At 40.5% G+C, this 72,089-nt stretch overlaps 2 protein-coding genes across 4 annotated transcripts; one reads left to right on the top strand and one right to left on the bottom strand.

Annotated features, from left to right (window-relative positions):
- The first annotated feature begins 12,522 nt into the window (after positions 1 to 12,522).
- On the top strand, positions 12,523 to 41,591 carry LOC117266435 (retinoic acid receptor beta-like). 3 transcript variants are annotated; one of them, XM_078171387.1, is made up of 8 exons: positions 12,523 to 13,008; positions 20,285 to 20,436; positions 22,214 to 22,355; positions 32,391 to 32,557; positions 35,671 to 35,847; positions 37,243 to 37,447; positions 37,549 to 37,707; positions 37,837 to 41,591. In XM_078171387.1, the coding sequence occupies exons 1-8, from the start codon at positions 12,843 to 12,845 to the stop codon at positions 38,001 to 38,003; spliced, it is 1,335 nt and encodes a 444-aa protein (XP_078027513.1). In that variant the 5' UTR covers positions 12,523 to 12,842; the 3' UTR covers positions 38,004 to 41,591. The 3 variants fall into 3 exon arrangements, with proteins under 3 accessions (XP_078027513.1, XP_033497528.2, XP_033497529.2); XM_033641637.2 differs by having other exon boundaries at positions 20,282 to 20,436; XM_033641638.2 differs by lacking the exon at positions 12,523 to 13,008 and adding an exon at positions 16,574 to 17,034 and having other exon boundaries at positions 20,282 to 20,436.
- Positions 41,592 to 49,557: 7,966 nt separating this feature from the next.
- Positions 49,558 to 71,820, bottom strand: nek10 (NIMA-related kinase 10). The gene is made up of 36 exons (XM_033641010.2): positions 71,300 to 71,820; positions 69,120 to 69,222; positions 68,954 to 69,014; positions 68,696 to 68,832; positions 66,993 to 67,088; positions 66,828 to 66,912; positions 66,701 to 66,742; positions 66,514 to 66,592; positions 66,354 to 66,421; positions 65,505 to 65,584; positions 65,344 to 65,430; positions 64,872 to 65,096; positions 62,854 to 62,993; positions 62,264 to 62,325; positions 62,068 to 62,139; positions 61,918 to 61,982; positions 61,671 to 61,773; positions 61,383 to 61,511; positions 59,476 to 59,613; positions 59,336 to 59,381; positions 59,122 to 59,243; positions 58,294 to 58,396; positions 58,137 to 58,212; positions 57,421 to 57,550; positions 57,259 to 57,329; positions 56,786 to 56,993; positions 56,541 to 56,628; positions 56,378 to 56,452; positions 55,589 to 55,634; positions 53,549 to 53,586; positions 53,321 to 53,421; positions 52,924 to 53,034; positions 51,618 to 51,714; positions 51,360 to 51,403; positions 51,008 to 51,063; positions 49,558 to 50,640 (listed from the first exon to the last, which is right to left on the bottom strand). The coding sequence occupies exons 2-36, from the start codon at positions 69,188 to 69,190 to the stop codon at positions 50,604 to 50,606; spliced, it is 3,189 nt and encodes a 1,062-aa protein (XP_033496901.2). The 5' UTR covers positions 69,191 to 69,222; positions 71,300 to 71,820; the 3' UTR covers positions 49,558 to 50,603.
- Positions 71,821 to 72,089: the final 269 nt, after the last annotated feature.

Genomic DNA, 72,089 nt, shown 5'->3' with positions numbered 1-72,089 from the left:
GTAAAGCTGTGTTGCATCAGCAAACACAAACATTTTTGACAATGCTTCTCTAATATTGCTTTTATTTCCTCTCAGCTCGGTGCAGCGATAACAAACAAGACATCAGCGACTGACTTTAACCTCAGCTGGAAGACCCAACCCAGAAAACAAGAAGAGACTGATGTGGCCAGTGGGTGCCCCGATTAATTCATGATGTTTTTCGACAAGTCGCAAAGGCAGAATGGCAGAAACCATGCTTGATGTGGAGAGATGACTTTGTTAACCAAATCTCGTAATCAAATACTCAAAACAATACAGGTTGTAACCTTCACTCACTGTGCTTTATCTGCATACGAGACACAGTGCACAGCCACAATGAGAGATAGTTCTCTTGTGAACTTATATCGCATATTTTAACATATTTTAAGAGTAACTAAACACCAGGGTGAAAAGCAGCGTTTTGCTACCATCTCTGGTTGAAAGTTTCAAACCTCTTCCTGTTTCAGTTAAACCATTAAAGGGGAACTAGTCTCGCTCACCAGACCTTTTTCAAGAAAAGAAAGGTCTGGCTGGGCCGACTCTCACTTTAAGATTGGAGAAAAAATGCCCCGGCTGCTTGTATTTCTTTCAACCAATCCCAATCGTTCTGGGCGGTGCCACAGCAACAGTGCGCTTGCAAAAATATTGCCGGGGGGAAACAGGTTTTGGTGTAACACGCCCACAAAAATATCGCCTACAGGACGCAAACCTTGGCAGAGAAATGGCTACATCCCCGCAAGATCAAACACCACAAAAGTTAGTAAAGGACGTGTTGAAAATGGTTGAAAACTGCTACACAACCGGAGGTGGTAGGGCGGGACTTCAGTGGATGGCTCGTTCCGCCCAATGAGAGGCTGATCTATGCAGCGAACTTCCGCCCACTCAGACTAAAGGGGAGCTAATTTTTTCCACCTGGGCCCTATTTTCTGATCTACTTTTGTCTAAATGAGTGACAGGATCTTCAGTAGTTGACATTTCTCCAGTAGACAAAAGTAGATCGGAAAATAGGGCCCAGGTTGAAAAAGCATTAGTTCCCCTTTAAAGGTCAGCAAAGATAAGATTTCCAGGGGTGTTAAGTTACTCTTTAAACTCAGATAAGTGATCATGGTATATGCTAAATGAAATGCAGGTGTCTTGATATATGAAAGGTAATGCCATTCTTAACCTTTGGCTTGTCTGCTTACGTAAAGTGAAGAAACCTCATTGTGTATCATTGCTTATTCCTTGTTGTCAAAGTTACCTTTCTGTAGCAATCTGCTGTGAACTTTATTTCTGTGCTCTAAACCTTGTTTTTTGCCTGCAACAGTCAGTCTTTATCAAAACAAAATGGCATATAATGTGCTGCATACAATTTGTGAAGGATCTTATCAGGTACAAATCAAGGTGACCTTTGTCATGGCCTTGACCTGTGGGGTGCCCCAAGGGTCAATCCCGGGACCCCTTCTGTTCAATCTCTACATGCTGCCTTTAGGCCAGTTAATACAAAGTAATAATGTGTCCTACCACAATTATGCAGATGACACTCAGATCTATGTCTCACTGACAGCAGGTGAATATGGACCAGTGGATTCACTCTGTCACTGCATCCAACAGGTCAGTGTGTGGATGCAAAACAACTTTCTCCAGCTAAATTCAGACAAGACTGAAGTCATCGTATTTGGTCCACAGAAACAAAGAGAAAGTGTCAGCAGTCACCTCCAGTCTCTCTCTCTAAAACCTACAAATCAGGTTAGAAATCTCTGGGTAATAATGGACTCAGACTTGAACTTTAACAGACACATCAAATCAACAACATCAGCAGCTTTTTACCATCTAAAAAACATTGCCAAAATCAAAGGTATAGTGTCTAAACCTGACTTGGAGAGACTTATCCATGCATTTGTCTCTGGTAGGTTAGACTACTGTAACGGCCTGCTCACTGGCCTCTCCAAACGGGCCGTAAGACAGCTGCAGTACATCCAGAATGCTGCTGCTCGGGTCCTGACCAGAACCAGGAAGTACGAGCACATTAGTCCTGTGCTCAGGTCTCTACACTGGCTTCCTGTGGCTCAGAGAATAGACTTTAAAGCAGCTCTGCTTGTGTACAAGTCTCTCCATGGCCTAGCACCAAAGTACATCTCTGACATGTTAGTGCCATATGAACCATCTCGGACTCTGAGGACCTCAGGGACTGGCCTCCTGCTGGTGCCCAGAGTCAGGACTAAACATGGGGAATCAGGATTCCAGTTTTATGCAGCTAAAATCTGGAACAGTCTTTCTGAAGATGTGAGACAGGCCTCTACTCTGACAATGTTCAAATCTAGGCTCAAAACAGCTCTATTTCACTGTGCATATGACTGAAAGGATCTTATCTGCACTCTCCTCTTTTAAAGTTCATTTTATAATGATTATTTATGTTTTTATTTTGTATTGTGATTTTAATGCATTTTCTTGTTCTGTAAAGTACTTTGAATTACTTTGTGTACGAATTTTGCTCTACAAATAAACTTGCCTTGCCTTGCCTTGCCTTGCCTTGCCTTTGTCAGATTCCTCATTTGCACAGTCAAATACGGCCTGTTTACCTGGTATTAACATTTGTCTCAGGTGATCCACCCACAAGTGGATAGTCTAAGTCTGTCTACTCACACCTGGCGTTGGCCCCTTTTACTCTGCCTGTTTAAGGTGAGAATGTTGCATCATTATACCATCTCGCTGTTCTGTATAAACCCAAATACTGTGACGTTGCGCTAACAACAACCATCACATCTGGGAAGAAAACTGGCAGTAAAATTGGCAAACTTGTTGATTTCTTTTGTAATTTTCAGCCATAACTGTAACGTTTAAAGATATATAGTTAAAAACTGTGTTCTGACTGATCTGACATTTTCTGCTGTGCCTAGTTTATGTATGTTGGTGAATCATTCAGGTCATTGTAATCTTACGTTTCACCTCTCATCCAAGAAGTGTCTGTTATCTCGGATGAGAGTTGAAACGTCTTCAAGAAATACAAGCAGGTCCAGTTGTCTAGGATATAGCATTTAAGACTAATTTATGTACTTTGTTGTCATCTTTGCTAAACCAAATCTACCAGTACAGAAGCTAAGTAATACACTGCTGTGGACAGGGCCTCTAAAAAAATCAATATATGTGTAAGTGTATGTTATATTTGAATATTGCTCTGCTTTGCTGTATGCACTAACCAACCAAGGCTGCGTCAACACAGTGTAAAAAGTGTGAGCCCGAGGGACAAGATAGGTATGACGATGTGTTATGTGCGTGACTCACCACCTGAAGATTTAAAGAGGAGCTGTCAGCAGTTAGCAGCTAACTTTAAGAGGAAGAACAACATTGTAAACTGTTTGCAAATCTATGAAGACGATGAGGTCGGGGAGCAGAGGTCGAGATCAACCGTTAAGAAATAACTGCCTGTGTACGTTATACTGTATGTCACACTAGACCCCAGTACTGTTGTTTTATACATCACTCCCACCATGCCTGATTCCAGAACCAGGGGCGGAAATCCCGGGGGGGACAGGGGGGACATGACTCCCCCTTCAGTAAAGCTGTACCCCCCTAGAATCATTTGAGACACAATAATTTTTGAACAGTGCAGTAGTATTTATTGAAAGCACAATGTAAGCGGTGCTCATTATAATCGCGCAATAATGTGCTATTTAAATCTTAAAAGATTTAGTCCCCCCCTCCCATTCCTAGTAGTGGTATATCCCACACTCTTTCCAACGGGCGGGGCTGCTTGGCAGCAGCAGCAGCGTGTGGCTGGAACCGCTGCTCACATCGCGCATCGCAGGGTAAGATGTTCACTCACACAGACACAGTTTAACTTACACAAGTTACAACACATCCCATTTACTGTTACAACAAGCCCCAGGCCCAGGCTGATAATATAAACTGTCTGCAACATTTCTCCTGCATTGTTCAAAAGCCTACTCAATTACGAGTGCTGCTAAGCTAAAAGCTAATGATTAAGCTCAGAGTTTAGTGATAGTCAGAGAGGACAGGAGAGAAAGAAGAGGGAGAGGACATGACAAGAGCAGGCAGTGGTGGAGCGGCTTGTAGCTAATGAGTACCTGTCTGTAGGCTCTCCTCCTGTCAGTGAGACAAACATGAGAGACATGCAGTCTAACGGATGAGGAGCGGTCATTATGCTTGACTATTACGCACGGTTGTGAGGTGCGCAGCGGCAGATCTGACAGCACACTGTTTATAAAGCAGTTTAATTGCAGGAAATGTTTAGTTGTTAAGCCATTTCTCATAAGTATAGATATTCACTCTGCCTGTTGGAGAGACAGACAGAAGATTAAAGCGTCAAATTGTGGTAAAAGATGCTGTATAAAAGACAGGCTACAACTTTTTTCCTTGTCCCCCCCTGGAATTATTCTCTAAAATTTTACTGTTTATTGTCCCCCCCAACTATGAAATGGGATTTTCGCCCCTGCCCAAGACGCATGTTAATACCAGGAGTAACCAGGGCTCATGTGCCTGCTAAATGCAACAAAGCACTGGATGCCTCTCAGAGAGTCAAGTGACAAAAGTTGTATGTATCATAAATGTGGCACAGAAGGGACACAAAGGCTCAATTCTTCCCCGGTTTGACAAGAGCAAGGTTTATTACAAAAGACAGGCAGGGTTCGGTACACAGAGAATCAAACAAGACAGGCTAAGGTATCCAAATCGTGAGGCAAAAGCTAGATCAATGACAAAACTGTGATTACCGGCAAGACGAGACAAGAAAGAGTGCTGGGACGAAGACTGTGATGTACGACGAACTGGCAACAAGACAGGGGAAGACATGAGGATTAAATACATGAGGTGATAGGGGGTGATGAGACACAGCTGGGGAGGAACAATCAGGAAACAGGTGTGACAGCGCCAGACAGGAAGTAAAACCTACGGAGACAAGGAGAGACGAGAGAGGTGAATCTTTCAAAATAAAACAGGAAGTACAGGACAAGACACAAAACATGAACACAAAATGGGTGACTTAACTAACTGAAAACAGGATCATGACAGTATGTCCATGAATGATTGTTGTATTTGTTTGTGCTTTTATTTATTGAACTGGGAGCTGTAAACTGAATTGCCCACATGTAATAAATAAAGTTTTCTGAAATGAACTGAACTGAACAGAGAGCACACTTAGACGTATGTCACTGCTAGACAGATGGACTTTTCATAAAACTATATTTCCCAGAATGCTTTTGAACACCCCTAGAAACATCTAAATGCAACATACGCAATAATTTACTGTTAATAAAGCTCCAGCTGGTCTTAAACCACGGCTGTACTCATTCATAACGTGTCCTGTATGCACATCATTTGGTTCAGGCTGGATATTTTTTTTTTTTTTTTTTTTGCTTTAATGTCTGCCATCTCTGTAAATTACATTTTTAAATTGTTTTTCTTTGTGAGGCTTTGGTTTATCTCCGGCAGCCAGAGCCTCACAATGTGATGTGTCCTATAGAGGCAAATTAAAGATTTGTAAATCAAATTACCTCTACACATCCTTACCTATACACATCCTCTATGAAAAACACTTAGCACCTTATTCCGCATTACATTGGGGATATGAACAGTAGTTAGTGAAGAACGGCATTTATCAAGGCTTGTTTATAAATTATTTGTTTCCAATAATTGCCATAACATCCAAAAAAGTATTTAACAAGCTAATGCTAGTTTGTGAGTAGAAAGCAATTTAGATATTTTCTGTCTTAGGTTACATAGTGTATGTTTAATGTTTATATCTACAGCAAGCATGTGTTAATGAACAATAGGTGTGAGTCTATAGATAACTAATCTCTCCAAGGATGACCTTTGACTGAGATGAAATCAGTTGGTTTATTTATGTTCTATATATTATTAAAACTAATAAAAGATTCATCAGTTTGTGACAAGTCACCTTTTAATCCCCAACAGGTCAGGATTACAGGTTTGGTTGCAGGCCAGAGAAAATAACCGCCATGTCACAGTTTATTGGCCGCACATGTTCCAAATTAAAAAATCATGGCAGCCGTTCATCAATCAGCGAGAGCAGTCTTGATTTTCGGTTGTTTAATAGGCCAGATGCGATCCTTTAGAAAACTTCAAAGAGGAGTCTGACTTACAGAGAGCCCTTTTAAACCTGTTCAGTCTCTGTCATCCCATTGCTGTTTGTGTGACAGTGAAAATAAAGAGATATATTGCGCTAATAAATAACCCCTCAATGGTCCCAGGCTCCGAGTGAAGGTTTACAACTGGTTGTAAAGAATCAAAAGGAGGGCTGAGGATCTGTTAAGTAGCTGGTCACTCTGCTTCTATTTACCATTTGGTGCGACGCCGTATTTGGATAGAATGCTGGGAAAATGCACAAAATGAGGAGCAGATGAAAGAGACTTTACAGCTTTAACAAATCAAGACGTGGTTTGTGTTTGTGTGTCTGTCAAAAACCTAAATAAAGCCAGAGAAACTCTAAAACTAGATTGTTAATGTTTTGGGATGGGGTTATATATTAAGTATGTAATGATATATAGAAATTTAGTATATTTAAATTGAAAATGATCTAATTTGAAGGTGAAACCAGATTTTATTGGTGTAAAGTCTCGTGAAAATACTCAAGAACACTTCTTATTGATGTTGCTGCAGGATCACCAGAGTCAAAAAATAATGTAATCATTAAAATATCTCCACAGCTAGTGAAAGAATTGCTAAGACATTTGGTATTGACATTCACAGTTGTTGGATAAATCCTAGTGACTGATGATCCTCTGACTGTTCATCTGGCTCCACCAATAGATCAGAGTTTGCTCTTGTCCAGCGTGACATGACAAAACTAATGACAAACCTCCTGTCAACCTTTTAAGTACTTTAGCATGTCAGTGCTAAAACATGCTAAACACACTAACACACCAAATGGCAGCATACTATCACACTAAATGTACTTATTTCAACATGTAACAACCCGGTCTCACTCCGAAGTCGTTGAAATCCGGCACTTGAGCAGTGACTTGCAGCATCAGACACTGACGAACAAAGCTGCCCTTTAACGCTGGCATGATACATGGCCAGTCGCCATTTTAGTTCAACTGCACTCAGTGGCATCAGCGATGGCGGGACAAGAATAAAAGTTAAGGTAGCGAAAGTCCAAGAGAGGGGCTCCAACAGACACCGACTTTCACCCACGAGAGCGGTGTTTGCTTACCATAAGACTATGAAGCCAAACCCTGTTCTTTTTTCCTAACCCTAACCACATGCATTAGTTGTTGGAGGAAAATAAATGACTTTTCGCATAGTTGTACTGACATAGTGCTTTTATTTTGAAAGAGACTGTAGGTAAACTGTACATTTCCTGTGAAAACGGAAGTATATTTTGAAAGAAGACAATGCATGTAACAGCCAGAACTTGACACGAGCGTCCCAGAATGTCAACAACCAACACACCCAGGGTACCTTTCATGTTATATCTGGACGTGGAAAGTCCATGACGAAACATCGATATGTGACGATATGTGTGTTGCATGTAACATGCTAATATCGTATGCTAACAAGTATGAAAATGTTACATGTGAGTCAGCATAAAAACATCTAGTGGTTGTGTCATGCATGCTAACTGTAATGCTAATGTTAGCATTAAGCTCAAAGCCAAACTACAGTTAAGGAAGCTGAATGGTTGATGATAGCTCATTTATAGGTTGGAAGACAATCCCAGATGTTTCCCATAGAAAAGTTTACCCGACAAAAAGTTAACCAGAAATTAATTTTACAAATCAACCAGTAGGTCGTCATCATTGAAGCCTTTCTCTTATAAGATAGATAGATAGATAGATAGATAGATAGATCCTTAATTGTCATTGTGTGTTGTTCAACAAAACTTTGTTGGAGCAATCCACTTAGCAGCATATAAATGTGTACGCATGCACCAACACACACTCACATACGCTATACATTCAAAGAACTTTTAAACTACTTGGCAACCAAACCAGGCTTCTGACTGAGACAGGTATTTATTTGTCAAAATGTGTAGCCACACAGGGACTGGGCATTTAATTTAAACTAAGCTTTTAATTGAAGTTTTACGCTAATTGCCGCATCAACCTACAGAAAAACGTCATCCCTTGTGGCTGATGTTGTTTCATCTCTGGCCACAGGCAGCAGTAAAGAGCAGATAGCGTCTTGGTGCGTCAGAATGGGGTGAAGAAGATGCTAAACTTGAAAACTTACTTGCTTAAGCAGTACAAAGGTGGGATTTATGTTTTGTTTTAACTTTTTCTTAAACAATGTATTTCGGTTTTACAAGAGAGTAGGCTTGGCAGTTGCTGTTTGGCCGATGAACATCTTAGTTTAACGTAACAAAAGTTGTGTGTCAGGGAACAGCCAGACTGAATACAACGATACCCTCCATATCTGCCACTTGTGCTGTCAATCCAAATGGAGTTTAATAGCTCAAGTACTGTTCAGTGATTTGGAAGGACTTTAGGTTTACATTACACCTGCTCAATCATCAGCATGTTAGCAAGCCGACAGCAGCCTTTCTTTAAAGCACTAACGTCTGTCCTAACTCCTGCCACAAAAACATATGATGAATGGCTGCGTAGATGCACTCCTACCACAGAATGAAAACAAATGCATGAGTGAACGCGATCAAGATGGAGGGCCAGAAACAAAAAATGTGAGCGATGCTAAATGGGACAGAGGGAAGAGGAGGAAGACGAGGAGCTGGGGGAGGATGGATGAAGGAGGAGAAAAGGAGGACAGGGGAAGACTGAGCCGGGAGGGAGGTCCAGCAGCAGGCTGCAGGAATGTTTCACATGCCTGTCCTCTGGATGACCTCGCCTCCCTGGAGTGTGGGAGATACTGGGAGTAATTAGCCTCCTTTAACATTGGATCTGTGCTGCCTCTGCGCCTCAATGGGGTTAGCAGTGGCATTGAAGGAGATCAAGTGTATTTATATTTTCAAACAAAATAGCTTTAGTTTTCTTCTTTGGCACCAACCGGCCTGTCTCTTTCTAACTGATCATTCTTAGACGATGCATTAAAGTCATTTTTCATGAATTTCTTTTTTACGTTTTTAAGGCAGGGAGCTTGTTTTCAGTCATTTCCAGTTGATGAATGCTGTAAATTAGGTCCATTATTTTAAAGTGGAGCAGATTTCCTTCCCCCGCCCACCAACCCATCTTGCAGCTGACCTACTTTATCTCCTGCTAGATTTAATTATGGATCCTCCTGGCTGCAAATATTTCTCACTTAAAGTCAAGGATCAAGAATTGAAGTGGACGTGAATGAAGAGAAACAGAGACTAAAAAGTATTGATTTTTGTAAAAGGCCACATGGTTTCAATCACCAAATGCCAATACGGGAACATCAGTGTTAATCTGCTTTGCTTTGATGCCCTTTATTTAAAACGGACAAGTGTCCCTTTATGGCAAACCATGAATCCAGAGCTAAAAGCCTGAATGTTCTCCTGCATAATGATACTAATTTTACTGCACTTGTGTGATTTTAGGGGGAGCAGGAAGAGTATTTCACTTGAATTATAATCCACATCCAGTGAATGCAAACATTTGATTTTTTTTGCTTAGTCAACTTCTTATACTTATGAAGTCCTTCTGAAAGTCAATGAAGTTTTTAAAATATGAGTAATTACCAAGCTTAAAACAAGGCAGACAGTTTTCATTAGCTTCAGTTAAAAGAAAATATTTTGGAGCCACGTTGTTTTCAGTTGGCAGTGACAATAAATTAGTGTCAGATGAGGTGAGAAAATGTATTTTCTGGTGAAATTAAAGCACATGCAATATACAATATGTTTATTAGTCAAATAATAGTCATTTGAGCATCAGAGATTTGATATCATCGATTAAAGGATTAAAGTTTTACATTCAACAGCTCATAAACTTTGTACTCTGTAATCCTGGAACCTACTGTGTCCCTGAAATGTAAATTCATCCGTGCAAAAACTCACTTGAGTATGGTGACAGGATGATTTAATTACAGTAAGGACAAGAAATATTTATTGTTAGGGTTTTCTCAACCTGTAGAGGTGCATTTAATTTTTTATCTTGATTTGAAAGCACAAAAAAATCAACACTGATGTATTTAACATGCACCAGCTGTTAACAATTTTACACTCTGATTTGGAGCATTTCACAGTAATGACTGTTTAGGCTACTTTTACTTCAAAGGGTCAGTTCAACATCTTTGGGAAATATAGTTATTCACGTTCTAGCCGAGAGCTAGGTGCGAAGATGGATGGTACTACGGTGCCTGCGCTCAAAACAAGTATCTGTAGACCCACGAGGCGATTAGCTTAGTTTAGCATTAACACCAAAAGCAAAGGGAAACAGCTGACCTGCTTAGTCCACAAATATGTCTGTCAAACAACTCAAAAGCTCACTAATTAAAACTACAAATCACCATTTTACATTTATGCTTTTGTACAAATCAGATGTTTTAATTTGGGGGTCTTTCAAACTTGCCTGATATCAGGCACGATATCAGGAATTGTCAAACCTTTACACTCCTGTTCCGTCTTCAGTCTGACATTGCGTCAACTTTTCTGTGGAAAACCAACATATCTACCTAAAAGAAACATCATTTTAAGTCCACACTGATGCATGCATTCCATGACTTTTCCAGGCCTGGAATATGTGACTGTAAAATTCCATGGCTTTTCCAGGTTTTCCATGGCCATGGGAACCCTGCGCTTTTTAATGTGTAAACATCAGTAATAGTGCAGCTGGTAACGATGGAGCTATTTTCAACTATTTCACTGCCTGATATCTAAATAATAATAATAAAACACCATATTAGCGATGCGTGATATTAGGTTTTTTGCCGATATCTGATATGCCGATATTTAACTATTTTATCTATCTGGCCATAACCAATACTGATCCAAACCTTTTTCCCCACCTAATTTTAGTGATCATCGAGTCTCTTCTGTAGTGGAATTAACATATTAAACTCGATGCAAATTACCTCGTTGCGTTACGCGTGTTACTTCAAACACTAGAATATTTTGTGTTGACTCCATATGCGCAAATAACTTTCATCAAACTCACATGAAATTGCCAACTTGATGAATGGACTTCCACCAGTACGTCCTCTGCGTCATATGTCTCTGGAGGATCTCAATGCTGATTGGCTATCACAGCGCAAATTGGTCGCTGACGATCAGATTTTTCAGCTCTTGCGCATAAGTGTATGACGCAAATTAGCACTACTCACTTCATTTGTGCCAATTAATTCCCGTCATTTGCGTTGCGTCCATTGTGACACCCGGCAGGAATTCATGTCTAACCGTGTCTTTGTGACCACAACATAATCATGATGGCCCACCAGCAGATGGAGACATAAAAGAGAATGCTTTTCGAAGTCGATACTGGCTGATACCGATAACCAGCCCGATCTCACTCCGAAGTCCTCGAAATACGGCACTTGGGCAGTAACTTGCATCGGACACTGACGAAAAACGCTGTCCTTTATCTTTGGACGAAGACACAGCAAATGAAATTGGATGAAGAAGATGGAAATGGATAGGGCGCACTCTTCGAAAACCAATGTCAAACATCACCAGGCAGGCTCTGACGTGGAATCCTCAGGGGAAGAGAAAGAGAGGTCGGCCAAGAAACACCTGGCGAAGGGATCTGCTGGCAGACACCAAGAAGATGGGATACACCTGGTCACAGATAGAAAAGAAAGCCAGCGATCGGGTACTCTGGAGGTCCCTTGTCGACGGCCTATACCCCAAAAGGTGTAAGGCATAAGTAAGTCAGTAAGTTATTGTTGGCATGATACATGGTCGGTCGCTGTCATGGTTTAACAGCGCTCAGCAGCGTCGGGGGGAAACACGTTGGGACAAGAATGAAAGTTAAGGAAAGTCCATGTGTCGATATGTGATGAGGTTGGAGTGAGAATGTGTTGCAGTGGCGTGCTGATATTATCATGCATCCCTAATCATAATGTAATGGCTCATTTTGTAGTCATAATAAATCTGTAACGTAATATTAGCCTAACTAACAACTAATGATGTCAAATAAATGTAGTATGATATTGTCTTCCAAAATGCAGTGAAGTAAAAGTATCAAGTGGAAATACTCAAATAAAGTTCCTCAAATTATACTTAAGTGCAGAACTTTAATAAATAAATGTACTTATATTCCACTACTGATAAGCTGCTACCAGCATAACACACCCGAAGCTCTAACTGTTGACAGCCCTGTTGCATTGTGGGTAATGTAGTCACCAGGTTCTGACTGGTGAAACTAAAATTATTTCTGCTTCTGCTTCTATAATTTGGATATTTTTGGTAATTGAACTTTAATGAAGGTAGGTGTCTCTAACTGGAGTCCACCACAGTATTGATACTTTAACTGGTGCGTTCAGGAGCTCTTGTTTCCAGCCGCTCCACTGCCGGTGATGTCAGACAGCGGCTGGGTCATGTGAAGGTCAGCAGCGGAGGAGGTTCACCGGGAGTTCACTCGCATACATTAGGTAACACCATCGCTCGCTCTGACATAACTAGTATGAAGCAGGTTGAGTTGAGACATTCGTCAATAAAGCAGAGATAAGAGGAAGAAGTCCTGCAACTAACTTTGTTATGCAAAACAGCCTCCAGACCTGGTCGTGTTTAACCGCTGTCCCGCTGCTGCTGCAACATGCGCACAGTTCCTGACCGTCTTTGGGAAATATAGGTTTGTTCCCCGGCGCACACGCCCCTTTGAGTGCAACACACACACACGTTTTACCGCTGAAACACCGTTTGCATCCAACTCCAAACACAGAGGAGGAAAGCCGCCCTGCTGCTGCTGCACATACGGTGAACGTTTGCACACGGACTTCACTGAAACCACATCATGTTTGACTATCTGGAATTTCAAGCTTTCGGTCCGGGAGAGATCGTGGACTTTTACACTTCCACATCCAGCCCTGCGTGCACGCTGCAGGAGCAGGACGAGGATCTGGCTGCCTTCTTCCCCGAGCTGATCGAGGCGGACTGGCAGCAGCACCGGTGCTCCCAGTGTAGGTGGAAAATTGTGTTTTTATTAAGATTTTAATCAGGGATGTTGTGGTGAATATATGGCACCCACAAAGAAAATATTAGGTTATTATCAAAACAGAAATCAGTCATGTTAAATCAAGTTTATTTTATTTATGTGGCCCAAAATCTGAAACCATAAATTTGCCTCAAGTGTCTTTGAATCTGTGCTTGGACACCCTCCATCCTTAAAAACCTCAACAGCACTTAAATATGTTAAACAAAAATGATTTAACAATATTAAGCCATGCATCTGCTCATTTTTAAATGAATTTTAAAGTGATATATGTGACTGTAGTTTGGTGTTTACATGTAAGGTCAGGGGTTATAATATAAGATAACATAAGATTTATTTATCCTGTGCGAATATAAAACACCCAAAATATATGCTAAATAATGTCTCAAAATATTCTGAGGTTAACATTCCAAAAAGTAATAGTGCACTGATTGGTAGGTGGATATTGATACGCAAATAAATCGACTGCTGTTATCTGTGCTGTTGTGACTTTGCCTGGTTGAATCAATAAGTCAATCAAACCTTATTTGTTGAGCACCTTTCAAACAGGCTATTGCAATTCAAAGTATCTTATAGATAGATGACTGACAAGCTGATAATAAGGCTGAAAAAAAGAGAAGAAAAATAATCTTAAAAAAATAAATAAATTTGAAAATTATAATAATAAAAACAATAATAATAATAATCATAGCAATAATAATTTAATTTAATTATTTAATTAAATTGTTTTAAAAAAAATCAGTTGGACAACAGGAATAAAAGCATTTTCAAGCATGAATACTAAAATAATTAAAAGGTATGTACGTTTTCCTTCTAAAAATATCAACACATTTTCAGCTGACATATATGCTGCTGCAGGACCATAAAGTGCTTTAAAAACAAGTCAGATAATATTAAATTCAGTACAAAAACTGACAGGACACCGAAGTAAGGACTTTAAAACAGGTGTAATCATCCTCAGTTCCTCAGTTTTCCTCCCATCATGTGTTTAACACTTCACTTTTATCCCCTTATTTAACTTTTATAAGCAGTGTTTGCATTTTTAATTAGCAGAAATAATGTGGTTGTAAGCAGATATAGAAATGCATTTGTCAACAACTTTAAGTATTCATGTGGGCACCCATAAGTGGAGGCCGGTCTGTAAACACATAATGAGTGATAATGTAGTAAAAACAGTTGTAATCATAAATGTTTTTATAGGAGACGCTGACAAATATTGAACATTAATACACTTAAAAATGTCTTCATGGCAAAGAGGGAAGGTGAGAGTAAATGATGCTTTCCATGATGAGTTTCTTCTGGCAGAAGCTTTCCTTCGAGCAGAGAAGGGGGCATGGAGAGCAGCAGCAGCAGCAGTAAACAGGGTGCTGTATTAGAGCACAGAGCCGCTCATGACAGTGTGGTGGTCTGTGTTTGGGACGGGGGCCGGTCAGTTTGGGGTCACAGCGGGTTCACCGGACGGTCACCGGCTCAGGAGGTCAGAAGAGAGGCAGACTGTTGCCAGTGGTGGAGGAAGTGCTCGGATCCTTTAAATTAAAGTACAACACGTGTAGAAAACAAAACATAACATTACAAGTAAAAATCAGAAGTACAAGTACAAAACGAATTGTACTTGTTCTGCAGGAAAATGGCCGCTGTGACAGATACATTATTGTATGTGGCATTAGAAGTTATTATGTGTATTCATTTATTGGGCTTAACCTCTAATTCTTTGATGAAATATTGGATCATTTCCCCTCTTTGTGCCTCATAAACTGAGACTGAAGCTGCTTTTACATCGCAAAACACAACCAGGGATACATTAAACAAACTGTTAAGGCTGGGTTACAATAATTGATTCATTACCATTCAAATCGATCTTCATTTCAGTGACCTGATATCGATACATAAAATCCGAGATTAATCTTTTGATATATGTTCTTTCCAACAGAGGTGTGAAGCCTAAACCCCGTTAATCTTGCTGGGAGTCAACAGGCCTCTTTTATCAGTAACTGTTAGCTTACTGTTTTAATGTTTTGGCTGCAGCAGCCTTCACTCAGCACTGTGATGTCAGGAATTTTTAGATTTGTTTCCAGTGAGATATTAAGTTTATTTTATGACTTTGCTGTTCTAATACAGAAACATTTAGTTACACAATATTCAGTTTTATTCCTGTTCTGAATTTGTTCTCCTGTTTTTTATAATTCCTCATAAAATGTACAGTATTCGTTCTCTGAGAATCTCTTTCACATTCGAGCAAATGTTGGTATTGTAACTTTAATATCTCCAATTAAATCAGTCTTGAATCGAATCGAATCAGGGAATCAGTGGTGATACGCAGCGCTACAAACTATATTTGTAATTTTAACAGATTGAACAGTAAAATTGTTGTTATAATTGCTAGTGTTTTTGTTTAATATATATATTTGTAGTTAGTTTTCATTACTTTTATGCCATCATATTATTTTCTGTAGGTTAATTTTTGTGTTCTCTATAACACTGGGAATTTTTAACAGTTTTTAGGTGGAGGCCTTGAATAAGCCTGCTCTGTTTACCACTTCTCCCTGCGCTGTATGCTTTTTGTTATTTTGTGTATTTTGATCGTGCAAAAATTAAAACAGTAAAAGTAGAATGATAAGAAATGCAGGAGGGGGACAAAAGTACATATATATGTAACAATTGATATAAGATAAATAGATAAATAACCTAGAGCTGCAACAGTTTGTTGATTAAACTGATTTGTGGATTGAAAGAAAATAAATCTGCAACTTCTTTGATAATTTGCTCGTTGCAGCTTTCCAAACATAAAATTTTGAAGCTTTTCTTTGTCAAATATGAAAATAAATGAAATGTCTGTGGGTTTTAGATTGATGGTGGGACAAAACAAGGGATTTTACACATCACCGTGGGGTCTGGGAAGTTATCAGAATTGATCCCCAAGGGTATATTATGATTCGGTACAGTCGCTCTGGTGTAAAGAATAGAGAATTATAAGAAGTATGAATAAGAGTATGAAATAAAAGTGCGTAAATATAAAGCAATAAATAAAAGACAGTAGAAATTTAATGTGCATTAAAATAAACGTAAAAATGGAATGTGTTTAACACAAGTGCTTAACATATTAAAATTATTTATATTTATTTTTTTGATAGAGTAAACAAACGAGTAATTGAAAAAAAAATTACTTAGTTGCTTGGGCTGAAACAGAAAATGGTTTTATTGAATTTTGATTTATGGGTGTTGTATTTAGTGTAATGTCAGTACAATCACATATACCATTTAGCAGCATGTAGCATTTATGAACAAGCTTATACATAACTTCATAAGCAGGTTGACATTTTTGTGATTTTACTCAACAACATTGTTAAAAATGTTTCAGGGTGTTTGACTCACACAGCGCATCGTCACGTACGTCAAATAACACCTCCTATATTGGGATGGGGGGGGGGGGGACCTCTTTCTCCCTTCCCCCGACCAAATCACTTTCACCGCCCCACCACACACACTCTCTGTCCCCTCTCCCTCCCTCTCATCAGTCAGCTGGGCTTGTGGCATGCTCCTGCATTGTTTTGCGTTGGGAGAGCGCTCGGGCTGATGGGGGTGTCCTCGACTGACCTGCTGATTCCAGGTTCAATCAGAGGCCACGGGTTCAAGGGGATGTAGATGAGCAATTTTTCTCGTTTTGTCCCTCTTTTCAAAAACGGCTTTCTTTCGTTTTCTGTCAGCGTTGGAGCGGCGGAGGTGATCAGAGAGCCGGCGGGGAGGCCGAGCGAGCGCCACGGACCGAGGAGCAATTCTCCTCTGAGAACTGGTTTTAAAGTGGGAGGGTGGACTGTTGTGATTGATGGAGTGAAATGATACATTCAGCTGGAAAAAATGCAGGTTTAAGATGAGATAGAATGGGCGCAGCTGTGTGTATCATGCAGAGGTAGAATTCTGCAATGAATACATTTCCAAAGAAAATGAAATGACTCAACTCGGCCGGACTGTGGTGTTACCAGGAAGTCCATGACTGGTGAGTTCAGCTTTTTCTGCACAGAGCGCCCACTCCCCCTTTTATGAGACAGTTTGGGTAGTTTTGGTTCTTACTTTTTGAAAGACAAGTGCAGATATGTAACTCCACATATTTATTTGGGCAAACATTACGAGAAGGGCTGGGAGGCTTTTCTCTGCTGCTGCCTCATGATAAAGGGTGATATTATCAGTGTGGATTTACGTGTGAGTGAGAAGAGAGCAGTGATGTGTTCTGAGACCTTTACTTGACTTTACTCTGAAATCTCATCGCAGCGTGTGAGGATGACTCAGCCGGAAAATATAATGTGTTTACCCCAGTTTTTTTCCATTTGATTGTGTCCATATATTCACATTATCTTCCTATAAAAATGTGTGTAATCTTGGCACAGATCATGCAGGAGTGTCCAACTCATTTTAGTTCCACATACTGCCCAATTTGATTTCAAGTAGACCAGTAAAACCATTTCATAATAACCTATAAATAGCAACCCCTTGAAATTCTTCCCCTTTTTTAGTGTAAAGATTCTGAGAACATTCATCCATTTACAAAACATTTGATGATCAGTCCGTGATTTCCTCAGAAAAATGCATGCAATGTCAACACTGTCTCGGTTTTTCCCCAATCAGTCTACTACTCATTTCATTACATGTGCATTTTTTCATAATTTTCCTCTTCCACTGAAGTTAAAAATTCTAAAGAAGCAAGTTCAGTCATCCCCTGCCTTATAAACCATTTACAGTCTGAGGTTTTGTCAGTGCCTCAGCAGCAGGGTCCAGCAATTTTTCTCAGTGTTTATTATCTTTAAATATGACCACAGTCAGTATTCATTGTTATTTCAGAGAGCTGTATTCTGGTTGGGGTGAAAAAGCCTCTGAGGCTCCTGAAACCTGGCACCTCTTAGCCTTCATAAGTGCGTCAATATCAGGTGTACAAAGTCGTGTATAGGGCCGGATTGGACCCTTTGGTGGACCACTTCTGGTCCCTGGGCCGTATGTTTGACACCCGTGCTGTAGATGATGTAGCTCAAAGAAAAACATTTTTCTGTGGTTGAGACTTCCAGATCTTATCATTCATCATAATTGATTCTTATGATTTGCCTTCACTTTGTTAGATTTTTTCCTCAATAAGTTCAAATACAATAAAGATATTCTTAGAGCCTTATCTGTATTTTAGCAAAATGTCAAGTTTCTCCTGAAGCATACAGGAAATGCCTTTGGGACATAAAACCATAAATCTGCCCACTAAAGTTCACTGCAGACATTTTAACAGTTTTTAGGTGGAGCTTCAAATAAGCCCGCTCAGTTTGCCGCCTCTTCCTGCGCTGTAAACCTTCTTTTTTGTGTGTGTGTGTGTGTGTGTGTGTGTGTTTTGATTGTGCACAAATGAAGACAGTGAAGGAAGAACATTAGGAAATGACAGAGGGGGACAAAAACACATATATATGTAACAACTGACATAAAGTAAATGAGTAAATAACCCAGAGCTGCAACAGTTTGTCGATTAAATAGTTTGTGGATTGAAAGAAAATAAATCTGAGACTGATTTGGTAATCAATTAATAATTTTGGTCATCTGTCAAGTAAAAATGCCCCAGAGTTGCTCGTTCCAGTTTCCTAAACAAAAGAGTTTGGAGCTGTTTTTCATCATATATGACAATAAATGAAATATCAGTGGGTTTTAGATTGTTAATGGGACAAAACAAGCAAATTTTAGACGTCACTTTGGGCTGCGGGAAGTTATCAGTTTTTTTTGACATTTTATGGAATAAAGGAACATAAAACCGTAAATGTGCTCAGCAAAGTTAAATGCGATTTGTTTATCAGATATCATAAGTGAAAATAGACATTTTGGCCTGTCAGAAAATTCATGAAATGTTCAGCAGCAGGCGATCTGAGGGAAGATGAGGATGGTGGGGCATAATCATCCTTGTTGGCAAAATAACTAAAATGCATCCCCCTTGTTAACTCTCCATTCCTCTCCATACACCCGGCTCCAGACCCAGAGGCTGTCCTGTCCAGACCCACACTTATAACAGATAAATTATTGAGGATTAATGAAGACCAAACCACCTCAAAAGAAAAAAAAACACCAGGCAGAAAAAAAACTACTAAATAAAATAAGTAAGGACTGACTTATACTAATACTTAGATGTATACTCTAACTGGTGTTCAGGATGACAAGGGTTCATCCTCTGGGGAGCGAGCATGTGCTCAGTAAATTTCATGACAATGTGATTTTAGATTTTTCATATTTCTGCTGCACAAATGACACCTTTGAGCTGACGTTGGTGTAGAGAAATGTGTCACTAAACCATAAGGATTGATCTACTGGAGATGACAAATGTCTTGAGAGGTTCTGAGGCCTCAGTCGGGTCGCAGCTGGTTGGTGAGTCCTCAGATGTGTTGCTGTCATGGAGTAAGGCAACTGCAGCCCAAAATATTTCTATGCACTGGTTCTCAGATGCTTCAGTGTTGTGATTATCCAATCAGCTCACTAATGTCCTCCATTTTTATTTATTAGCCTTGTTTCCTGTCAGTAAGGCATGCAGTAGGTCAAGAAATTTTAGAGCTCTCCCTGGTGGACCAGAATCAGACTACTACTACTGATGTAAATTTTGAATTTCAATTAGATTTTTTTTTCGACTTAAAATGCAAGTTCAAATTTCAAAAACAAAGTGACACCTGTATAATAATCAATTGTTTATAAAATTAAATAAAATTAAATATAAAATAATTCCTGTTAAAACCTCCAACAGCCCAGGAAAGTTTGTTGATTTGGTGCACTTATTGACGTGAATTTTGAATTTGAATAAGAATTTTTTTTCCACGTAAAATGCAAGTTCAATTTTTTTTTTGTTTTTAAAGTGACAGCTCTATAATAACCGATTGTCTATAAAATAAAATAAAATAAAATAAAATAAAATAAAATAAAATGAATGAAATGAAATAAAATAAAATGAATTAAATAAATTAAAATTAAAATTAAAATAAAATAAAATAAAATGAAATAAATAATAAAATATTTAAAAATCTCCAGCAGCCCAAGAAGACGTCTTCAGATAGCTCATTTTATTTTACCAACACAAGACACAAGAGCAAAGATAAATACTGCTGTAATGAAGAAGTGCTTTATCAGATTTCTTTAACAAGCAAAACCCCAAATTTTACACTAATAAGTGACAGCATGTTATATTCTCCCTGCTGTACTTGTTTATGAATCTTGTGTGTTGTCATCTTGTGTGTTTGCAGCAGTTGGGAGCCAGAGCTCTAGCTCCAGCTCAGACGACCTGTTCGCCAGCCCCGCCTCCCCGCCGCCGCCTCCTCGCACTTACAAACCCTGCTTTGTGTGTCAAGACAAGTCCTCAGGCTACCATTATGGCATCAGCGCCTGTGAGGGCTGCAAGGTACCGTGTCCTCTTTACAGCGTGCTCTTGGTTAAAGTGGTCGGCATAAAAACCGTCTTGTAAATGTGTGTCACACTCCACAAAAAGGAATGAAAGCATGAAACCTTTAAATTTAAGTTCACAAGAAAATAAACATCTTATTTATGTATAATTTTTGAGCATGTTTGATTGGGTTGTGTCAGATTAGTCAGTTATCGGTTGCTGTGTATGCTCAGAGAAAACACCAACATCACCACAGGTCCTGAACTTTGTCCTGATGAATCAACGTGTGTGAGCAGCGTGGTGTTCGATCAATATCACAGTGACTTCCTCCTACACAACATAAGCACACAACATAAACACACTGTTATAAATAATCTGATTTGAGTTGTTCCAGGACAATGTGTATTTCTGTTGTTTGTGGATGTTTCTACCCCACAGTTTATTTCCCGTTTTATGCAAAGTAAATTAAAGTTTCTAGACTCAGCTACAGTATAAGTCAATATCCACTTGGGGCCTGTGCACCCCGTCAATTCACGCCCACTAAAAGTGCTTGTTTTTGGCACTGACAGGCTCAGATTATTACTGTAAGTGTCTGACAACATCATGGAAAGGATCCATACGGAGATGAACGTTCATGTTTAAAAGGAGGATCCTTTTCTTCAACCAGAAACAGCCTCAAAATCACCATCGACAAACACACCAGACTCCATTAAATGAACAGTAATGTTAGAGTGCACAGTGTCAGCACATTTTCACATCCAGCTGGGTGAATTAAGGGATTATTTCAACAAAACCACAGTTGTGATTGTTGCAACAGTGAAAAGACAAACCAAGATGGCTTTTGAGACTTTCATTTTGTTTCTGTCGACTTTAAATGAAGTGTGTTTTACACAGAGAAAAACGCTGTTTATTTAAATGGAGTCTGGCGATACCGATTTAGGGACTGCTTCTGTTTAACCCTTTGAAACATGAGCAAATTGGCATAATTTATTTCAAAAACATAGGAAGAAGGCAATAAGCAATGACAGAAGAAATGACCCAAAATATCTGCAAGAAATTAGTAAAAAGAGAAAATTAAAAACCAAAAAAATAAGTAAAATAAATAAATAAATTAAAGAAAGTTAAAAACAAGGAAATGACCTGGAGAAAAGTGCTTAAAAATGAGAATAATTCTGTAAAATAATTTTAAATATGTAATAATAATAATTATAGATATAATTTTTCCCTAGTTTTTTTTTTTTTTTTTTTTTAAATAACTTTCTCAATCTATTAAAAAATGTTTTCAATTGGTGGAACATTTCCGACAGAGTTGCTCACTGCCTTTTCCCCATGTTTTTGAAAGAAATCGCACCTGTTTGCTCAGGGTTCAAAGGTCTAAATACTTGTGAAAGGCATCTGAAAGCAGCACGAGAAAAGTGCTGTCGATCAAATGGTTAAACAAAAAAATTCTCACTCTTTAACAAAAACGTCTATCTCTGTAGGGATTCCATAATTTTTTCGGACATGTATAATAACAATCCGAGCCTGTCAGTGACAAAAACAAGTACTTTTAGTGGATGTACATTGACGCTGCACAACTGCCCATTAATGCTGGTTTCGCCACTTCAAATTTCTCGCTCAATACTGCATCAGTTCAAAAAGCTGTTGTCTCCTTTTGTCACTTAGACTCAAACAATGCTAAAATAGGTCTCAGGTTGAAAAAACACAGATGTTTCCCTTTAAGGCAGGTTTATTTTCATCCTCTGGTCACTTAAAAATTCATATCTTCTCTTTTTATCTCTCGTTGCCTCTGCAGGGCTTCTTCCGCCGCAGCGTGCAGAAAAACATGGTGTACACCTGCCACCGAGACCGAAACTGCATCATCAACAAGATCACCAGGAACCGCTGTCAGTACTGTCGACTCCAGAAGTGCTTCGCAGCGGGAATGTCCAAGGAGTGTAAGTGTCTGACCCACTTTGATTCAGCAAGAGGCCCCATGAGACTTCCTCCTCCTCCTACTCCTCCTCCTCCTTCACTCCTTCGCTCCCTCTAATGCTGAATGCTGAGAAAACATTAAGAGGACATGGTGACACCTTCAAGGACAGGGGAGATAGTGGATAGGGGACAATTGATTGTGGATGTCATTGATGAGAGAGTGAAGGATGAAAGAGGTGACTGAGAGGTCAGTGACACCAAATGAATCATCGAATGTGTTTTATAGAAGCAGGTACATGTTGGGGAAGTGATTCATGAAAGCACAGTGCAGGAAATGAATTAGACGAGAGAACCCACTGCGGTGATGGTGTGAATACACCGCTTTAATGCGGTTTTACACATTGCATCGTATTTTTACACTTCAGGCCTGTTTTGTCTTGTTTAATCAGCTGCGTAGGCTGTGTAGACATGGTGCTCACAAGCAGGAGAATTTTCTCAACCCAAAAACGAGCTCTTAATCCTTAAGTTTGAGTGAGAAATTCAAACTCGCCACGTTTGTAAATGCACGGTTTTCTCTGGACACGTCTGTCAAAGTGACAGATATCAGCTAATATCTGTTTTCAAAAGGTGTGTGTTGTCTTTATTCATTTTTCTTTAACTTCATAAAGACCTATATTTTTTACAGCTTCAAGGGGAAGTTAACCTAAATTTTCAGATATCCACCCAGGGCGTAATCCCCCCGTTAACTCTTCACCTCCTTCTTTTGCAGTTTGAGCTTGATTTACTCTCTAAAATCTCCCTAAACAGAGAAACTCTGTGTTGATAAGGATGTTGAAACATTGTTAATCTGAACCACCGTCAAACATTATTATTACCATGTGCACACACGATAATTAAAGGGGCAGAAAGCGAAATTGTTTCACCACTAGGTTTGCTGTTGTGCACTGTCTGTAGACCAAAACAAAGTGTGTCATGAGCCACTCCTCCCTCTACCTCTGCTCTCCACCCCCCACCCCCCACTCGCCTCATCTAGCAGTTAGCGATGTCTCGGTCCCTGCTGTGTTTAGCTACTCCCCTGCCTACTTCAATGATGATGGTACCTGTAATAAATGTAATGTATTTGCTGAGATGGAGGCGAGGCTCAGTGACTAGAGGAGCTGGTAGAAGAGCTCCATAGCTGTAAGTTACTCCAGTAGCCGGTGGCAGCAGACTCGGCTAGTGCTAACACCGGGAGCTAACGCTAACGTTCCTCCTCTTCTCCGTGAGTGAGAGCGATGTTTTAGCCTAACGGGCAGCTGGCTCGCGGGCTGCCCACTAGTCTAAAACTTCAGGTTAAAGTGGGAAGAAGCAGTGGTTCGGGCAGCTGAGTGAAGCTAGGTGAAGTGGAGGCTGTGGAGGAAACACCGGGATGGGTTAATGTCCGGAGCTTGGCGGGCTGCCTGCTAGGCTAACACATCGCTCTCACTCACGGAGAACAGTAGGAACGTTAGCGTTAGCTCCCGGTGTTAGCTCTAGCCAGGTCGGCTAGAGCCCGCCAGGCTGCCCACCTGGCTCGTGGGCTGATCAAGCTCCGGACATTAACCCATCCCGGTGTTTCCTCCGCAGCCTCCACTTCACCCAGCTTCACTCAGCTGCCCGATAAACCCGCTGCTTCTTCCCACTTTAACCTGAAGCGATGTTTTAGCCTAGTGAGCAGCCTGCGAGCCAGCTGCCCGCTAGGCTAAAACATCGCTCTCACTCACGGAGAAGAGGAGGAACGTTAGCGTTAGCTCCCGGTGTTAGCACTAGCCGAGTCGGCTGCCACCGGCTACTGGAGTAACTTACAGCTATGGAGTGCTTCTATCAGCTCTTCTAGTCACTGAGCCTCGCCTCCATCTCAGCAAATATATTACAAAAATGTAGCCTCGCGGGGAGGCTACATTTTACAACGCTAATTGAAAATGTTAGCTGGGCTGCCGGGCTAACTTACTCACTTAACACAACCGTAACGCCTGACCCATTGCTGGGACTGAGCCGCTAATAACTTCCTCCGCAGCCTCCACTTCACCCAGCTTCACTCAGCTGCCCGATAAACCCGCTGCTTCTTCCCATATTAACCTGAAGAACAAACCAGGGCTCGGTGCTCTGGTTGGATCCAAACAGATTCACATGAACGTACATGAACGCGCAGTCGGACCGGCTTGTAAACAATGGGCTGGAGATAGCACAGAGAAAGGGTGTGTGAGGTCATGCTATACTCCAGATGAAATTACACCTATAGTTCTTCACATAGCAATTTTTTAATTCCTTCAATCTAGAAATGATGAATTTCGCTTATTGCTCCTTTAAATATTAGAGCAGCAGTGAGTTTCCTTGTGAACATCAGTCAAACTAAGGCAGCAAATGATATTGTTTTTTAGTAAAAGTGGAACTTCATCAAATTAAATGTGATTGTAAGCAGGAAAAGTGCTGGTTTAGGCAGAAATCTGGAAAAGAGAACAAAAAAGTCGTCCGGTCCATGTCTGTCCTAAGCCCCTCCCACCAGACAACCATTGGCATATGCACCTGCTTCCTACAGTAACCCAGTGTTTCCTATACACTGATTTATCTTATCTTATTTCACTGTAGAGTTGTGTGCTGTGCAGTCAGTCAGCCCTTTCTTGCCCCACTCTCACTCTGTGTATCAGACCACAAATGAGACGAGAATTAGCAAACGTTAGCCACCCCACGGTTCCTCCACCTTCCTCCTCACCGAGGTGGACTGTATCCCCAGGAGGACAGTGAGCTGCAGCACCCGAAACGGACCTTTGATCGGCAGCTACACAGCTTAAATTCAGCAGCAGCAGAAAGTTTGCTGATGCAGCTGGATTTGCGTTGCTGTAAACGTTGACTGGGGTTTGTCTCTGGAGCACTCCCCTCGTGGCAAGGTGGTCTTTAGCGGCAGGAAGTGGGACTGAGTTTCAAGGCTCTAGCTAATGTAATCAACATAAATATCACTAAAATTACTCATGGATACGTTTTGTTTCGTTTATTGCCAGACTCTCCTTTTGGGTTGCTTTGCAGTATAGGCAGTAGGGGTATGTCATATCATCTCGTTCACGATAATACCGGTATATTTTTTTATGTCATATGAAAAATTCATATTGTGATATTCATGATATTTCAGCTTGTTCAGAGGGAACTCATTCAGCGGCTCCTCTGGCAGCAGCACAGCATCTCTTGTCTGTCCTTTGGTGTCGTGCCGCTTACAGCTCGACAAAAAACTCCATATAAGTGACTGTGTGATAGTTGTGGTATCATAACAGCCTGTCACAGGTTACAGCGTGATGATTAGAGGAGAAATGGCAGAGCATAAAGGTCCAGGTGGAAAAAAACAACTCAATCATTTAGGATTTTACTAAAAAAAGAAGGAAATCACCTGTTGATTTATATATATATAGATCCCAGGGGACATTTTTTATATTTGAGAGCTGTTAAAATGTGTAATTTGAGGTAGATTTTGTTTTGTTGAACTATTAATATTGTATACAGAATCTGAATCTCTGAATATTCGAAGGCAAACTGTAAAACTATATCACTTATTTTGTTGCAATTCTGTTTTCTTAAATTGATGATTATTTCATTTTATTTTATTCAAGAATATTGTTATCGCAAAAATATCCTGAAATATTGTGATATTATTTTATACCGCCCACCCCTAGTAGGAAGTTGTTGCCAATGCCGGAATAGCAGTTTTCTCTGCAGGATTTTCCGCCACTGAATCAGGCTTTCACTGAAGAGACGTGCACATGCATTTGCAGAACAGCCAATAGGAGCGCCCTCTGTCTGAACTGACCTGTGATTGGCCAGATTCTCCCATCACAGCCTATATTTTTAAAAGTCTCAAAACAGAGCCAAGAAGGGGTGCTGGAGTCTAGCTTTCTCTTGGACCACTTGTATTACAATGAGCTCAGAGTTAATTATGGGAAAATAAAACTTCCTACCCCAGCTTTAATAATACAGTTACAGGAATACTCTGATGTTTTGGGAGTTATGCCCTTTCGCTATCATTTTCATATTGAGACAACATGATCGATATCTTTTTTGTGTCTGTACATCCAGTGGCTGGGTCTCAGCGGTTAGCATTGCGGCTTAGCTTAGTGAATACAATTGAAGTCTATAGGGGGTCAGTAGCCTACTCGTAAAAAAGTGAACAAATAAACGTTATAGAAACCCTGAAGCTGGCATTTCTACATGTGCATTTAAAACAAACATGTTTAAACATTAATTTAAAAAAATGAGAGTCCTTTGTAGTCGTTTTAGAAGAAGTTTGATACATGGAACTATAGTGTGTTTACGTCCTGCGCGGAGGGATACACCAGTGAGCAGCAGCTGCAGCTGGCTCTGGGACAGGTACGCCAGGTCACTTGGTAAAAGCAAACAAAGAGACAACACGGACGATCATAAAGCGATATTACTCATCTAGGAACATGAAAAAATGTTTCAATCATGCCAGGATTAGTGATTGCTGCAAAGTTTTCACTCCTTGTGATGCACTCTCTGCGGCGGTTTTCCTCCTGATGATGATATATCTCTAGCGTCCCCAACGATGGTAGCACCGAATCCCATTCTGTGCAGCAAAATGATTCCACCTCCGTAGGCATAGGTTGGCAAGCCCCGCAGCTACACCACCAATCCTCCTCTGACCTCTGTCTCCCCTCGGCCCCTTGCTGTTCCGCTGCCTCGGAGGATTCAGCCTCTCTTCTCACCCACTCAGCATCCAACACCTGGAGTTCCTCATCTGTGTACTCCGGCTCAAACAGGTATGGCTCTGGATCTGTGTCCACTACAAGAAACTCTTCAAAATCACGTTCAAAGTCGTCCATTGCAGCTACTGTAGTCTGGAGATATCGCTAGGCTAAATAAACAACTGAGCTTTGTTCACAGCCTACATCTGTGCCTGTGCCTGCTCACCGGTGTATCCCTCCGCGAATCACAGCGCAGGACGTAAACACACCGTAGTTCCGTGTATCAAACTTCTTCTAAAACGACTAAAAAGGACTCTCGTTTTTTGAATTAATGTTTAAACATGTTTATTTTAAATGCACGTGCAGAAATACCAGCTTCAGGGTTTCTGTAACGTTTATTTGTTCACTTTTACGAGTAGGCTACTGACCCCATATAGACTTCAATTGTATTCGCTAAGCTAAGCCGCAATGCTAACCGCTGAGACCCAGCCACTGGATGTACAGACACAAAAAAGATATCAATCATGTTGTCTCAATATGAAAATGATAGAGAAGGGCATAACTCCCAAATCATCGGAGTATTCCTTTAACATTGAGTTTAACATTTTTTGTATGATTAGTGTTAATATGCAAAGCATCATAGTGTATTATTCGTTAGACTGTGATTGTGGCGGCGACCTTTGACTTCATTGCTTCCCCTGAACTTCTGAAACCAAACTCTGACCTGTCAAAAGAGATGTCTAAAGATGATGAGAAATGGCATCTAGTGGGAATCAGTGCTCACATTTGCAAGCTATGCTAACTAGCTTCCATTTTTCAAGTGGAAAACAAAGCAGGATGAGTCCTCCCAGATGTCTAATGTTCATTAAGGGACAGACGGCTCCAATCACTAATGGGTTTTTTGAAGGGGGATATTGACAGCGCGTCTCCTAGCAACACACAGATGTCAGTCAATGGGAAATGCCCACTAAGAGGATTTACTCTGTAAATGTCCTGCTTAAAAAAAGATATTCCACAGAAACCTCACTGTGGACAGTTTTAAGGAGGCTGCTTTGTAGATTTGCTGTTAAAAGTGTGAAATTATTCAGTGTAAGTGAGTTTCTGGAAAGACGTGCTGCTGTTGAGCTGTTAAAATATGACATTTTGCCTTGAGCCTGTCACTGTGACTCTATATTTGGGTGGCAGCAGAGCCCTTACAACCTCATTAAATCAAAACTAAACTATCTGCATGTTCAGATGGTAAAGGGAGAATGTATTCTTCTTATGAGCTGAGTAAAATAAACTTACATAAAACTGATTTTTATCGAGAAGTTTGCAGTAAACTGAAGCTCCAGAAACAAAGTCACCAACCTAGATAAGAGAATGTGTGTTATGTGGACAGCGATAGGGCAGCAGTGAAGGATCCTCCCATCCACATGTTCTCATTGTTGCTGCTCCACACTCAGACACACACATTACATAAATACATCACATGTAGCAGACAGATGGATGCTATGTAACCGCTTGCTGGGCCGCTTCAGTCAGTCGGTGTGTAATATGATCTCACTGGAGTGTTTACACAATAATGGCTGAATGTAGGGCATCCAGAGAGGAGGAGGGGGAGGAGGAGGAGGAGGAGGAGGAGGAGGAGGAGGAGGCTAGAGTAAGGCAGAGACGGAGGTGTTGCATAATCCTGAGCTCTGACATGTGTGTAGCTGCCTGAGCCAAGTCAGTGGGACGCACTGAAACGTGTTGACACCGTTACCGAAGTGATTATGAAACACTAACCTGGTTAGGGTGCATTAGCCAGCTTCACATGCTCCCTGAGAAACAGTTCATCCACACATCCTCACTGCCAACTTGTTTCACTGGAAAATATTTTCTGCCAACGAAAGAGTTCCTCTGAGAACAGCTCACCGTCCTTTTTATAGGCATTAACAACCACAACTGAAATTCCATTCACCTGGTCTGCATGACATGGCCAAAAATATGTGGAAACCCCTGTTCACATAGTTTTGGTCTGGTCTCCCTGGCTGCTAAGGTGTGTACTGTGACACAGTTTTCTCTTTAGGCTGCAGATTTAATTTGGGGCAACATTTAGCAGTATGAAGCTCTTAAAGGGACAGTTCACCCAAAATCAAAATGAATCTTTTCCTCTTCTGTGGTGTTATTTATAGTTTTGGTGTGAGATGCAGAGTTTTGGAGATATTGGCCATACAGATGTCTGCCTCACCTCCAGTATAAAGGAACAAAGCGTCACAAAATACATTTGAAAAACTCAGAGTAGTTGGGGGTTTGGTGCCTTACTCAAGGGCACCAGTGCTCAGGAGGTGATCTGGCACCTCTCCAGCTACCAGTCCACGCTCCATAATTGGTCCGAACGGGGACTTGAGCCAGCAACCCTCTAGTTCCCAACCCAAGTCCCTATGGACTGAGCCACTGCCGCCCTAAGTAGCTTAGTTGGGCTAGATGAGCTAGCAGTAGATGCATTCTGCCTTCTGTGTATTGCAACGTATCCTCACTCAACAGTTTTATGATATCTAATGACATGCAAAATGACATACTTAATGTAAAGTTACAGAGGTTAGATTTGGTCAAGTAAAGTTACTTTGCTTAGGTTTAGAAAAAAGAAATATGGTGAAAACATACCTTAAAATGACTCAAAGTTTACTTGGTTTTACACAATCCAGAACACTGTTTTTTGGGGTGTAAGTCCTGTGTTTTGTGACCCATCTACCACCCCAACCTGTCTCCTTAAAGCCTAGCTCACATTACACGATTTTCACCACGATTTTGACGTCGCAGAGGATCTCGAGAGCCACTTTGGGTCGGAGGTGAGTTGGCAGAGAGTCTGCCACGACGAGCCCATCCGATATCCGTCGCTACTTTTGGGCTTGTTTCCATAGCCCTGGTTGCTTGTTTCTCTCCCAGGACCTGGCAACACTGACAAGCCGGCAAGCAACAACAATGGCGGCGTCTACAGGATCACAGGGAGCGCATTGTGTTTGGACCCAGGCCCTGGAGGCAGATCTGATTCAACAATGGGAAGAATATCCATGCCTTTATGATGTGTTGTCTCCAAGTTAAAAAATGTAGTTTGGTGACGTCACCGTGTTATCTGGGGCTCTGTCAGCGAGGGCTCGGTGGAAAAATCTTGTGGTGTACACACACAGGTCGTAACCTGGGGAGACTCCCGATGACAGAAACACACGTCGCCAGGTATGAACACTCAAAAGATTACGATAGTCTCCCTGACGCAAAATCAGGGTGAAAGTCGTGTAATGTGAACTAGCCTTAAAGGAAATGGCCACTTAAGAATGAAAATACAGACAGAACTTACTGACCCTCATGCCGAGAAGAAGTCCAGTGTAGTTTTTTAATCCACAAAACTCGTTAGGGGTATCGGAGGATAACAGCTAGGGCAGGCTAACTGACCACGGTGAGAAATGATGCTATAAAAGTGGAGTAAATCACATCTTTTCAAGTCAATTTTGCATGCCACAGCTTCAGGGCACTTGGATTATGACGGACGAGCCGTTTTGACGTTTTTGAAATGCATTAGCAGAGTTTTATTACATTTCAAAAATGTGGGTTCCATGCACTTCAAGTGTAGCTGTTATTCCGGCTAGCTGTTATCCTCCGATACCCCGAACGAGTTTTGCGGATTAAAAAACTACATTGGACTTCTTGTCGGCATGAGGGTCAGTAAGTACTGTCTGTATTTTCATTCTAAAGTGGCCATTTCCTTTAAGGCTCACTGATACTCCCTTTACGTACTAAAATAAATCCATCAGTTTGAAACGTTGTAAACGTCACTGCCCTCACACTTCCAAGTGTCATTTATGTTGGCATAGATACAGCCAATAGATGGAGTCAAACGTTTCACACAACAAACAAGGCGACGGTGGAGGCGATTGTAATAATGTACCTTTTATTGGAGGCAGTGTTTTAGACGGCGGTGGTCTGTGAGGCCGTTAAACACATCGCAGCTTGTGGACGGAGAATGTTTTCACTATATTACTGATTCGTTCCAATTCGCCTTTTTTGAATGTCTTCATCTTCTCCAGTGGTTGTCTCTTGCTTAAACTACGCTCCACTGCCCCCAAGATCTTCAGTGGTACTGTTCTATTTTGTCCGTACCTGAAAGCTTTCAGAAAATGTGCACAAATACGGACAAAATTAACACAAAGTTCGGATGGAAGGCTCTGTCCGTCTCCATCTCCATCTACATATCTAACATTGAGCTTAAATGAGCCCTTACAGGAAGCACTTCCTGGGTGGGTAATACACAAATTACTGGCTCATGATTATGTGGGATATGTACGAATTTTGTCACATTCATTTTTATAGGTATGCATGAGAACAGCCTGCATGGTGTGTATTTCAACAGAAAAAAATAGTTCCTACATGAAACTGCTCACAACAAGGTCTGTGGTTTATCTTGAGTATCTGGGTCATGGTTTCTGGAAAGAGACATTGCTGTGGAGTTTTTCAAATGTGTTTTTTGGCGCTTTGAGCACCACAAGATGAGTGCCGTCTAGTTCCATTATATTGGAGAGATGGCAGACATCTCTACGGCCGTAATCTCCAACACTTATAAACAGCACTACAGGTAAGAGGAAAATAGGTATTTTTGATTTGGGGGTGAACTGTCCCTTTAAATATGACTCATGGTTTTAAAAGTTGAACTCACATTTGAAGTCTTCCCACTTTTTATGGAAGGAAATATAAACTGTGATGATAATGTAGCTGTAGTGGCTGAAACCATTTTCCGGACATTTCTTAAGGAACAAAGATCCAAGCCTCTGGGTGTGCGCTGCTTCATTTGGCTGGTTGGTGGTTGATTGACATCTGAGAGCTGCTGTTGCTAGGAGACGAACTGTTAATTTCCGTGGTGCATCACTGACTGTAAAACGTTGGTACAAGACGTTCCCCCTTTTTAAAAAAGCTTAGAGTTATTTATGTACCGTTTGCTATTTAAGTAATCAGTCCTTTAAACATTTGGCCACTGGAAATGTCACTTGTCAAAACAAGAACAAGAACATAATGTGTACACACAGTTTATGTACGGTATATACACACACACACACTGGACACACAGTTGAGTTGCTTCTACAGATCTTGTCATTGTTGCAGAGGATTTTTGTGCAGCTCCCTGTTTGCTGTCACTTCCAGTAATGTCTGTCTGTTCTGAATTGTGTGGACAAAAAAGTATCTTGTCATGGAAGGGCTCGTGACCTAAATTAAAAAAAGAAAAGCATCAAAATGCCAACAGAATTCATGATTTTAAATCCACTACTGTCATATTAACTGTTTAAATCCCTTTTACTCATCTCCTAAACATGCTCTAACCTTGGTCCTCCTTTTCCTCAGCGGTGAGAAATGACAGAAACACCAGGAAGGGGAAGAAGGAGGCCGTGAAGATGACCATCATGGAGACGTACGAGCTGACGGCGGAGCTCGGCCTGATAGTGGAGAAGATCTGCATGGCTCACAGAGAGACCTTCCCCTCTCTGTGCCAGCTGGGAAAATACACCACAGTGAGTCACCACATGCGAATAATATTCCTCTACGGAGAGAAAATAATCTGCAGAGAGGAGGAGATCAAAGCCGTCCTCTCTGTCCACTGCTTCATTTGATTTAGATATGGAATATTTGAGGAATAGCATTAAATTCAAACAGATATTTATGTCGTGGCTGCTAATAGAAGATAAAACGCTAACAGGAAATATATATGGAAGTGGTTAAAGTGTCCCAAAACTTGCCACATGTCTTATGTATTAAACATTCCTGTGCAAGGTGAGTTATTAATCTACAAAAGCAGACTTTTCCACAAACTGGCACTGTGGAAGCAAAACAAGTTTTGAGCTGCAGAGCTTTTTCTCATGAGTCTGAAGCCTGAGGGAAAATGTAGGAATGTTGACTGTGATCTGTAACAAGAAGAGATTTAAGATATCCGGGGACAGTGGCATTTAAAGCACCACACATAATTATTATTTACTGTTTGAAATCATAAATCTGTAAACATTGACATTCAACAGAGAGAGAACAGCCAGGATGATAAATCAGTTTATGTGGGATAATGTCATCATTTAATATTAGTATTTTTTGTTGTTATTCAAATTGGAAACAGTATATGTACTCAGCAGATCTATATTCAAATATGAGCAAGTTGACATACTGTAGAGATTGTTTGGAGGAAATTAGTAAAGAAGAGTATTCAAGAACATTTTGTCCTGTGAGTCTGTAATTTCCAAATAATTCCCTCAAGGTTTCCAGAATAGAACAGTGTAATTTGGTAGGAACTGTGGGTAAAATAAAGACTAACTGTTTTTATTTTAGTTAGGATTTAATCAGTTGAGATTTTAAGCAGCTGATTTCCAGAGGAATTTCATTGAAACATAGACACCATAGACTGTATCAGGGTGCTTTCACACCTGCCCTGTTTGGTTCGGTTCAATTGAACTCAAGTTCCTTTGTCCCCTCAGTGCGGTTCGTTTGGGCAGGTGTGAACACCGCAGTCACACTCAGGTGTGCACCAAAACAACCAGACCGAGACCTTCTTGAAGAGGTGGTTACTCTTTAAGAAGGTTACAAACAAACTCTGGTGCGGTTCATTTGTGGTGAGAAGGTGTTCCGACCTGGATGTGAACCAACTGCAGTCACATGACACATTGTTTGGGTTAAACATGAGCATGTTACAGTCCTGGAGGATTATTAATGTGCACCTCCTCCTGTACTGCCTTAATATGCACATTCAGCACATCCAATGCATCAAAACATTGTTTTCTAGTTGGAGCCGCGCCTCGTTTTCAAACTGTATGGTTTGACTAAAATGAACAATGACAGCAATATAGTCCACGATGAGCAGCGCTAAAATCAACCTGCGTAGTTGTCCCTCCATTGTGACATTAGAAAGTGTCACATTTATCTTGCAAGTGTACTCTTCTTCAGCGTTTGCTTTACTTCCTGGATTTTTCCCACATGGAAATTCTGACCAATCAAGAGCAGCTTTCTCACACAAAGCATTTGATCTGGTCCGCTTGTAAATGCTGCCGTGAGAACACGAACCAACTCTAGGCAATTATACAGTAGTCCCTGATTCAGACCAAAGGAGACAACTCTAGGTCTGACAGCACCATTAAATAATGGACATATCCACTCTGACATCCCCCACTGGTTTGTGGGCTCCTGCTCGACATTTCGGCTGGCTATTTTGGTTTGGAGCTGTGGAGGAGCGACAGGTGGATCTGACTCACACCTTAGCGACACCTCACAGACAGCCTGTCAGTTATAGAGGCCGTGCCTTTGATTATTCATAACTTTAAGCCTTAATAAAATGTAAATAGGTGAGTTATGTAAAAATTCAGCCCCTGTTTAGCTGTCATGAACGGGAAAATTAACTCTAGAGACCAAAATCATTTTTATATCAGGCTGTAAACATTTCTGCTGTGAAGTCAGGCATATTAAGATGGGGCTCTGTAGGGATTAACTCGCTTCTGCAGTCAGCCTCAAGTGACCATTTGAGGAACTGCAGCTTTTGACACTTCAGCCCTGGCTTCAATGTTTCAAGCCTGTAGGTCACTGCTTGATTAGAACTAGAAATATGCAAATGAAACACGCAGTCCATTTTTAGTTGCTTAACAGTCAAATTGAGTTTCTCCATATTTACTAAACCTAAACCTAAATCTGTAAACCCACGGGAAACACCATTCCTGCTTAGAAGGAAAGAATCTGGGAGGAGGGAATGGAAATCTTCACCAAAACTGTAGCAACTGAGGTGGTGGGCACCGATGTAAATTCATACAAACAAGGGCGGGAGAAACATGTTCTTGTCAACAGTAAACACGTGTGAAGAACATGCACGGAAATGTGCGTGCAAACTGCAGCACACAAACAGGAGTAACTTCTTTCATAACAAAACTAAAAACTCCCTGGTGTTACACAAGACGGTAATCTTACTGGTATAATGGATCTGGGTGTGTCCTTTCCATAACAGCATGAATGGTTTTCACATCATTTTGACGTCGTCAAAGGTGAGTAACGCCTGGAGGTATGAGTGAAATCAGGAAGTACAGAAGGAACAATGTATGTTGTTTGCTTTTTTAAAGGCGTCCTGGTTTTAGATTAATCAGAACTCTTAAAGACCGGAAGTCTTAACGTGACTAAATTAAATCCCTCAAAAAGGATATCTTAGATACTTTGTGTAGAGGTCAGTTTGTTCTGTTCTATTGATGCTACACTTTGATTTTTAAAGTTCCTTATTTTAATCAGTTTAGAGGTCACAGTGGAGACATTTGTGCATTTTGACGCCATCAGTCGGCTTGAGTCGAGCTCAGACGTCAAGTTCGCACCGCTGCAACTTCTAAAACGGTTTCGTCTCATCGTGAATCTTTGGTCTGAACTGGGCTTGAAAGTGAGCAAAAAAATTATAAATTAAAAAAGCACCTTGTAGCCGACTGGTTTTTGATTCAGCTCTGAAAGTTACAATGTCGCCTTGGAAATGATATTATATTTACTGATGAGGAAGGGGTGCTGTCACGCCGATATCATCGTGTTTTAAATGTCTAGTTGGCCAGTCAGGTTGCCTGGTTAGATCCACCTGTTGTAAACCTTATTCTGATGCTGATTTTGATTCTGATCCTCCGTCCAGAACTCCAGCTCAGACCACAGGATCCAGCTGGACCTCGGGCTGTGGGACAAGTTCAGCGAGCTCGCCACCAAGTGCATCATCAAGGTGGTGGAGTTCGCCAAGCGAGTGCCTGGTTTCACCGGCCTGACCATCGCCGACCAGATCACTCTGCTCAAAACTGCCTGCCTGGACATCCTGGTACGTCTCTGTGTGTCCTAAGATTACTGTAGCACAAATGTTGTGATGAAAGAGTCAGCTTTACATTTATTCGTTTTGCCTGAACCCGCATAAGATTCTCTAAACTCTGCACACACACATACGCAGCTCCTACTGTGATTCACACCTTGTGTGGATCGTGACTGGTGTCGTCGGCCCACATTCATGCCAAAGACAAACTGACAGGCCGGCTGGCAGACAGACAGCAGCCCTCGGGCAGAGTGTGACGCTTGTTTTATCCCCCTTCATCCTCCCTCTGCTTCCTCTGTCGCTCACTGCCAAGCCTGTCTGTCAGCGTCACCATCAGGGCCGGATCACTGACTGTGACACTCTCTGATAGCACCAGGGGAGTGCCGTGTGTCCTCAGGAGCTCCGTTGAGTTTTCACACGTTTTTTCCCCAGATGTGGCGCTGTGTGACTTTTGTTTGCCAGGTTCTTCTTGTTTGGTCTTCATATTTGTCACTCTCTCCCCGACACTGTGCACCAGGGTGAGCTTAGAATATGTTACAGTGCAGTAAAAACACAAAGGTCCAGTGGGCCCTGCGTGCTGTCCTAACTTGTGTTTATAATTCTTAATCAGCAGAGCACAACATTAATGAAAGTGTGACTGAGCCAGAGTTAACATGGATGTTTAAATGGCTCTGCATGACATATGAAAAGTCTCAAATATGATCTCAAGTTTAAAGTGTAGCCTGCTGTAGTCTTCAGATGTTAACTTGCCCAGATCGTACATGAACTAGGTGAAAAAGTTGCAGTTTCTCAGCGCTGTGCTGGGTTTAAAAATTAAAGAAACAATCCCACACAACCCCAAAGCTCCCTGTCTTGCTTTGCTTTGACCTGTACGCTGTATGTACGCTGCAGGTGTAGCCAGTAGAAAGTTACACTCCATGGCACGTAGTGAACAGTCCGGATCCAGTGACGTCTTCAGTGTGGCCAAAATAAAAGATAAGTTGACAAGCTAGCTTACAATGATTGATGTTTATCAGTTGATGCAAAGAGGCATGACAGTGCGCTTGCACAAGCTCGGAGGATGACGTACGACCTGCAGCTGCTACTGAAGTCCTTGTTTTTTAAATTTTGGGCATAAAATTAAGTCTAAAATTACCTAAAAAAATCATCCAACAGTGTGGCTAACCACCATTGTCAGGAAATAACTCTTAGGTCAGTAGAGCTATCTAACTAAGGGGCTTTAATTTACCTTCAGTTCTGGCAAGTGCACAAATACAAACATGACACCCAGCTTGAAATGATTTACAAAGCTGTCCTGCAGCTGCTCCTGTCCCACATGACAACACTACGTGCCACAGTTTCATGATGCATCATGACCTGATTATCTTTTATCTATCTTCCTCTTCCTCATTCTGTTCTTGAATCCAGATCCTGAGGATTTGCACTCGTTACACTCCTGACAAGGACACTATGACTTTCTCTGACGGGTTGACCCTGACCCGCACTCAGATCCACAATGCAGGATTTGGACCGCTGACAGATCAGGTCTTCACATTTGCCGGCCAGCTGCTCCCACTGCAGATGGACGACACAGAGAGTGGCCTGCTCAGCGCCATCTGTCTCGTCTCTGGAGGTACTGAAGCTCAGAAAAAAATACAAACATTTACATGTAAGGTCTTAACTATTCCTTTAGCATGCTAAATATTCACCTGTGTTTCCTGTCTGTCTGAACAGACCGACAGGACCTGGAGGAGCCGTCTAAGGTGGAGGTGCTGCAGGAGCCGCTGCTGGAGGCGCTGAAGATTTATTCCCGTAAACGGCGGCCCAGCATGCCCCTCATGTTCCCCAAAGCCCTCATGAAGATCACTGACCTGCGCAGCATCAGCGCCAAAGGTCAGAAAGCAACACCCTGCTAAAGTCCTTCACTTATTTTAACCAAATAACTTCTGTAACTTTAAGATCTGTGATTGGAGGTAGTCGTCCTGCTGTCGCACATTATCTAATACATGTATATTTCCACAGGAGCTGAGCGGGTGGTGACCCTGAAGATGGAGATCCCAGGCTCCATGCCCCCTCTGATCGAGGAGATGCTGGAGGATCTGCAGAACCTGGAGAAACACTCAGAGGAGAGAAGAGTGGAGGCAAACACCAGCCAGCACACACACACACCATCTCCTCACAGTACATGAACTCTGACTTCTTAACTCTGAAGTCGCTCAAAGAACAGTGGCTCCCGTCTTCTCTCCCAGAGAAAACGCAAACGACATAAACCACAGATGCAGTCCAGAGGGTTAATACTGTCTTACCTCAGTTTCACAGATTGGCTGGCAGAGACGCCGCTGTGTTGGAAGAAGAGATTCAGTTGTTACAGCAACGACTACACTGATGAACAAAGAGCTAAATTCTGCTTCAAAGGGGGAGAAAGAAAATGGATTCGGTTATGTTTTAATTTGTGTCACAGTTTCATTTTTTAATCCCTGCTGGCAGACACCTCATATCCACAGACACAGGTTTCTACTGTATTTATATTTGCATGAGCTATCACATGGATTCATTTTAGTTCTAGCGTAGCAAACATAGTTAACATGTGGACTTAAAGTGTCCTCTGCAATACATAGATTCCCATATGTGTAATATGAAAGCTCTGGGCTAATTGAAGATAACTGGAGAAACAAAGCAAATCTATCTGCTTCATAACCAGCGTTGACAAACTGACAACTGAGAAATTGCAGAGAACAGAAAAATGCTTAGCTTTGAAGAAAAGTGAACAAACCACAGTCAGTGAACCGAACCAAACAATTCAGATCAAATCAGCAAAGTGATTTGTGATCACCGCCACAAGTAGAGTCGCTCAGCGGTAGTTTTCTATAAAATTTGATACACTGCTCTGTGGGATTGTTTGCAGAAAGCAGTGTCCATGCAGCCCCTTCTCATTCCCAGAACGTCAAATATTGCCACCTTGTCACGCCCCTCGCATGTCATCTCAACGCCAAAGGCACCTTGTTGCGTCTTTATGGGACACACCAGGTTTTCAACTAACTCCACTGTAAACCCATATGTGGAAAAAGTTGACACTTAAAGAAAGTGACGTAGTTCAAAGAGCAAGAAAGTCCGTGTAGAGTGGGAGGGAGTGGAGGTGGATGGGTCAAACAAAACCGGACTTTAATACAGGAGACCACAGTTTGTGTCCTGTGGGAATGTAATTTTAACGCAACATTACGTAACTTACGTACCTTCGCCCCATGTGAAACCAACAGCCAGTGTTGTTTTTACATATCGTGACACAATTTAGGTACACGAGTTGCTGATATCTGTAACGTGATATATTTATGTTACAATACATAAAAGACATACTTATTTTAACCTAAAACATGATCTGTTATGTTGTCTGAATCTAACCTTGGCTGGTTCACAACATGTTACAGTGTGTTCTAGCTCTGAGTCACATGACGCCAAGGGTTGTAACAAAGTGCCTGTAATTGACGCCTGAGAATGAGAACAGGTTGGTACGTGCCATGCACACAGGTTTTTTTTATTCCACCTACGCATGTTTTTTGAGAGCACTGTATAATGCATTAAATTCACACTTACACTGTAATGAAATGACAGAGGGTAAATATTGAGCACTGTATAGTAAATTGGGAGTGATTTCGGACACAGCCTGGGAGCACTTTTTGCTTAGCAACCACACAGTGACTCCAGGAAGTTGTAGCGCCCAATCAAGAAATAGTCCCCCGTAAAACCTCAAATTACTGTTTTAACACTTCGTTTTGTACGAGGTTTTGTACAAAGAGCAAATAAGACATTGCATGTTTATCGGTGAGCTCTAGAGTTACTGATTGGTGGATTTTGTTACCTTCAGACAGAACCATGCTAGCTGTTTCCCTCTGTTTCCAGTCTTTATGCTAAGCTAAGCTAACCGCTGCTGTCTCCAGCTCAGAGACATGAGGGTGGTATCCATCCACTCAGCCAACTCTCAGCAAGGCGTTATTGCACAGTGGGTGTCGGAGTCAAACTTTTTAAAGGAACAGTGTGTGAGGTTTAGGGGGATTTAGTGGCATCAAGCAGTGAGATGTTGGTGAAGATTCTCAATCATCCAGGTCATGGTAGCTCTGAGTACTACAATATATTGTAGGGCAATTGAACTTGGTTGAGTTTCTTGATGATGTTTCACCTCTCATCCAAGAGTCTTGCTCAGTTCAGAACTGAAGAAGCTTCTTGGATGGGAGGTCAAACATCTTCAAGAACCTCAAGCAAGCCCAATTGCCTATAATATATTACTTACAACAAGCAGTGAAGATTGCAGATTGCAACCAAGTGTTTATTGTTCTGGGCGTTTTTATCATGACCCGAATCATCTGCAGAGGTCTCTTCCTCTCCAGAACAAACAGACCAGGTGATTAAAACCAGTAGAAACACCTAATACAGCAGTTTCACTTTACAAATCAGTGTTTCTTCAATGCTGTTTGGCATGTCGGAGACAGGCTGCACGCCCAGCACCTGCAAATGTGTGCTCATCTTTTTTCCTCTGATGACTTAAGATCCAGAAGTTCAGGAGGTTTTTATCATGAGCCGAATGATCTGCAGAGGTCTCTGTCTTCCCAAAACAAACGGACCTGGTGATTTAAACTGGTAAAAACACTGAATAAGGCAGTTCCGTGTTAAAAAAAAAAATCCACGTCCGATGCTGTCCTTGCGGAGGCTGCTAACTACGGTACCCAACATGAAAATGCAAATAGCCCTATCTAAAGCCAGTGTTCGGTTTGTCTGTTCTGGGCTACTGCAGAAACATGGCGGTGCAAAATTGCGATCTCCGTAGACGAGGACCTGCTTCCTGTGTAGATATAAACGGCTCTTTCTAGGGTAACAAAAACACAACGATTCTTATTTCCAGGTGATCATACACTACAGAAAGCATACTTATTATATTACATTTCTGTCAATATCTCCCCCTAAATCCTACACACTGGACCTTTAATAAAAAAAACAAAATCCATATCAGGTGTATGTCATACATCATTCACAAGACTAATACTAAAACAGGTCTGACACCATTTCGCTGGAGATCTGCTTGACTATTTTGTAGTATTAAATGTAAGGACACTGTAAGTAAGCTAATACACAACTTTATTCTTTCACACATATCCTAAATGCAGAGTTTTATTCCCAGATGACGTATGTGTTGCATTTTACATATTGTTTCAGAGTTACAGAGTTTCAGAATTAACAATAAAAAGATTTCTTTTATATATTTTACTTTGATGAGTTCTGTATAAAAGTATTTTCTACAAACATTTGTTTTTTCTTTAACACAATAAGCCAGTTTTTGAAATGCATCAGTGTTTGATATATCACAGATAGCTGTACATTGAGATTGCCTAAATAAAACACTGTGTACTGTAGAGATATTACTAATAAAGAAAAGAAACAGCAGGTCTAACGGGTGGGAAAACAAAAAGCTACATATATATATAGTGACATTGTCTCATTGTTGGCAAAGCAAATGGGTATAAAATGTAAAATGAGAAACTTAAATGACATTTGTGCCTCAGTAAATGTACATTCCATGACGCAGAGGATGGTGTTTAAGTGTCTAAAATATTTACTGGAAGCGGCAGAACAAGCAGCCTGTGTACTGTACCAACTCATGTGCCTACTCTCAATGTGCCAACGTCTTATGTTTTCTTTGTGGTGAATTTTACATATTTTGCAAATTACCTGGAGCCGATCACATTTCATATGTTTATGTCGGTCTATTAAAGTCTTGTGTACCAGTTGTTATGTTGTTTGATTTTCTGCTGCAGCTGCTGTTTTTTTTTTGTTTTTTTGTTGTTCTCTAAAGAACAAGGACAGCATGTACTGTACCGCAACGCAGCGGTACAGTAGCCTCTATCTTTTATGTTGTGGAGCAGCGAGGTTGTTTAAGGACAGCTCGCCTGCTCTCTAAAGCAAGGCTTGTACCGCCCCCTGTGGTCCCTGTAAGGAAACTGCACTGCAGCACAGCTCAGTCAGAATTGCATCCACTGAGTGCATCTGTTCAGTGGTGAATGAGTGCCAGATTTATAGAATGAGAAGGCAGGTTTATTTATGAAGCACATTTCAGCAGCAAGAAAATTCAAAGTGCTCTACATGAAGCATGAAAAGCATCAAGACAAGGCGCAAAAGAAACACGTTAGAAAAGGACATGTAAAGAATAGAAAATAAAAAATTTAAATATACTAACACAGGTGTAAAATAGAAGAGTGGAAGTTGGAGTGTAGTGTAAGAAATTAATTAACATTTGATTTAATGTGTCAGCAGCAAACAGAAGAGTCTTCAGCCTTGATTTAAAAGAACTGAGAGCTGGGGCGCCCAGCAGCTCACCTCATGGAGCACATGTCCCATTTACGAGGGCTGTGTCCTTGCTGCAGTGGCCTCGGGTTAGATTCTGTCCTGTGGCCTTTTACTGCATGTCGTCCCCTCTTTTCCCCCTTTCACACTCAACCTGTCCTGTCTAATAAAAGCCACAAAGGAGTTCCAGATACATGGAGAATCTGATGACATAGTTTCTCCAGATGGCATTGCTCTGGCCTCTAGCACTACCGTAAGAAACCTCGGAGTAATATTTGATCAAGATTTGTCTTTTAATTCTCATTTAAAACAAACCTCACGGACTGCATTTTTTCATCTGCGTAATATTGCGAAAATTAGGCCTATCCTGACCCGAAAAGATGCAGAAAAACTGGTCCACGCTTTTGTTACCTCTAGGCTGGATTACTGTAACTCTCTATTATCAGGTAGCTCTAGTAAGTCCTTAAAAACTCTCCAGCTAATTCAGAATGCAGCAGCACGTGTACTAACAGGAACTAAGAAACGAGATCATATTTCTCCTGTTTTAGCTTCTCTGCACTGGCTCCCTGTAAAATCCAGAATTGAATTTAAAATCCTACTGTTAACTTATAAAGCTCTAAATGGTCAAGCTCCGTCATATCTTAGAGAGCTCATAGTGCCATATTATCCCACCAGAACACTGCGCTCTGAGAATTCAGGGTTACTCGTGGTCCCTAAAGTCTCCAAAAGCAGATCAGGAGCCAGAGCCTTCAGCTATCAGGCTCCTCTCCTGTGGAATCATCTTCCTGTTACGGTCCGGGAGGCAGACACCGTCTCCACATTTAAGACTAGACTTAAGACTTTCCTCTTTGATAAAGCTTATAGTTAGGGCTGGCTCAGGCTTGCCCTGTACCAGCCCCTAGTTAGGCTGACTTAGGCCTAGTCTGCCGGAGGACCCCCTATAATACATCGGGCTCCCTCTCTCTCCCTCTCTCTCTCTCTCTCTCTCTCTCTCTCTCTCTCTCTCTCTCTCATCCTATTACTGCATCTTGCTAACTCGGCCATTCTGGATGTCACTAACTCGGCTTCTTCTCCGGAGCCTTTGTGCTCCACTGTCTCTCAGATTAACTCATATCGCAGCGGTGCCTGGACAGCGTGACGTGTGTGGTTGTGCTGCTGCCGTGGTCCTGCCAGATGCCTCCTGCTGCTGCTGCCATCATTAGTCATTAGTCATACTTCTACTGTTATTATACACATATGACTATTGTCACACAAGTATACTGCCAGATATTAATACATACTTTCAACATATTGTACCACAGTAGCCAGAACTATAACTATAATATTATTACTTTCATTAATGTTGTTGTAAGCTACTGTCATTACCTGCATCTCTCTCTCTCTCTCTCTCTGTCTCATTGTGTCATATGGATTACTGTTAATTTATTATGCTGATCTGTTCTGTACGACATCTATTGCACGTCTGTCCGTCCTGGAAGAGGGATCCCTCCTCAGTTGCTCTTCCTGAGGTTTCTACCGTTTTTTTTCCCCCGTTAAAGGGTTTTTTTTTGGGGAGTTTTTCCTTATCCGCTGCGAGGGTCATAAGGACAGAGGGATGTCGTATGCTGTAAAGCCCTGTGAGGGAAATTGTGATTTGTGATATTGGGCTTTATAAATAAAATTGATTGATTGATAAAAACTAAATGTTAAATGCACCTTCTCCATGTTTTGTCTTGACTCTGGGGACACAGAGCAGACCTGTCCCAGAAGACCTGACACCAAGAAGCTCTTGTTAATACTGCTAATACGGCTTTTCACATATTTTATAATGCACTTTGCTGAGATCTAAATAGTCACCAGTATGGACAAGTCCTTTCTGTCAGTAAACATCAAACTAGATGTGCAGTGTCTGCTCCCAAACAGTGGTGGAAGAAGTACTCAGATTATTTACTTAAGTAAAAGTAACAGTACCACATTGTAGAAATACTCTGCTACAAGTAAAAGTCCTGCATACACATTAGGAACAACATCAAAAGTACAAAAGTAGAGGTATTAAAATAGACTTAAAGGAATACTTCACTGACAAAATGACCCGCTGTAAATGAGTCATGCCTTGTTACCTTCGTAATCAAGAAGGAAACTTTGTTTTTTTTGTATGCCTACATAGAAAATGGTGAACATATTTATCATTTAACAACAGCAAAACTACATCAAAACATGTCTCATTTATCTAGTCATATGCTCAGTACTTCCCAAACATTTGTTTTGCTAAAAAAAAAACCCTTAGTTTTGGAGTTTGGCTCTGAAGAGAGCAAAGGTAAGTTTCCCTTTCAGTTCAGTTTTAAACAGTGATGTTTTAGTGAAAATGGATGTTTTGATATAGATTAGCTGTTTTAAATGTGGTCCCCAACCAATCAATAAATCAATATGTTTGCCATTTACAGGAGGCATGCAAGATAAACTAAGTTTTCTTCACAATTCCAAGGTAACACAGCATGACTCATTTACAGTTGGTCATTTTGTGGGTGAAGTATTCCTTCAAAGTACTAAACTTTAAAGTACTCATTACGCAGAATGGCCCATTTCAGAATAATATATGTATAATATTGGATTATAATTATTGATGCACTAATATGTGCATCACTTTAATGTTGCAGCTGGTAAAAGCTCATTTTAACTATTTTATATACCTCTGCATAGCTTGTGAATTCCCCTCAGGAATCAGTTCAGTATATATTTTCTCTGTCCTTTGATAATAAAATGCTGATTATATTTTGTATGTTTAATTTGAATCTGCATAGCACATTGTTAAAGCTTCAGTCTGTATTTAGAGGGCATATTGGCAGAAATGTGATAGATATACATATATATATTCACCTGCAAATATGAATCATTGTGTTTTTATTACCTTAAAATGAGCTGCTTATTACACTGGTGAAAACACAGAATAAAGGAGTTTCATGCTAAAAAAAAAAAAAAAAAATCAGTATTTTACAGATGTGGCTCATCACAGAAGGGCTGCTCACTACAGTGGCTGACACTAAATGCAGATGACCCTATGTAGAGCCAGTGTTTTGGCAGTGCAACATGGCAGCATGGACAAGGACCTGCTCCCTAGTTAAAAGGCTAGAGATCGTCCGACCTCACTTGAGGCTTATGGGTCTTGTAGTCAGTGACATTCCGAAGGGCCACAGCAACTTTTTACCCCTTATTGGCACCACAGACTCTTATACATGTGCAGGAATGATAGACAAATGAGTTCTATGTTGGCTCAAGGGGAATAAACTGTCTTTCTTATGAATTTATGTTTTATAAACAATACGCTCCTAAATGGACATTTCTCTCTGTGAGGATTAGTTGTCACTCCTAGTCACACATTCAGTACATTGTTTTACCCCTTTTTTTTTAAAGCGCCTGGAAAAAAACCCTCAGATAAACACATGGAAAATGTTTATTTTCTGTGATATCGTTATCTACTTTCCATTCTGACTAAGTCAGGCTTCATGATATGGCCCCAGCTAGTTATTTCAGTGTGTTGAAACTTAGATAACTCAATGACACTCAAGCACTGACAGTGATTATGACTGTAGGGGAAAAAACCTCAGCGTTACCTTTCAAATAGGCCCGTGCATGTACATGTACTAAAATGGAACAAGAGCAGCTTTCAGTTTACTTTGGGTATGCCTTGGATAGGTGTTTTAGGTGAATTTTACAGGATGTGTGAGGGCCGTATTCACACAGTGTCCTAGTGCTAAGAGTTGCTCTTTGTGATGACATTCTAAGAAAATTCTCAGTATTGTGACGTTTTCTCAATTTCCCCTTAAGTTAAGACTAGGTCCTTGTAAAGATAAAAGTTATTCACAGAGCATCTAGACCTTTAAAGAGCTCCTAAGGTGAAAACTGTTAGGAGCATGGAGGAGGACTTTCAAGAGTTTCTTAATCAGAGGAGAAAATGGTGGAAACACAAAGAGGTCGGAGAAAAATATTTTCCAAACGCTGGATGACAGTGACAAAATGAAATGCTACAAATGAGATTGTGCATGGGATAATATTTGTAGTCAACCTTATTAGGGATTAGCACGCATTTCCCACCCAGTGCAATGACGACTATAACGTCAGAAATTAAATGATCACAGCACTAAAGTTTGAAAAACTGGAAAAATGCAACAGTGCAGCAGTGATGACTTGAGTCTGTCTCAACCTTCCATCAGCAGAGTGATCACGCTAACAATCATAACACTTTAAGTCTTGTATTTTGATGCAGTTCATTTCATGTCCACTGGGTGTCCACACCTTGCAGGCTCACAAAAGGGCGTGTCCATGACAACCAATCACATCTATTAAGAGGGCATCATACTTAGCAACAGGGTCAACCACACCTCCTCAATAAGATAAAAGTTTCTGTCACTCCTAAGCTAGGATTCCTTACTTTTAGGCTAGACTGAGAGTGTTCTCAGGATGTTTCTGAATACAGCCCCAGGTCCATTTGTTTTGGAGACGAAGAGACCTCTGTGGATAATTCATCTCTTGGTTAAAAACCACCTGAGCAATAAACACTAAAGAAATTCTACCCAGGAGAAGTTTCAGCAGGTCGCAAACTTCAATCCTCACCACTAGATGTCACTAAACCCCTCTAAATGTTACACACTGAAATCCAGCACAGTGGAATAAAAGATTAAAGTAGCAGAAAAGTTGAGTAAAAGTACCCTAAAATTGGGCTTAAATACAACACCAAAGTAAATGTACTTAGTTACTTTCCACCACTGCTCCCAATAAGCAAAAATTACAGGACAAATGTGAACACATATGCAGCTTCTCAATGATAAATATGTCAAGAAATGAAATGAAATTATCACTACAGCCTCCTCAGGAATCTTTATTTTTGCCCAAATTCCCTTTCCATCCCTCGTTCCAGCCACTTCATAAAGCCCCTGTATCTCTCTTCAGCTTAATTGTCATTCTCCACCTGTCCACCAGATGCCCTCTGACTTTGCTCCTCCACGTCACCTGACTCCCACCTCTTCCTGCTCACCTGTGTCTACTTCCTAATCACCCTGTCAGATACCAGCCCCCTTTTCTCCAGTCAGTTGTCATTTTGTTTTGTGCTCTAGTTTTCAGCCACCTGAGCCTGTAAACTTAAAGAACTATAAACCTGGATTCTCAGCTACTTTTTTGTTTAGCTACGCTGCCAGTTAAAGCATTTGTCTTTGCACTGAATAAATCATTGAACTGGATCTGGATTTTCTGCATTTGGACTCTATTCCATTTTTGCCTTCTACTTCTACTCCACTGAACCTAAGGTGGGAGTATTGTACTTTTCTACTCCACTACATTTATCTTCAGCTTTTAGCTGCAGTTACTTATTAGATTAAGATATTACATAAGAAACATACCATGTGCTTATAAAATACAATGCAGTGTTTAAAATAAACCAGTGGCTCCCAGCCATTTTGGCTCGTATAACCTTACAGACTAATAAATTAAAATAATAAACTTTATTTATATAGCACCTTTCAAAACACAGTTACAAAGTGTTGTACAATAAAACTGAGCACATTTAAAACACAAGGAGAATAAAACAAATAACATGCCATAAGGAAGGCCAACACTAAAATCAAGATAACTAGTCCATACCCACTGAGTGCACAGTTGCCCACGTACAGTTTCACATGGTGTGTGTTATATATAGGTCATAGGAAATTGCAGATTAAATAGTCAACTGAACCCATTAAGAAGAGCAATGTTGCATTTTAGCCATTTTTCTGTTGTTATAATTTATAATTAATTTATTTATAATTTATTTTGTTTGATGGGGTCAATAATGGAGGGGTCCCCTCAGATTATGTGTGGTCATATGCCTACAAAGTTGCGTGGTGATCGGTGAAACCCTTGAGATGTTATACACCTTTATGTGATGAGCCACGCCCTCCACAATATTCATTGCCTTATAGAAGCTCAGTTTTAGTAAGTTTTCCAACTTTTGCCAAGAGGGAACTTTAGATATTGGTCCCTAGATTATGTTCACCCAGTTTCATGCAGATCGCTCAAACTTCCTAGGAAGAGATCGATTTTAAGTGTTTTTCAAAAAATTCAAAATGGCGGAAAATCTATATAAGCGGAAGTTATGGGTTCTTGAGGCAAATGTGTTCCTCATGAGGAGAGGCATCTCTGTGCAAAGTTTCATGTCTCTACGACATACGGGGCATGAGATATGCCCATTCAAAGTTTGCAATTTCAGTCGGTTGCTATAGCGCCCCCCTTTGGCCAATTGATGTAATATTGCTTCATTGGCATCCTCCCATGACCCTCTACCACTGTGCCAAATTTCACATGGATTGACCAAGTCAGTGAGGAGGAAAACGTGGAACAGACACACAGAGTTTTCCTCAATATATTTAAGATAAGATAAATGGCCATTAAAATCAATAAGATAGCAGCAAAATAGACAGACGGCTCAGATAAAGTCAGGATATGCTTTCCAATAGAAGTACGTTTTTAAGATGGATTTAAACAAAGCCAGTGACTCAGACAGCCTGATATCCTCAGGCAGGTTGTTCCAGAGCCTCAGGGCCCTGGTTGCAAAAGCCTTTGGTCTGCAGCCTGGACCCTGGAACAAGCTGAAGACTTCTGCCCATGGATCTCAAACTACACAGAGGTTCATAAGGGACTAACAGGTCTGAAATGTAACCTGGAGCCATGAAGAGCCTTTAGAGTAGTCAATAACATTTTAAAGTCAATCCTAAAGCAAACAGGGAGCCAATGGAGAGAGGCTAACCCTAGTGTGAGGTGGTCGTGCTTCTTGGTTTTGGTTAAAAGTCTTGTGGCTGAGTGTTGAACAATCTGAAGTCGTTGGAAGGTTTTTTGATTAAGACAGATATGAGATTAGAGAAAAGTCCAAAAAATGAAAACATACTTGTGTTTTGGAAGTCGTTCCTCTCCTGGTAATCATCACATGACCCCTCAGATTTATCTTGTGACCCTTTGGAGGGGCCCGACTCTGAGGTTGGGAACCACCGGAGGGACATTTTTGTGCAGGGTGAGTCATTTTTTGGCACTATACTGCAAGTGTATTTTGCTGTTAGTATTAGTATTAAGATTATTTTTTTCCCCAATTTTTTATTTTAACAACAATAAACAAAGACATACACATACACACATCTAGTATGTGTCCAGAGTTATTTATATGGATAATATATTCTGGATACACTCCCTCTGGATAGTGACTTTTTCTCAATTGCAAGTATTCAAAGAGCTGAAAATGGAGTATTTTAGATTTTTAAGTAAGTAAGTGATGTGAATATTTTCCCCACTGCTCAGTAAACCTGCACATTTTCTCCAGCTCACTCACTTTCCTCACTGCTCAGCAAAGAAGATCCAAATGATTAAACTTTATATTAACATGATGAATAATCACAACTGGACACTGTCTGCATTAAATAGAGTTTATTTTAAATGATCTATTCCTTATACAGATTATACTGACAAATCCCTTTTGGATCAAAGTGCATTAGAAAGCGTCCCTCCAGCTGCGCTCCACTCCTCAAAATGACAACAAAAACATTCAGTGAATTACAGACAGACAGTATATGTCAGATGTTAATCTTATTGAAAATGATAACAGCGTTATCTGAGTGCATGTTAATAAAGTTAAAAGTCTAACTGTCCGCCAACGCTGCAGTCACATGTTGTGATATGTTTGGAAATTGATGGTGAACCGAGGTGAAGGTTTGGTTTCTTATCAGATCTTTGTCTCTGCAGCTTTTGGCTCGCAGCCAATAGAAACACATCTTGTGATGTGCAGTCCTGCAGCGAGGAGTTACAACAGTCAAACCGCAGAGTCTGGTCCTGAGAATTTAAAAGTGCTCGACTCGAATAAACCTGAAAAAACAAAACAGGAAGCTTCAGACAGGCAGATAAAAAGCTCTGGCAAGTGTTGGAGGTTCAGTTGGTTACAGGCCGGTTCACTTTGGTACAACAAGCTTCTCATGAGTGTCAGAAATAAATATAAATCTGCTTCCAGCTTCATCACAAGAACATGCATGAACAGGACAGTGTAAATATGTTAAATTATCTTTGGAGATTTACATAGTCACATCAAATATGGACAAATAATCAATGCCTGAGAACCACAGAGGTGTTTGGTGTAGAGCTGCAACGATCGATATCTGTGGATTTTGCTTTACAGCTCAAACAAGATTTGATATGTTAGGCTTTTAGAAATTGTTGACATTTTTCACTGCTTTCTGCCATTTTATAAACCAAACTATTAATTGTTTTTATTCAGAAAATGATGACGATAATTAGTAGTTGCAGCCCTGGAGTGGTTTCAGCCTTGGTAATATTTTACAGCAGCCTTATCAAGTCACATGTTGACTTTTTATGAGCTCAGGTTGCTTCAAATGTTTCCATGCTGGAATAAATTTTTGGTCTTTTGTTTTCTGGCTGCTTCTGTGACATCTGAGGATGAATATGGACGATGGTCACTTGTTTTCATGGCCGTTTCTTTTCTCTGTGATCCTAGAAATTAACACAAAACACATAAAAGATTATAATTATCTGAACCATAGCAGCTCATTTTCAGTTTAGTTAATACACGATTTTTTTTTTTGTTATTTAAGTTTTCTATTTTAAGAACATCAACACAAAAAAATACAAACAAAAACACATCTAGTAAACAGACCCTGAACTCAGTTTTTCAAGAGTAACAACAGTGACAAACATACTCAAACAAACTCATTACTGCCATTAAAAAAGCTCACATTATGACAGTCATGACTCATCTTAGAAAAAGTTATAACAGATCAGTTTTCACAGCTTTTAATTATGAGTAATGACCGAAGTTTCAGGCATCCGTCTGCTGTTTGTCAGAGTGGTAAAATGTCACCTGCTGTGTGTTGCCTCATAGTAGCTGTTCTCCTCCAGCAGCTCCTCTATGATCCCCTGAAAATACACATTTGCACAGGAAATGACATGAAGCGGAAATTTAAGATTTTTGTCTCAAAATGAGACACTAGATCCAGCAGGACACCACAACGCTTCTAAAGTGTTGATAGTTGTTGTCTAAAGTTGTTGGAATATATCAGATGACTCTGTCTTCATCAGCTGGAGGTGAAGGGGATGGTGGATGGCGTGTCACCAGTGAGACACCTGCCAAGCTGCAGAGCACTGCTAGAGACAAACGAACTACAAAACTAGTTGTTTTTTAGGAAGTCAGGAAACACACAAGAGAAACTGACCTGCATCTGCTGATAGGTGACTCCATCTTTGAGATTCCCATCACCTGTCAGAAGCAAAGAGAAAATCAATTCATTAGTTCATCCAGCTGTGAATGTGAAACATTTGTGGTCAGAAGGAACAAAAATGTACCAGATTACATCAATAATTTCCTTTGAGTTTGTGGAAGAGGAGATCTGCCAAAGTCTGCAGTATTTGTGTCTGATGTCTTTCACTGGAGGTACAGTATCACGTGAAGCTGTAGGAATGGTAACTCTTACCTGTGCTGTCAGGCTCCTCTGTGAAATGGTGGACCAGGGGCCACCAGTCAGAACTAGCTGAGTCTAACTCCATCAGGTCTGGAGAGACCTGGAGGAGCTGCAGGGAAACAGGAAGGAGACTTTCATTTTGCTTGAGGTGGCTGCAACACGCCCAGTATCCCCCAGTATCTCAAAATAATGTGACAGAATTGGGATCTTATATTAAATCTCACCATTAATACAGCCAAAAGAGGAAAAAAAGTTTAATTGTTAGATTGTGAACCTCAGTTTAAACATTATTACCCTTGGTTCTTAGTTCACTGAAAGAAAAATAACACAGTTAACCAAAGGAAACCACAACCTTGCACAATTTGCATTTATATTTTCTTTAGGTACATCCATCCTGTTTGCATTTTATTTATTAAGATATTCACCCTCTACTGGGCTGTCATATTTTACCTTCTGTGCTGTTTATAATTTATACTTTCCATTATTCTTCATTTAATACAGTCTGTACTGTTTACTATTAGGCACCTTAACCATTTGAAACCTGGAGCAAGATCACTTTTCTTGTGCTGCTTTCAACTTGGTAAGAAATTAATATATTTAGAAAAATATTTTTTTTTTTGAAAATAGGGGAAAAAGGAAAAAAGCAAAGGAAAAAGGAAAAATATTATTAATTATTATTAAATTATGTTACAGAATTATTATCATTTTTAAGCACTTTTTCCAGGTCATTTCCTTGTTTGTTTGTTTGTTTTTAACTTCGGGTTTTTTTTTTTAACAAATTTTCTTGTTTTTAATTTTCTTTTTTGGCATCATTTCTTCTTTCGTTGGTCACTGCCTTCTTCCCATGTTTTTGAAAGAAATCAAGCCAGTTTGCTGTCAGGTTTCAAAGGGTTAAACAAAACAAAAATCTGTATAAGTACATATACTTGTCTTGATTTGCTTTCATGTCATTGGTAGCAAAGTATTCATTACTTTTGCCCTGCTCTTACACTTTGATTTGATCACCTTACATTACAATACCTGCACTGTCAATCATAAATTTGCACTACCATCATAAGCATATCTGCTGTAGTAACAATTCTCTGTAGTCGTCCTGCTGTGTGGTTTCATTCTCATGTTTCTATTCTTTTTACCTATTTTCTGTATTGTCATGTCAATCTGTGTTTCTGTATGTATTGTGTTGCGTAAGCTACTTAATTTCCCTCAGGATTAATAGAGTATCTATGTATCTGTAGTTCCTGTACATTTTCAAGCTTTTCTTTTTCTTATGTGACAATATAATTTTGGGTTTTGAGAACTGTAAGTCGATTGTACAAACCTTACTGAGCTCCACTTTCAGGTTGTACGGATCACTCCCAAAGTGGAATAAAGACTTTTTAAATCTTTCAATGATCCGTCGTTTGATGTTGTGGTGCGGAGCAGGTGGAAGCTGGTGATGGAAAGAGTACAATCAGTGTCATCAGTTACAAATCAGTCCTCATTCAGTTTTATGTGAAGATGAAACACAGCCTGTTTGCAGGTTGATGGTCGTATGGTTTTAAGTTTTTAATGGATTTGTAACAATGAATGAGCCAAACAGACATGAATGATTCTTTACACATGATTGAACCTTTTAAAATGTTATAAAAGCGGAACTTCTACATTTGAACTAATGAGATGTGTGTGCAGTGTTAAACTGAACCTTGAAAATCTATAAAACAGTTGTATTAATGTACCTGAGTGATGTAAATAATTTTGTGCAGCTGCACCAGGAGCCTCTGAATGGGATCATCAATCTGCCGAACCTTCTTCTGGGAGACGCAAATCCCCGCTGACACTGAGGTGAGAGCAAACACCAAATACACACACTCAGTGAGGCTAAATAAACTCGACACACACATTTATAAGATCGTTTTAGAAACGTCTGCTCTTCGGGTTGTTTTGTGTTCAGGCTGAAAAGGTACCTGGTCGTGGTTTAATCTTTGCAGCAGCAAAATCCCCACTGAGGAGAGAGGAAGATTGAAAAGGCAGGTTATTAAACTGTGTCGGATGTGAACAAACTGTTTTTGGCTGGGTGTTTATGCATCAACAAACATCAGCTTTACAGATAACTGCTTCTCTTACAGTATTAAATGATTACTGTGCCTCATATATACATTATATACAATATACACATTATATACAATATATACGTCACACTGACCACACAGAAGTTAGTTATGTGCAGACACCAGAAGAAAATGTTGGCATTGTTTCTGCAAACCACGGATTAGTTGCATTTGTATGTTTCACACATGTCACATCAACGTAACTTGTTGGTCATTCCTCAACCCTGACCTTCCCCATCCCTCATGGGTCTTTCTCTAAGTTCTACTATACATGTATAAAGTTTCTCAGAGTGAAAATGAATACAAAATACGAATACAAATTCATATTTCTAGTTAAGTTGAGCGCCTCCTTCTCTAACCTCAAGCATGATGTAACCTGCCCCCTTCATCCGGGCAACAGCTCAAGTCCTCTATTAAAGAGTATTTCCACTGCTGAATAGAAAGACTGTGCATGCTGATAGCAATAGCTGCCTTTGAGTGTGATTAAAGTTCTGCCCTGATCATCATTAAGCAGCATACATGCTGGAGAGCAGTCAATCTTAACACCCAAAATGTCAGATAGACATTTTCTTATTTGTTCCCAGAAACTTTTACTTGATGGACAGTCCCACATGACATGTAAAAAAAAGTCCCTGATCGATTCAAATCTCACAAAGTGCAGTTTGGAGAGGTCAATATACTCATCATGTAATGCTGCGTTGGTGCCAAATAAGTTTGAAATATAAAATTCAGGTTCGTTAATTTGTGATTTAAGTTTTGTGAGGAACAGGAAACCTTCTCCCAAACTCTGACCCAGTCTATCAATTGCGTGTGCTCTAACAAAGTATTATAAATGAAAGCAACATAGCTAATCCAGATAGTTTCCTAATTAAGCTCATTATTCAATGAGCAACAACTTGTCTGTCACTCAAGATATTTGCAGCCTGTGTAGCAGAGCGTAATTGTAGATATAGAAGAAAGGAGTTGGATGACAATTTGTATGTTTCCTTCAGATCCCGAAAGCTTCTTAAATCAATGTCATTTATAATGTCTCCTAAGCAATATCGTCGTCTCTAAAGTGACAAAGTATGAGGAGATGGTGGATGGTGTGACGCCTGGACGAGATGGCTGCCAAGCTGCAGACCACTGTTCCTGAGCAACAAACAACAAAATCGGTTGTTTACTAGTGATTCATCGCTGCGTCTTCTAATGACTTTTTAGCCACTAATGTGTTTTTTTTTTTTGCGACGCGTTGCAGTGTTTTCAGCAGGGAAAAATTTCCTAATTTCCTATTCAGAATCAAGTGGTTTTGTGCCTAAACCTAAGCGCACATTAACCACAGCGTTGTTGAAACTTTCAGTCTCAATGTATCCGCATTCACTGATTTGACTGTAAAAAATTAGGGCAATAATTTGAATGTGTCTTTCTAAGTAGTTCCAACTCTGGCATTGTTGAGTAAATCTTATGAGTCTTTTATAATCTGACAAGCTCAATTAATTTAGTACAACCAACATGATTTGCTTTGATCTGAAAAAGCTTAATTAAGTTGAACCAACTTGATATTTATCCAAAAGTTGTGGTGATATATAATGGTCAAATTATTTTATTTAAGATATTCTAACTTATTTATTTTAATTCCATCCTACTTAAATATGGTACATTTTTATCTTTGTTATTTTAACCAACTTCTTAAAAAAGGTTTTCAACTGACTAAAACACTTTAATGTTACGAACATAATTTTTTATGCTGGATAACTTCTTTATTTAGATTTTTTTATCCACTTACCCCATGAATGATTGTATATAGTGCACCACATGCATGTCACGTGCAAATGTAACATATCTGTGGTTTGCAGAAACCTACAATGCAAATATTTATTCTGGTGATTTGGTTAAAATGTGAGATTTGTCACTTACCCAGACTGAATTTGGTCCAGTGTAATACAGGTGCTGGGCTTAAATCCTTTTAACAAAACAAAACAAGCCAAAAGATCAAATCAAACAGTGAATCAGTCTGAAAAAATTAAACAATTGCAGCTTCTAGCTTCAAAAGACAAGCCTAGTTACTGCAAGACTGCAGGTCCACGTCCCAGACTGCCTGCTCTTGTTTGCAACAAACTAGTGTTGCACGGTATACCGGTACTAAAATAGTACCACAGTACTAGAGTATTCCAAACAGTACTATACTGCATTTGGAAAATACCGGTACTTTGAAATTGATACAATTCATTAATTTAGTTAATTTATTTTACTCATTTATGCACACAAACGCCTTTCTTGTTCCTATTGGAGCACATTCAACATTCGCAGCTGGCGCACGTGAAAAAAGACAAGAGAAAGTCTGAATCGCAAAGGGAGACAACACGAGACAACACAACTTGGTGGAACATTTGAGTTACCAAACCGTGACGTCCGTACCGAGGTACTTACCGAACCATGATTTTTTTGGTACCATTACACCCCTACTATTTATTGTTCTAAAGGTTTGTATCTAAAAGGACTTTTCCTTAGGAAAAGTACCGAAGAGTATCGAAAAGTATCAAAATTCATATTAGTATTGGTACCGAAACAAAGATTTTGGTATCGTGACAACACTACAACAAACAGGTTGTTGTATTTATCATAGAAAACCAGCATCTTGTTGTATGAACATTAATACATACAAAAAAAAAGCCTTTGAATCCTATTGAATATAGCAGAACTGACCGTAGTGTTTTACTGTAGAGGCAGTGATGTCGACTTTGGTATTGCATGGCTCAGCATCACCATCTGACGCATTATCTAAAAGCACACACAGTTACATATTTACATGTTGTTTTTTATTCATCTTTCCCAGTCTCTTTAACTTAACAGTATGAAACTGAGTCACCTTGACTGATGCTGTGTTTGCTGTGGTTTGAACTGCAGGCTGCAAAAGAGCGTGGAGTCGGACACTCAGTATTCATGAAGGGGTTTTCCTGCAAAAAGCGCAGCATGTGTTTTAAAGATCCTGCAGGAAATACTAAAAATATTTTCAACTTTTATATCAAATCACAAATTTGCAAGTAATTATTAAATAAATCTAATCTCAATAGTCCTGAAAGACGCCCTTTTGATTTTAGAAGTCCTGTTTACCTGAGACAGGTTTGAGCGACAGCAGTCCATCCTGCATTTGTGCCTCTCCAGGAAGTACTTCTGCGCTCGCTTCCTGTCTCTCTCTGCTCTCCTTTCCAGTGCATTCTGGGAAGTGTAGAGGCCGTCCATCAGCCTCATCATGAGGTCAGAGATCCTGGTGCTGACGGCCACAATGTCCGGCCGCTGGTCTGCATCTGGACTCAAACACCTGACAGGATGTTCCATAACAGAACAGAGTACTGTGTGAATACGCTGAGTGACTCAAATATGAAATTACTTTTAATCTATAGCAATAAAGACACAAAAATAATACAATGGCAATTTAACATGGAGATCTATTGACTCGCTTTTGGAGGTAGCCTCAAGTGGTCATTAGAGGAACTGCAGTTTTTGGCACTTAGGCGTTGGCTTCTTTTTTCAGCTCTGAAGGTTGCCACTTTATCAATATCCATATTTCAAAATTAAAGTCTCACCATCTGATCATGTCTGTGACTCTGTCTGAGTAAGCTCCTTCTTCAGTCGGCTCGTACGCGGCCTCGACAATCTACCGGAACAGAATAAGAAGCAAAGAACAATCAGACGACAGAGAGGAAAGCATTTTAAATGTGTGTGTGTGTGTGTGTTATATATATAACCTTGCTGGCCAGTGACAGCATGTTACTGCTGTAGAACGGAGGCTGTAAAGTGGCCATCTGGTAGAGGATGCAGCCCAAAGCCCAGACGTCAGCTTTCTCTCCATACGGCTCATTTTTCACCACCTCTGGACTGACACACACACACACACACACGTTTGCATGTGTTACCTTATAAGCGACCCTTACAACGCATTCCCAAATACCAAACCCTACTTTACCTAAACTTGATCTTAACCAATCCCAAAAACAGATTTTTATCGAAGTTGGAGGCCAGAATATGTATTCACTCTTGTGGTCTACAACTGAAATTGATCCTTACAAGCATATAAGAAAAACACACACACACACACACACACACACACACATATATGCAGAGCTGTTGTCAAGACCATTAACACACCTGAGCTGCAGTATATTTGCAGTTTCTCTAAGTTGCGTCTCTAATGGGCCGTAAAAACATCAGCTCTGCCACACACACTGCCACACTGTAAAGGGAGGTTTCACCCAAAACACATTTTCTCACCTTCTTCTGGTGTTATCTCACCATGCAGACAGTTTTATTTGCAGAGATGTCTGCCCCCCTTCACGATGAAAAAAGTTACCTCTCAAAACAATCATTGTTAATCTGGTTGATCCACAGACTTTAAACATGAGCAGATGTTAAAACCGACCGTTTAATCTAAAAGCAGTTGGATGCTCAGAATGAATTTCCTCACCAGGAGTAAAGGATGGTGCCGACCACTGACGTCAGCTTGCTGTTCTCCTGTTTCTGCTTTGCAAGGCCGAAGTCGGCTTCAGACAGAAGAAACACGCAGGTTAAACATTTATAATGAGAGAAGACGTGGAGGAGAGTAATGGACTGCTGACACTCACTGATGGTGACTTTGTCCTTTTCCCCCAGCATGATGTTATTTGGTGTGAGGTCGCGGTGGACTATTCTCTTCTCCTTGTGCAGGTACCTCAGTGCCAGACACATCTGAGGAGACAAATTTATCAATCAGTAAATAAGCTATTAAAATGACTTTAGAGATGCAGAGATATTTCCATTCAGATAAAACACCTCTCCGTTGCCAGTGGAAATTATTTACATTCATATTTCAGGCTTTTATCCAAAAGCTGTTGGCAAGGAGCACAGAAATAGACCAGGCTGAAATTCCTCAGCTGCTGGAGAATCAAAAATATTATCTTTTGTAATGCGGAGAATGTGCTGGAAACAGTCTTTTACTACAGAGGTCCCTGACTATATCTGTCTGATGTACCCCCACATTACTGTCTGATGAATTCAAATACCCCTTCATCAACACAAATGTCCCTGATACATAAATTTGAATGAATATTAAACTAGGTTTTATTTAAAGGTGCAGTCAGCTGCTAATGCTATGTACCGGGACACTGCTAATGCTGCTTGCCGTGCTGCTGTAGCTCAGTCGTAACTGTAACTGATGCTGAGACTCTGCTGACTGCGTGACTGGTAGACGGCGGTGGGTGGCGCAACAGGCCAAAACACAAATTCAAAACATAAACATGATTTGCAGACCGTAAAAATGTTTTTTAGATGCAAATATTCTGGCTGTACTATTGTTGTCGGTGAGATCAGTATGTTATGTGAACATTATTCCTTAGTCTCTGTGACATATTAGGATGTTTTTACGACTATTTGCTTTAGATTTCTTACATATAGCTCCTTTAAAGAGTTGTTACCTGTATGAATACATTCCAAATCCTGTCTTCTGTGAACTTCTGCTGCTTCTCCTTCAGTGAGTTGAAATGCTCCGCCAGCGGCACGCCCTCGATCAGCTCCATCACGATGTACAGCTTGTCACCTAAAACAAACGGTATGATTATTTAATTTCTGGTGTGTTTCCTTCTTACAATAGCTGGGGGCTTAAAGCGGGCAGAAAGAAATCATCCTCACCTTCCAAAAATGCCTTGTAATATTTCACGACGTTTGGGTGCGTCATCTAAAGAAGAAGAGCCAAGAATAAACAACGTAACATGGCAGTATTTGTTCAGATAGTTATTAAACTCTGAATGATGAAAAGTGAAACTTTGTGCCTGTTCTTTGATGATGGTGAGCTCAGAGATGATTTTCTCCACGTTACTGTCTCTGGACTTCTTGTCTTTGCCAAACACCAGGTTGTGGAGGTTCACTTCCTTCAGAGCCAGGAGGTTCTGGCCGCTCTGCTTTCGGACCTGTCATTGGGTATATATATTGGAAACAGTGATTCATGATGTGAATAGAGATGTTCTGATACCTTTTTTCCTTCCCGATATCAATTCCATTACCTGAACTTGTCTATCAGCCAATACAGAGTTTGAATCTGATACTATTGCGTTAAAAAATAGATAACAGCTGTATACTACTGGGGTTCAAACCCCAGGGTGGGGGAGCCCCTCTGTGCAGAGTTTGCATGTTCTCCATGTCAGCGTGGGTTTTCTCAGGGTACTCCAGTTTCCTCCCACAGTCCAAAGACATGCAGGTTCATCGATGACCCCCTATTGGTCATGGGTCTGAATGTGAACATGATTGCTTGTCTGTCTCTATGTGTCAGCCCTGTGATAGTCTGGTGACCTGTCCAGGGTGTACCCCGCCTCTCACCCAGTGTCAGCTGCGATAGGTTGCATAAAATTCGTGTCCACCCTACCCCCCCGAGTCACTTGTTGGTGTATGCCCACTATACACAACCAATTTGCCGACATTCGCATCTGCCCTGCCCCACTGGTCACTTTGTGGACACAGCTTGATTGGCTGTCTTGATGCAAGCACCATTTAAATATGTCGAATTGTCACGCCCTCTCGTCGCACCGCCAGCATGGTCTGCATCACTGGTATCCCAGCATGCTTTGTGCAGAGGATCAGTCCCTTCCAATTCATAATGAATGGGAGCAAATATCTGGTCGGGTAAAGTGGGCATGCACTGTAAAGCCCTGATCACACAGGAAGTGTTTCGCTGGTGGCAAAATGTGAGGCACACCACACTTCCCTTTTTTAAATTGAATTCCAAAAGTAAAAAAAACAAACACTTGCTGCACCTTTTTACAACTCCATTATGTTCTTACCCTAACCTTCCCATGTTGTGTACCATCTACCATTTTTTTTTTCTCAGTAATTAGTAGCTAGTTCCTGACATGTTGAGGCAGAGGGTACTTGCTGTAGCTCTGGCTGAGGGTGAGAGGCTGTCAGCAGATAAACAGAGATCTGTGTGGGTAGATGAGACCCTAAAAAAGAGGGTGGATCATGGGGAGTACCACCAGTTGGTCCAGGAGCTTCGCTTCGATGATGGCCGTTTCCAGGCATATTTTAGGATGACTTGGGGGCAGTTTGACAACCTGCTGTCTATCATCAGGCCGTATAGCTCTGGGTATCCAGCAACCGCTACCACCAGTTTCTCCTCCACTGTTTACCAACGGTAAACTTTTTGTTGTGACCACCACAGAAGGACTGCCTCTCAACTCATCCGATTGAACAATGGGAAAAATGATGACGAAAAAGGAGATGATGTGGGGCGCTTTTTAGCTCTAAGTTTAAGTTTTTTCAGCTTGTGGAGTTCAGAGCACTTAAGCAAAAATGCCAGGCACCTAGAGCGCAGAAATGTGAGGCGCGTAGTGACACAAAAACCACGAGCAAAAAGCTTCATTCTCATTTAAAACAATTACAAAAAGCTGCCTCCATCTGCTAAAATGCTTTCTGCGTGATCCGGGCCTATAGCAGTATTTGTCCGAGGTTGCACGGCGCAACTTGCTGCTGTTTTAGAGCAGCAAAATAGAAGAATTGATTCCCAGGAAAACTTTTTTATCTGGGTGTGAAACTACTTTAAAGTTTATTAATAAATTATGTGGGATCAGATCAGTGATAGACTTGTGTATTCGCTGATACCCGACCAGGCAGTTTAGTCAGTATCAGAGGCATTTCCGATACTGGTCTAGATGTCAATCACCTGACACTGTTTTGATGTTCGTACCTTAAAGACACTTCCAAACGCCCCAGTGCCCAGATGGTCCAGTATGGAGTAACCGTTGATGACTTTAAGTGGGGGTCGGTTCTGGTCCACAGTCTCAATGCTCTCTCTCAGACTGTCCAGTTCCTCTTCCTGCATTACAAAACACACATCACTCGTTCCATTCCTGAGGTAAGGAATCCTTCTTGTCAGTCTACATTTCGTTCCATAACACAGTAATATTTCTTTTTATTTTACTGCCAAAAAGCAGCTGAATAAACAGCTGAATCCATTTAGAAGCTGTTCTCTTACAGTGTAGAGTGAAACTTTGGTCTGCAGTCCCTCGTAGGCCGTGAGGTCCCGAACATAATGTCCAACATCAATAAACAACTCAAAGAGGTCGGTGGGAAAGAGTCTGAAATGGATAAGAGATTACGTAACAGCAGTGGAGAATAATTTGAAGAGATTTTTTTCCAACAGTAGCCAGATTTAAAAGATTTATGCATGACATGAACTTAAGGTTGTGTACAGAATATTTCCTTTCTAAAATAAATATCACCTCTTAAATAGATGCCTGTTTCTTTCCATGCTGAAGAGAAAGCGGAGGGTTCTAAACGCATAGCACTGCAAATATGCAAAGAAATGTGTTACTTTCAGGTCGTTACATTTACATTATAGTGTAATTGAATACATGCATGAAGTCATATACCTGTAAAGATATGACCTTTGGTCCAGAGTTTTGTGGTAAAATCAGTTTGGCTATTACATAGACCCCATTTTCCTGAGAAAAGTATGATGGCATTAATTGACATGGTATTTAAAATGTAGTAATTTGATGTAATTATGGGCTTATTCATTCCCATGTTCTCAACTGCCCTGCTCATCATGTGAGGAAGTTTCCTTACCTGCACAATGTGGTGAGCAGATGTGTCATCCAGACTAAGCTCAGTCAGAACTGTACAGCAGGCTGGAAAACGGATTAAAGGAAATATGACTTAATTTAAGAACTCATACACGCAATCTTATAGTCTCAGACAGTCCAGTGAACAGCTGTGGACATTAATAACTCTCTCCCCAAACCGAAGGAAGAACAAAGTCTGGAAACACTGACGCCTTCAGACTGTAAAGTTCAAAGTTTCTCTGCCGTCTCCTATTAGGACAGATGTAACAAAATGTTTATGTTTTTGACCCAGATTAGTTTTATTATACAGTTTCTTTTTACAGAGACAGAAAATTTACAGCTATTTCCTCCCAAATCAGAGATACAGTAAGCCAAGTCTCAGTGGTCTGGATTCTCACTTCAGGAAAAAGCTGTTTACATTCTGAGCAGCCGATAAGACTCCATTGCCAGGAAGAATTTGTTGTGCACGCTGGCCTTTTTCACCATCTCGCATAGTTCACAAAATTACACTGGGTGGTTTCTAGCTCTAAACAAACACTAAAGAAAAATGCAGTACTTTCTGTGCAGTATGTGGTGAGTTGTACAGTCCCTGACCTGACTGCAGGGCCATAGTGTTGTCCACCTCCTCCTGCGGGCTGAGCTCCTCTCTCATGTGCTCTCTCTGGATGCGGCCGGCTGCGTTGGCGCTGGAGAGCGTCTCGATGGATGAGCGGTCAGAGACATACTGCCTGTTGCTGGAGAAGATATTTTGTACGTCACCATACTGTATGATATGAATACACATTACAATGAATCAGCTACAAACCCGACCACATGGACAAGCAAGACCATATCATATATCTGCATCCATATTAAACACTGTGATCCTGATCACGTGGATCTTTCTGCCGTACTAGCATCCTGCTAACCATTGTACAAGCGTTGGATATAAACTGGACGACCCACATGCTGCACCAGTTTCCAATGTGATAGCACTAACTGTGATATCATTTGCTTTGCCAAAACTTGGCTAAATCCTGGATAGCACCGTTGAATCAGGTGACTCTTTTTCTATCTGCCAATCTGACAGAGCAGAGGACTCTAGCAAGGAGTGTGCTTTATGGTGAATGAGGATTGGTGTGACAGTGGGAATGTGAGGTGCTGTCCGGTTCCTGCTCACCCTGAACCACAGGGGGAATAAACACACTGGATCCCTGCTATGCAGCATTCAGCGGTGGCTGCAAAGTGGTGCTTGGGAGGAGCGTCTTCGCAACCATCCTGTTTAGGTCAAGATTGTCAAGGAAGTGTATTTTGAAAGGACGCTGAGTTTTGCCAGGTATGTGCATTTTACAACAATCAGTACCGTAATTTGGCAGCTGAGAAATAGGTTGGTGTTCAAGTGCATGGCATGTTGTGTCTGCACTTGCAGAAAATAAAGTTGGCACATAACAAAGACTGAACTGGAGCATGTTCCAGGACACATCAATGAATTCACTGAGTCTGTGGTGAATTTAATTTGTAAAACAACAGAAGTGCTCAAAACTACAGTAAAATCGTACCACAACACAAACCATGGATTACCAGAACAATCTGGAAACATGGACAATTATTAAGTGTAAGAAAAGACCAACAAGGACTAAATTACAGCGCACAAGTTGGAGGAGCTGACAAAATCACATTTCACTGAAGTTTTACCTTGTAACACTTCATGTAACAAATAAATGACTGATTAACTGATTTATAAAGGCACTTCTTTGTCCTTTTTACCTGAAAATGAAGCTTTTTAACTAAAATGTCTTGTCATACTTGTTACTATTGTAATTGCATCCTTTATCACTGGCTGTTTAACTATGGAAGGTAAATCTGCAAGTGTTGATGGCCAGAAATCACAGAACCCAGTCGTCAACATCCTGCAGATGCATCATGGTAAATTTAATGGTACGGGGTGGTAGAAATCTGAAGTTTTTCCCCTTACAAGTCCTCTGAGGTACTGCAGAAATTTAGTGCTGCACTTCCACAAAGTTAGAGGACTCATATGAGACAGATTTTAAAAGAAGAATGGTCAAAATTGAAACGCAGAGGCTCCACAATCACCAGATCCCTAAATTCCCTTGATGCACAACAGCATATTTTTGTTAGATCTTCCCTGCCTGTTAAGATCGGATGTCTTTCAAAATCCATGCCCCAGTCTGTAATGCAGGCTTTCTGCTTAAATTTGAAGACTAAGCTGAGATTACTTTTGAATCTAATAAGAGATGCTATCAGATTTCATTGCGGGAAATGTGCGATCCAAAGTTTTTGGAGCTTGACTCATACTAGAGACTAAAAGTCAGCATATCTTGGCCTTTGTTGGTCTGATTTTGAGCATTCCTCTGTTAATTCATCTTTGTGAGTCTCCAAACTTTATGGAGGTACAAAACTAAATTCCTGGAGTGAGCCTTTGAAACCACAAATCACTTCAGTGTGGACAGAAAATTATCTGCTGTAGTTCTGACCACTGTTTTATCAGGAAAAGAGAAGCACAGATGGGTGACAAAAGTAAATGTTTTGTTGAAACACATTGTGAGGCAGTGAATAATGATACTGTGATAATATAAACATTAAATATGCTATTATTGCTCAGTCTCACAGACCTGTTTAGCAGCCGGAGAAGTTGCTGCACCCCGCCCCAGCTCCTGATCTCCGTCCTGGTGTCGGGATCCTCGCAGAGCTGGACCAGGACCCAGGCGACGCTCCACAGCAGCTTCAGGTGCTGGCCGTACAGCAGGCTGAGCAGCACTGGCAGACCCTCCAGCTCCCGCACCTGGTCCCTCACCCGCCTCACCGGGGACAGGAGCCTCAGCAGCTCTGCACTCATCCTGGGGGAAACATCAGGGTCAGTCCAGCCTCATTTGTTTCCATGTTTTTATGTTGTTTATTTAAATTCAGTCCCTGCAGCTTCAACAGCAATGTCTCTATTTACTCTCAGGTAAGACAACATGAGAAGAGATAAGCTATTTTTTTTGTATTTTATCAGCACTGATGAACGAAGGAAGGTTCCCCTAGTTTAGACACAACATTTCATCTGATAGTGATGAACACATCAACAAATAAGGGCTATCTAACCTCTTCGACAGCAGGTCGTACTCCTGCAGGATTACAAGCAGGTTCTCCACTATGGGTAACTCTCCAATCTCCTCCTTGCATTCTGGGCTGCAGAAATAAAACGGCTTGAGGCAGATGAAATCATAAATGTATTTAATGCATTAAATGAAGTATCTGTTTACCTGTCAGCCAAAGTGGTGAGTGCCAGCAGGGCTCCCAGCAGCACGCTGCTATCTGTCGTGGAAAGGAGCTTCACCAGCGTCTAGAGACGGTTTAGTTCATTAGAGACTTAAATCTTCTTCTATAAAGCAATAAAATGTAGTAGAATTTGAGATGATAAAGAGCAGAGACACTCACTGACTGTCATGCTACAAGAACAGCATGACTTAATATGGTCATATATCTCACAAAGAGAGTGTGTTAGATTGGCGATCACTCTGCATGAGGGTTCATTTGACAGCTTGGTGTAAATATTTGCACCCTGGAAGCAGCACTGTTCACTACCACTATCAAAACCAAGTACTGGACAGGGAACACAGCTATACAGACAATTTTGTTATTCTTAGTTTAACCATAGAGCTTAAAATGTAAAGTTTTACATGTGGTTGACACAACAAGAGAAGCTCTGGTAGTAACATCTAAAATCCTCTGCCATTTAGATTACTTAATATCTTGTAGGCAAATGTCACATGTCAGCGCACTGGTGGTCACAAATACGAGAGGTCATGGTGTGTCTAAAATGGAAAAGGTTCGACCTCTGAGGAGCAGGAACCATTGAGGAGGTACATATGCAATGCAATATAATAAATAAACAGTGAAAATGAAATAATATTCTCGATTTGAAATTAAAAAAATCTATATTATGATGTAAGCAAAATAAAATCAAAAATATATTTTACGTCCCTGTTGTGGGTCTAAACTCCAGTTCACCAACAGGAGCAGCTTCCTCCTACAACAATAAGTTTATCTCAGACATGAATATGATTCGAAAACAAACAGCCCATCATCACAGATAACTTTATCTCACTCACCCTGTGAGCGCCACTCTCGATGACCCAGACCTTTTGATCTCCAACAGCAGACAGCTTCTGAAACATGTCTGCAGAGCAATCAGCAGAGGGAGCACTGATGAGGACGCACACAAGACTCACATTATCAGTGTCGTCTTCACACTACCTTCAGATTACTCACAGGTCATTGTGACCAGCTTCTGCACAGCGAGCGCCTGTTCGCCACAAGATATGTACATGGCAGTGACATGCTCCATATACTGGAAGACAAAGAGAGCAGCAGTGAGGATGGCATGAGATATGTGTGAGGATAAATCACAAAACACAGCTTGTTTAGGCGTGTGAGAAAAATATTAGAGAGCATTTACCCTGGCGAGTGAATTGATGCCTTGGAGCTGGTGGAGGATTTTCTAAAAGAAAGCAGTTGAGAGACATTTTTATTGTATTCATACAACACATAATAAACACTAAAAATGTAAATTTTCCAAGCTGTACCTGATGGTGGGGATCTCTCATCAATAATCGCAGGCAGATCAAAACTCTGACAACCGACTCAGGCTGTGCAGAGTCGATCCATTCACTATAGAAGGATTAAACATTGCCAGTAAACCTTGTGCGAGACATGAGAAGAAATTCAGGAGCATTGAAAAGATATTTTACCTGCAGAGTCGGTTCTTAACCAAAGACACAAGGATGTCAGAGAAGAGTTTGTGCAGTGGGTGGCTGCTGAAACATCTTTGGTCTCTGTAGGTGATGCTGAAAAATTAACGTTTAAGTAAATCCAAAACGGTAGCTATACACTGTTTTTGATTTTTAAAAGACAAGTTAGTTAATTCAATCATTCATTTTTCTGTAACCGCTTCTCCTGTTAGGGCAGATGTTCTTGTGTGCTCCAGCGAGGGGGTCCACATTTTTCCTTAGTCATTAGTTCAAGGTCCACAAAATTTAATATATTCAGTGTCATACTTAAGTTTGGACATGTTGCTTAGCTAGTTTGCGGCCTCTGTTGGGTAGCTGTTTGTCATTTACTCACTTTACAGCAGCATCAGGCACTTCAAAATAAAAGTTCTGCGCCAGAAATCCATTGTACTTCAAAATAAAGTGTGTTTTTTACAACCTAGACACATTCACAAGTCACTTGCGCTCCATACAGAATGGAGTTCGGGGTCACGGGGGGCTGGAGCCTATCCCAGCTGACACAGGGTGAGAGGCAGGGTTCACCCTGGACAGGTCACCAGACTATCACAGGGCTGACACATAGAGACAGACAACCATTCACACTCACATTCACACCTACGGACAATTTAGAGTCACCAGTTAACCTGCATGTCTTTGGACTGTGGGAGGAAGCTGGAGCACCTGGAGAAACCCACGCTGACACAGGGAGAACATGCAAACTCTGCACAGAAGGTCTCCCCCACCTCAGGTTTGAACCAGGAACCCTCTTGCTGTGCACACTACTGTGCATCTTATGGTAAACAAATGTTTATCCTCCATAACCATTAAGCAGTGGTGCATCTTTCTATAGGCCTTTTCGGTTGAGGGTGGGGGCTCTATATTAGGTCTGGTACTGCTGTTGGGTGTGACAGGGTCCTCCGAACAACTTCAAAATGCGTAAAGATCCATAATTTATCTCAAACAACTTGTACCATACAACACAGGTTGCATGATGGAAATCAGTATTTTTCAGGGCTGGAAATCAGACCGAAGAAACCAAAGAAAGCTGGCTTCCAGAGTCTGTCCAGATTCATAATTGTGTTCGCTTATTCTCTGACCACATAGTTCCTGATTTAAATCAAGGAGCCTTTAAAGAAGGAAAGGTCATGGCAACGGTGGCAGCATTCGAGGAGCACACCCGTTTACGCCTCACTCGGTTTAGCTGCCAGGGAGCCTCATGTGTTTCCATTACGGCACTGTCGAGAACCCAGACTTTGGTGTCAGTTCTATTGCAGTCGATAGAGCAGCATGGCAGATCACACTTAAATCCATCATATCTTTATGTCACACCTTAAACTGATAAATCCCTCCAGTAGATTAGAAAACACACATTACGTGATGCTCACTGACTTTTTTTTTTTAATCTAATGTAATGTGTGTTTTTTAATCTGATGGAAGATTTTTTCAGTCAAAATTGAAACAACAAAGATATGATGGGTTAAAGTGTGCTCTGCAGTGCCCACCCTACTGCCTCCAATAGAGGTGATACCAATGTCTGGCTCCTTGAGTGCTGTCTCTGACGTCATGACCTTTCCTTCTTTAAAGGTTCTTTGATTATAATCATCTCATTCACAGTGTGTTTTGTTAGCCTAATAATTTAAGTTTTACATAATATGAAACTTAATGACAGAAAATTGAATAAAAACCTGAATTTTTCCAGTTCAGAGGCTTCACTGGTGATGTCGCTCTCACTCCTCTGTCTGTTCGTGTCTCTCAGAGGCTGCAGGCCTTGAGATCTGCTGACTCCGCTGCTGCGTGCTTTACTGTGACTCAACGCTGCCACCTGCAACACAGGGAGTCTCACACTACAACATATACACAGACCTGGAGAAATATGAGCTGCTTTGTAATTGTTATCAAAATGTCTAGACACACCGCCGCAGCGTGGCGTCATTGTTGTTCACCTCTTGTCTGGGAATGCTTCTGGCAAGCAGGGACTGAAGCCTCCTGAGATCATGAGATGGCCTAGAAAACAGGCTTCGTCAGGTTATTTTGTCATATTAGGAAAATAGATTTTAATTTGTGTAACAGAGCAGTAAATGGCCGTGAGGAGGAGATGGCCTGGCTTACTTGCTCTGGATTCCTTTGGATTTCAGGGGCAGTTTTTCTCCTTGTCTCACTTTTTTAACCGGATTGGACATTTTCAGCTTCCCCCATGAGTGGCCTGGTTCAGCTTCAGATAGTTTAAGTACAAAGTGACATTTAGACAGTGGTGGAAAGCACCTAAGTACATTTCTTTAAACAAGTATGTTTATTGGATTTTTAAAACACTTTGAATATTACATTAAAAACAACAACAAAAAACAAGTAAGGTATGAAACACAACATTCATAATAAGGCAACGTCTTAATATCAACTGCCCATATCTTATCAAAAGGATGTTTACCCTTAATTTGAAAAGCAGGTTTATCAAGGGCAGCAGAGTGTGACGGGTGTGTGTGTCATTTTCTTATCTGCCTTGCTTAGTTTACAGTTTACGGGAAAAATTCCAAGGATTCCAACACAGTTTGGGGCGTACAAGACAGACAAGTGAACACCTATGACATGAAAGGATGTCCAAAACCTGTATCCAGAAAGCCTGGATAAGGAATGAAATAGCGTGCCCTTTATTCCACATTTATTACAGATTTCAGGGATATTGGGATTGAATTTATTTAACATGGTTGGAGTTACATATATTGTCATTATCCACTTATATTGGAGTAATAAAAAATGGGTGTTTATGGATTGTGTTTGAGCTTTAAGCAGATCGTCGGCCAGTGCTCGACTGAGATTTCTCTATTTAAGTCATTTCTGAGGAGATCTGGGAGCCGTCCAAACTCAGTACATTTACTGTAATACACTTCCTTTGTACAGTTTTAAGGTGCTTGTATTTTACTTCAGTGTTTCCATTTTATGTGACTTTCTTCTTTAATTGCGTCACATTTTGGAGGCATTTCATAACTTGAGTAACGAGTTACTTTGCAGATTTAGATTATTAGTACTGTACACAAATCAGTTGATAAATAATGATATATTATTATAGGTTACGTTACATAAAGTAGGCTAAATAAAGTAAGTACAATTAGCTCCATCTTTACCAGCTGCAACATGTACAAATTAATCCATCTCTAATTGTCATGAAGTCATATATGTACAGTATATTATTCTGAAATGGACCATTCTGCATAAGAGTACTTTTACTTTTGGTACTTTAAGTATGCCTTAATGCTGATACTTTTGTATTAGTTTGAATTCAGGACTTTAACTATCATGATTTTTATGTCCTTGTCAGAAATAAGAAAAACAAAAACACTTTTCTTATTTTTTTTATTTTTGTCCAACTTACTTTACACCAAAAGGAACATACAAAAAATAAATCTATCTGTCATTATTTTTTATGTATATGAATATAAAAAGTGGCCTTTTATGTGTGGTTTTTGCTATATTTCTTCTGTCCCTGAGACAGATTTTGGGCATTCAACCCTGCTTAATTTTGGATTTATTATCGATCAAAATACCCATTTTAATGACATGTAATCATGTGTTGTAAGATGTATTAGTATTTAGGTATTTTTTTAGATTAAAAAACACCTGCCTCTTGGGGGTACTGTCATATATGTCCACCACACTGTACAAAATATAAATTCTTTTTTTTTTTTTTTTTTCTTGGTGACCACAGCAATAGTCATGTGACAGCTGAGCACATGACTGGAGGAAAGTTTGCTCCATGGAGGGAACTAAAATAAGAATAGATCAATTATTATTATTTTTTTTAATCAAATCAAGAATATGTTTATTAGCTCTCATTCCCAGACAGCTCTTATTACCTCTGAGTGTACAAATAATTGGAAAACAACCTTTTATTATGTGTGTTTTGTATAAAATTTAGTGCTAACGCTAAAACTGACATTAGCAAGCCAATATATCATGAGATTATTTTTTATGTGACAAAATGTAATTTCCATCACTTAGTTTATTGTGATGGAAAGACAAAACCAGTGTTGTGTTACTGAAAATACTGTATTAATGCATTTCTCTAAAAATGTGTTACATTATTTATAAGTTTCCAAGTTGCAGAATGACCCTTTGACACTACTGAAGTAAAAGATCTGAAAACTTGTCCCTTGCTTTTAGACTTTCAGAAATCCTACGGAATAAACACAGCTAGCTTCTATGATAACAGGGCTGACTATGTTTGTCCAAAGGAGACGGCTGAGCTGAGCTGACCTTGTTGTCAGTTTGATAAAGACAAGTCAAAGGTCTCTTACCCTTCCTCCAGCATCGCAAACCAGCATCAACAGTTGATTTTGAGCCGCTAAATACGTGTTTTGTTTCATTAAATATCCTTGTTCGGGGATATAGGCGACAGAGTTGTTATTCCTGTAACAGTAGACGCCCCTTACGTTAGCAAATAACACAAAACAATGTTAAGTTTCACCGCGTTTTTAACCAATCCAGATGAGCAGTATTAGAGAGTCGTGGTTGCCATGGATACAACAGACGCCATCCGCATTCCGTCACCAGGGTATTTTGACACAGGAATGTCGTTAGACAAGTTGACGCACAGAATCACATATATTATACATTTTAAATATTAATGTCACTGACATTAATAATGTAATATATGATATGTGATAATGGCGACGAAGTTATGGACTCCTGAACTGACCGAGAGACTGTTCTTTACTTTTTAGAGGAGAGGGGGATGGCTGAGGTGTGACTTCATTTTATTTATTTATTTATCATTATTATTATTTATTTTTTTTATTTTATTTTATTTTTTTTTATTCTGGCCCTACCCCCACCATAAATTAGTTATTAGATCACTTGTCGTGCATGCTGGTTAGTCAGTGCAACTAGTTTATTTTTGTACAAATTCTAAACGAGATGTAGAATAAAGTTATTTAAATTAAATATCACTATTTTAAGCTCTATTTTTTTCTGACAGAAGCATTCCTTGCACATGATATGTCCAAGGACATCAGGAAATTTGAAAATCCAATGACAATTTCTGTTTTGACAGTTTCTAGCTTGATAAACGGTGTAATTTTGGCTTTT

The sequence above is a fragment of the Epinephelus lanceolatus genome, chromosome 10, assembly GCF_041903045.1.
Source record: "Epinephelus lanceolatus isolate andai-2023 chromosome 10, ASM4190304v1, whole genome shotgun sequence".
Lineage (NCBI taxonomy): Eukaryota > Metazoa > Chordata > Actinopteri > Perciformes > Serranidae > Epinephelus > Epinephelus lanceolatus.
The sequence above is the reverse complement of the archived record's forward strand: the minus strand, read 5'-3'. Positions and strand labels throughout refer to the sequence as shown.

What these genes read in the sequence shown, in the direction of transcription:
- nek10 (XM_033641010.2), bottom strand. Translation starts at nt 69,190, where the DNA reads ATGTCCAATCCGGTTAAAAAAGTGAGACAAGGAGAAAAACTGCCCCTG. An exon ending in GTTAAGAACCGACTCTGCAG is followed by an intron (nt 66,913 to 66,992) that starts GTAAAATATCTT and finishes ATCCTTCTATAG; the next exon opens with TGAATGGATCGACTCTGCAC. An exon ending in GCATCAATTCACTCGCCAGG is followed by an intron (nt 66,593 to 66,700) that starts GTAAATGCTCTC and finishes TTTGTCTTCCAG; the next exon opens with TATATGGAGCATGTCACTGC.
- LOC117266435 (XM_033641637.2), top strand. Translation starts at nt 12,843, where the DNA reads ATGTTTGACTATCTGGAATTTCAAGCTTTCGGTCCGGGAGAGATCGTG. An exon ending in AGCGGGAATGTCCAAGGAGT is followed by an intron (nt 22,356 to 32,390) that starts GTAAGTGTCTGA and finishes CCTTTTCCTCAG; the next exon opens with CGGTGAGAAATGACAGAAAC. An exon ending in CTGCCTGCCTGGACATCCTG is followed by an intron (nt 35,848 to 37,242) that starts GTACGTCTCTGT and finishes TCTTGAATCCAG; the next exon opens with ATCCTGAGGATTTGCACTCG.